This window comes from Bidens hawaiensis, unplaced genomic scaffold (genome assembly GCF_021521415.1).
Source record: "Bidens hawaiensis isolate Kalapana, Puna unplaced genomic scaffold, B.hawaiensis_p1.1 tig00003857_1, whole genome shotgun sequence".
In the NCBI taxonomy this organism is placed as follows: Eukaryota; Viridiplantae; Streptophyta; class Magnoliopsida; order Asterales; family Asteraceae; genus Bidens; species Bidens hawaiensis.
This window is the reverse complement of record NW_027491222.1, coordinates 1,354,012-1,426,100: the sequence shown is the minus strand read 5'-3', so window position 1 is coordinate 1,426,100 and position 72,089 is coordinate 1,354,012. Positions and strand designations below refer to the sequence as shown.

General features: G+C 35.3%; 4 protein-coding genes and 2 pseudogenes across 5 annotated transcripts; 4 read left to right on the top strand and 2 right to left on the bottom strand.

The window, feature by feature from the left end:
- The first annotated feature begins 1,541 nt into the window (after positions 1 to 1,541).
- Positions 1,542 to 4,081, top strand: LOC143624552 (uncharacterized). The gene is made up of 4 exons (XM_077095165.1): positions 1,542 to 1,617; positions 1,730 to 1,862; positions 2,279 to 3,213; positions 3,339 to 4,081. The coding sequence occupies exons 1-4, from the start codon at positions 1,542 to 1,544 to the stop codon at positions 4,079 to 4,081; spliced, it is 1,887 nt and encodes a 628-aa protein (XP_076951280.1).
- Positions 4,082 to 5,721, top strand: LOC143624551 (uncharacterized). The gene is made up of 3 exons (XM_077095164.1): positions 4,082 to 4,553; positions 4,672 to 4,819; positions 5,340 to 5,721. Exons 1-3 carry the CDS (start codon positions 4,082 to 4,084, stop codon positions 5,719 to 5,721), a joined length of 1,002 nt encoding a protein of 333 aa, XP_076951279.1.
- Positions 5,722 to 8,773: 3,052 nt separating this feature from the next.
- LOC143624550 (uncharacterized) lies at positions 8,774 to 11,032 on the bottom strand. The gene is made up of 3 exons (XM_077095163.1): positions 10,903 to 11,032; positions 10,179 to 10,776; positions 8,774 to 9,689 (listed from the first exon to the last, which is right to left on the bottom strand). Exons 1-3 carry the CDS (start codon positions 11,030 to 11,032, stop codon positions 8,774 to 8,776), a joined length of 1,644 nt encoding a protein of 547 aa, XP_076951278.1.
- A 9,497-nt stretch (positions 11,033 to 20,529) lies between these two features.
- On the top strand, positions 20,530 to 25,232 carry LOC143624549 (ATP-dependent RNA helicase DEAH12, chloroplastic pseudogene; annotated as a pseudogene).
- A 12,395-nt stretch (positions 25,233 to 37,627) lies between these two features.
- On the bottom strand, positions 37,628 to 56,869 carry LOC143624532 (uncharacterized; annotated as a pseudogene). The gene is made up of 36 exons (XR_013152133.1): positions 56,847 to 56,869; positions 56,653 to 56,752; positions 56,458 to 56,565; positions 56,264 to 56,380; positions 55,492 to 55,642; positions 55,147 to 55,394; positions 54,834 to 55,022; positions 54,198 to 54,265; positions 54,011 to 54,128; positions 53,844 to 53,927; positions 53,651 to 53,746; positions 52,725 to 52,826; positions 52,438 to 52,506; positions 52,152 to 52,247; positions 51,968 to 52,075; positions 51,603 to 51,716; positions 51,021 to 51,101; positions 50,811 to 50,939; positions 50,523 to 50,721; positions 42,619 to 42,762; positions 42,499 to 42,542; positions 42,201 to 42,415; positions 41,783 to 41,891; positions 41,538 to 41,687; positions 40,905 to 40,970; positions 40,665 to 40,809; positions 40,446 to 40,510; positions 40,297 to 40,362; positions 40,125 to 40,218; positions 40,010 to 40,046; positions 39,802 to 39,859; positions 39,607 to 39,717; positions 39,415 to 39,482; positions 39,053 to 39,119; positions 38,643 to 38,711; positions 37,628 to 38,535 (listed from the first exon to the last, which is right to left on the bottom strand). The product of XR_013152133.1 is annotated as an uncharacterized LOC143624532 (transcript).
- A 5,610-nt stretch (positions 56,870 to 62,479) lies between these two features.
- LOC143624548 (uncharacterized) lies at positions 62,480 to 63,394 on the top strand. The gene is made up of 2 exons (XM_077095161.1): positions 62,480 to 62,504; positions 62,763 to 63,394. The coding sequence occupies exons 1-2, from the start codon at positions 62,480 to 62,482 to the stop codon at positions 63,392 to 63,394; spliced, it is 657 nt and encodes a 218-aa protein (XP_076951276.1).
- Positions 63,395 to 72,089: the final 8,695 nt, after the last annotated feature.

Below are 72,089 nucleotides of genomic sequence, written 5' to 3'. Positions count from 1 at the left end.
ATGTTTAGGTATAATTACATACAAGTTTTATAAAATCAAGCAATCTATGTTTTAAACTGAAATATGTGTTTTATAAATGAGTTGTTTTAGAAAGTCTGTTTTACCAATCAATTTCATATAAATTTAGACAATTTGATTATTGATGTTTATATATAAGAAAATAGGTTTTTTGTTAATTTTAACATATTACATAATCATTGTTGTAAATATGTTAACAGATATACCTTACTTTGTTATACATAATAATTCAGTTGTTTAAGCCTGTATAATTTATTTTATTCTAGGGTTACATTTCTGTACTAAAAAATAAGTATTTATAGTTTGTTGTCCAATCACATCAACTAATGTTATTCAATCACACTTTGGAAAAGAGAATCACAATCCCACCAATCAAGAAGGTTCCATATGTACCAACTCAAATAACACAGGTTACTTATTTCTAATCATTTACTCATTTTGATGTAGTACTTCTATACATACTTGATTTGATATGTTATACAAAAATATTTATTTAATGTTTGTTCTATTTTAAAAAAATAATAGTTGTCACCATACATACGAAAGAAGCAATTGCCGCTGACAATCGAAGACATAGAAAGATGATTATCGACCAAAGGAGAAATAAAAGAACTAACCCAAATAGAGGTTCTACATCAAACGGTAAGTATCTTTTATGATTATACTAATAGAATATATTACTTTGAAATTTAGATTGTTAAAATCAATTTCCTTAAGTAGTAATTAATGATTAATAATATTTAAAACTACAATACAATAAATAATGTCAAAAACGATATATATTTTTTACAATATATATTAATATAATTTAATTTTTAACTTATACATACACAAATACTTTTTCTAATTAGTTTTTTTTGGCAGCTGCCGATGTTATGAGATCAAATAAGACGATAACGTTAACTAATGCAACTACTTCACAAATTGGACAAGACTATCAAGAATCGGCATCGTTATCCACATTTAACTCCACCGGTCAAAGTAGTTTAGGTTAGTACAATTTTACTTATTTAATGTACATCCTCATTTTAGTAATTTTATCTTTTCGTAATTAAATGATTACATTTATAGTTAAGTTGTAATTATTTACTAATTTTGTAGTTTCTTCTAACCACACATTACATGGTCCGTTATCGGATAAAAAAACGCTTGAGATGATGTTTTTACACGAAAGACAAAAGACCGCTAATACTCAAAATACAAATCAACGACAACGAATAATATATTCATGTAATACAACTAAATACCAGCTCCAATGGTGTTTTAGTAAAAAAATTGGTTTATAACAGTCATCAAGGATTTTATTTGTTTTTAAAAAATTAAACTACTATTTGTTTATAGGTGTCAATGTCTCATCCACTTATCACTTGACGCCATTGTCTAATATTACGAGGCAAAATTTTAGCTCTTCTTCAAATATATCAACCCCTGGATGTTCGGCCACTTTTAATACATTCAGTGTTGGATCGTCATCAACGCAGCGTACATCTCACAGAAATGTTCATATAAATGAACCCATACGTATGCCAACCTTAGATGAATTTGAAGCGAATGACTCACCAGCCAATCATGGCAATGTTTACGAAGGGATATCTACAGGTATGCATAAAATTAATAATCTATATCATTGTTGGTGTATTTTTAAGTACATGTTTTTTAGTCAATTTTGCTATAACTTTTATTTCGTTTATTTATAAAATTATTTTTACAGCGTATTTAGATCATGGTGATCAAAAATTCATGTGTGGAATGTGCAATGCATTAATATGGGAAGCCGAGAGCAAAAGAGGAAAAACAAACAATGGGATTACAACTTACTCACTTTGTTGTAGTTATGGTGACGTGTAACTTCCTGAGATGAAGTCGGCACCATTGAGTTACGTAAATCTGTTCCTTGGTCATGATAGTACGAGCAAGTATTTTTTGAAAAACATCAGGCGATATAATTCCATGTTTTCGTTTACGTCTCTTGGTGGGAAGGTAGATACTTTAGTTAATAAAGGAAATGCGCCATACAATTTCAGACTTGGTGGAGAGAATTATCATTCCTTGGGAAGTCTTCTTCCTATGTCTGGTCAAAACCCACGTTTCTCTCAACTATACATTTACGATACGGAGAACGAAATATCAAATAGACGATCCATTTTTCGGTAAGTATTCTCATTTTTTAAATATTGAAATCTAAATTTTTTATACTTTACTAAATCAACTTTTGTTGCTACATATGTATATGTTAACTCATGTTTATTTTGTTATTTAGGGATACGGAATCAAATTCTGATGTATTAGATAACCAGATAATTAATTATCTTAAAGACATGTTGGATTCTAAAAATCCATTGGTTAAAAGTTATCGGATGGCAAGGGATTGTTTTCAACAAGATCCAAATATGGATTTAAAGTTGAAAATAATTGGAACACGACAGACAGATGCAAGGACTTACAAATTGCCAACAACATCTGAAGTGACAACGTTAATCGTTGGAGATATTGGTGAAGCAATTGATAAACGAGATATAATTGTTACAACTCAAAGTGGAGCTTTACAACGTATCAGTGAATTGCACCCTTGTTATGTTCCTCTTCAGTATCCTATATTTTTTCCATATGATGAAGATGGTTATAGAATTGACATAGCGCATCATGAACTTCGAGGGTCGACAAAGCGCAAACGCAAGAAGTGCACAATGCGTAAATTCTTTTCATACCGGTTTCAAGATAGGCCACATGGTTTTTCGTTGATTTTAAACGGCGGAAGATTAACTCAGCAACTATTTGTTGATGCCTATACAATGATAGAGACTCAAAGGTTGCATTATGTCCACACACAACAAAAAAATCTTAGGTCTGAAACTTATGAGAACCTAAGAAGCATACATTCGGCTGGGACCTCCGATGTTTCTACTGCCCGACAACGTATCATTTTACTATCATCATTTACCAGAGGTGCTCTATATATGATGCAGAATTATTTGGATGCAATGACTATATGTAGATGGTTTGGTTATCCAGATTTCTTTCTCACCATAACATGCAACCCGAACTGGCCAGAAATCAAGCGATTTTTACTAAACAAAAATCGAAAATCCGAAGACAGGCCAGATATACTGTGTAGGTTATTCAAGATGAAGCTTGATTCGTTAATGAAAGACCTGAAAGATAGGGCTCTGTTTGGAAAGCTGCAAGCCGATAATGGTTTCTTTATATTTATTAATCATAATTATTTTATGAAAATTATGTTAAAATCAATTATATTGTTAACATATATAATATTGGTATTCAATAAGTTTTCTAATCTATAACTATTTGTTATTTTGCAGTTGTTTATACAATTGAATTTCAGAAACGCGGATTGCCACATGCACATATTTGCCTTTTTTTGCATTCCGAGCACAAAATTCATAATCCTGAGAACATAGACAAATTTATTTCAGCCGAAATTCCATATCCGAATGAAGATCCAGAGTTGTATTCTCTTGTAAGCGACCATATGATGCATGGTCCTTGCGGTGTGGCTAATCCGAAATGCTCGTGCATGGTCGATAACTCGTGTTCTAAAAAATTCCCAAAGAAATTTCAGAACGAGACGTCAATTGATTCAAATGGGTTTCCTGTTTACCGAAGAAGAGATTTGGGTAATGTTGTTGTCAAGTCTGGGGTGAATTTGGACAGCAGACATGTTGTTCCATATAATAGCAGATTGTTAAAAAAATATCAGGCCCATATCAATGTTGAATGGTGTAATAAAGAGGGTTCGATTAAGTATTTGTTTAAGTACATTAATAAAGGCCCGGATCGTGCTACTATATCACTCGTACAAGACAAGACTGACAATCAAGGAGAAGTGGTCGACAAAGTTAAGGCGTTTTATGATTGCATATATCTCTCTGCATGTGAGGCTGCATGGAGAATTTTTGCTTTTGACGTCCATTACAGAGTACCTTCTATGACTCGTCTTCCGTTTCATTTACCTGGACAACAAACTGTTGTTTTCGCAGATGACGACGACGTGGAAGACGTTTCAAACAAACCGAGTGTTGGTTCATCAAAATTCATTGCTTGAATGGAGTGTAATCAGCAATATGGTCTTGCTCGAACGCTAACCTACGCTGAGTTTCCAACAAAATTTGTTTGGAAACCCGATGAAAGGGTTTGGGACCTACATAAACGAGGTTTCTCAATTGGTCGTGTTCATCATGTCCCTCCGGCTTTCAATGAAGCATACTATCTAAGAAGTTTGTTGAACAAGGTTAAACGCCCTATGTGTTTTGAAGATATTCGTACTGTTGATGGTGAAGTGTGTGCTACTTACAGGGATGCATGTTATAAAAGAGGGCTTCTAGACGATGACAACGAGTATATAGAAGCTATTAAAGAAGCAAGTCATACTGCAAGTGGTTATTATTTACGTAGTTTATTTGCTACAATGTTAATCACTTACAGTTTATCTAGACCAGACGACGTATGGGAAAAGTGTTGGCATTATTTAATTGATGAAATTCTTTACAAACAACAAAATGACCAGAAAAATCCAGGTATAAATTATTTTTTATTTGTTATTTTTTGAACTTCTTTCCCACATTCATAAAAAATTTAAGTTAAACAGTCAGTTTAAATATTTTATATTTATCGTTACAAATTTGGTGCTTTCAGAGTCTCAACTAAAGAACCTCGCGTTACTAGAAATTGAGAACTTCCTTCTCAGAAATAAGTGTACTCTCCGTTGTTTTCCTACAATGCATTTCCCTGATGATGATAGTATTTTGGCATCAACAAATAGTTTTATGAATGAGGAGCTAGCGTATGACACAGAAGTCATGACTGGTGAGTTTGAACATCTTTTTATTTCATTAACGGATGAGCAGCGAGATGTATATAATCAAATAATGGAAGCAGTTGATCAAAAGAGAGGTGGTATTTTTTTTTGTGTACGGTTATGGAGGGATGGGAAAAACCTTTTTATGGAAGACATTATCGGCTTCCATAAGATCTTCCATAAGATCAAAACGTAAAATTGTTTTAAACCTTGCCTCCAGCGGTATAGCATCTTTGTTACTTGAGGGAGGTAGAACCACTCACTCTAGATTTTTAATTCCTATAAATCTAACTGAGGATTCTACATGTTCAATAAAAAGAAATCCCGATATTTGCAACTTAATCAACAAAACTGATCTCATTATCTGGGACGAGGCTCCTATGATACATAAACATGCTTTTGAAGCCTTGGATAGGACTTTAAAAGATGTTATAAAAGATGGCAACCGTAGCAACTGTCAACATACATTTGGCGGTAAAGTGATTGTTTTTTGTGGTGGTTTCAGACAAATCCTACCTGTGGTACAAAATGGGTCACGTAGTGACATTGTTAATGCTTCACTTAGTTCATCCCACATTTGGACCAAATTCAAGGTTCTTAGGTTAACCAAAAATATGAGGTTAACTGTCGGATGTCAATCATCAAATTTGGAAGACGCCATTAGATTTGCTGAATGGTTGTTGGAGCTCAGTGAAGGAAAACTTGGTGGTGACAATGATAGTAACGCCATTAAAGTTATACCAGATTATCTTTTGATTCGTGATTCTAAAGATCCTCATTCTGATTTGATTGATTTTGTTTATCCAGCATTATTGGAAAGATGTAATGATATTTCATATTTCCAAGAAAGGGCCATACTTTCACCTTTAAATGAGGTTGTCGAATAAATTAATGACAGATCTATTTTTCCTGGCGAAGAAGTTGAATATCTTAGTTCTGATAGTTTAGACAACTCTGAAAGTGTCGGTCCTGGTTTCAATTCAGCATTACACTCACCCTATTTTCTAAATGGTTTAAAGATTTCTGGTATGCCTAATCATCGATTGGTTCTAAAAGTTGGTGTGCCGATAATGCTACTAAGGAATATTGATCAGAAGAACGGTTTATGCAATGGGACGAGATTACAAGTTATTAGTTTGGGGAAGCGTTTTATCAAAGTCAAGGTCATTTCAGGTACCAATATTGGGTTTTGCACTTATATAACTCGTAGTGGTCTAACTCCTACAGATAAGAAACTGCCATTCAAATTAAAACGACGACAGTTTCCTGTTTCGGTTTGTTTTGCAATGACCATTAACAAAAGTCAAGGCCAATCACTCGTAAGAGTTGGCATATACCTACGAGCACCGGTGTTTACGCATGGTCAGCTATATGTTGCTTTATCACGGGTGAAGAGTAGAGACGGTGTTAAAATGCTAATATTAGACAAGGAAAGAAAAGTGACAAATAAAACTACAAATGTTGTTTATAATGAAATCTTTAGTAATATATGAAATTGTTATTTTTAATTTATAGAATGATTGTAAAATGCTTTTTATTTTGCTTATGAAGTTATGTTTAGTAAAGTTTTTATTTTGTTACCCACGTTATTAACCATTTTGTATTATCTTTATCGTCTCGACATGTATGTGTGAACTTATGTTTTCCATGTTAATATAACGGTTCATGTTAAACAGCTATATTTTTCCACCCGTGGCGCCCACGGGTCAATAACCTAGTAAATAATAATAAGCGAATGTTTGTTTTTACCTTCCCGCTGATCTGCCGAAAAAACCTAGCCGTCACCAAGCATCGTCAGTTACACTAGATCTGGTCGCCGGAGCTGACTCTAATATTTTGTGAAAATGGGGGTGGCAATTAAATGAGGTTAAGGATGAATATATATATATATATATATATATATATATATATATACATACATATTGAGCTATAACACCACTACACCTTTAAAGCAATACCATGTTTATCGGGTTCGAGTCAGGTATAAAACCGGGTATTCTAAAACATGGTATTTGAATACCCTACTTTCGGGTATTCAAAAAACCATATTTTTGGGGTTTTTCACGTTTTTTTCCGGTATTTTCAGGTATAGATTGGAATTTATTAGGGGTTGCACTTTTTAGGAATATTTTTTGGGTATTTGAAAAAAACCGGTTTCGGGTAATGGAAAAACCCGGTTCCGGGTATGGAACCGGTTCGGGTTTTCGGGTATACCGAGTACAAATCGGGTCCTGGTTCGGGCACGGGTTTTGGTACAAAAATGCATACCCTATACGTATCTTGCGAGTATGGCCGTGTACGGGTTCGGGTATTAAAAGCCCATGTATAAAAAAAATGGTTTCGGGTTTTTTATGCACCTCTAACCAGGCCTACAGTCAATACTTATCGGTAAAAAAAGTAAATAATAATAAATAAATAAATTCGCCTCTATTTTTAGGATACTTATAGTCTCCCGTAGTTGTAAAATTCCATCCTCAAAATTTAATTAGGGTTGGAGTCTGTAATGTACTCGATATAGTCAGTCATCTCCTATAGATTTAAATTAATCTATGAATCTGTTTGTGTAACACCCCAGCCCAACTATAGGCTGACGTGTCTCTATTACAGAATCAAATACAAAAAAAAAACACATTTTTATATAACAACTGAACTTTGTTACAAAATTATTTTCTTGTCATTTATTTCAGAAATTATTAAACACTAATAGTATGCTTCCATCTTATTTATTTATCTTTCTTCACACGGTCCCTTCATCCCTGATAACCTGCTGAAAAGAAAGAAATGTTGGGAAGCAAAATGCCATGAGCGGATAATAATAATAAAAAATAACATAATTATAATTACTTGACAGAATTAAATAATCTTATTATTTTATACGAAATACCCATTGAGCCCGATATATAATATAACAGAACAGGAGGAACCGGGTAGCTAGCCTAGAACCTATGTGAAATGGTGTATGGGCATACATACAAACCATCCACTATAAAATAATAATATCCTAGGATCGATTCATATGCCTCAAAATATGTAACCACCACTCCATAGAGTTTAAATTAAACAGGCGAGACGCTGTGATTTAGGCTCACCGACACAGTCGGTGCCACGCCAACGATGCCGCAATGACATGCTTGTGGTCACCCCCACAAGTATGGGCATGCTCGTGTATTGGAGTACAGGGGTAAAAACTATTAATATAGATATATTTCTTAAATATATTAACAGACGTAATTCAATGTTTCAGGATACCGGAATGTGATAATGAATACAATTTAATTTAAAATAATATCACATATAATATGGTTTCTAAATTTACTTTCAGAATCAGACTGATAGAGACCGACAAATGTCGAATAAGAATACGAAACGAACGAGTATATGATATGAGATAATAATTTGTAAAAGAGGATTAATGAATGGAGTTAAAACGCCTATACTATGCATATAGTAAAGGAAGATATCCGCACCTTCAGTGTTCCAGGGAGTACGCCAACTTGTTTACGTAGGTTTTTAACAATCTACATACAAGTTATATATGTTTAGAATTATACTCGAATGGCTATGTATTTTTATAAATATTTAATTATGTAAATTTAGATTAATTATTTTCTATTATATAAACTTTATATTCGAAACTTATTTTTTTAAGGTTCTAACGTTTAGGATATTTTTTATGATGGTTGTTTACTATATGACTTAAATATTTTAATCTACTAGTTTAATGGCATACCAGAATAAGAAACTATATTAACTCATTTGTATGTGAACACTTTATTGACTTCACGATTTATTTGAGATTAATCAAATTTCATAGAATAAGCATACTGTTCAAGTACTTGTTTTATGAAAATAATAAATATCAATTTTAGACCCTCTTTATAAATTAACTTATAAAAAAGCTGTCTAATGCGAGTTTATAATACTGAAAGGTTTAGTTAACTAGTGTGCCTTTGATAATAATAATTCACGAATGGCGGAGTCAGCCGGAACACACAATCGATTTCCACACCAAATGACACCTTGTTTGTCAACACGAAATTCTGATTGCTTGCCTATTTCCAGATTTTGTGATATTGCCCATATTTCTCCATCTTCATTCATTTTCAAGATAAGATTAAGCTCAATTTTCATTCTAGCCAAGTAACCGTTGGACTTTCCAACTTGAATTCCAATCCCCGTCGTATCTAGATCTTTGACAATTTCAGGTTGAATAGTGAGGCATGCTACCATTCCTGAATTTTTTCTACTCAATGCATCTGCTACAACATCCGCCTTGCCGGGGTGACATTGAATGTGGAGATCATAGTCTTTTAGAAGTTCTAACCATCTTCTTTGTCTAATGTTAATCTCCTTCTGAGTAAAAATATACTTGAGACTTTTATGGTCGGTAAAAATGTCACATGTTTCTCCATATAAGTAATGCCTCCATATCTTAAGAGCGAAAACTACAACTGCTAATTCAAGATCATGTGTTGGATAGTTAACTTCATAGGGCTTTAGTTGTCGTGAAACATATGCAGTGACTCTCCCGTGTTGCATGAGAACACATCCAAGTCCCTTCTTTGAGGCGTCACTATAAACTTGGTAACCGCCAGAGCCTGATGGAAGAGTGTGTATAGGAGCAGATACAAGTCGTATCTTTAATTCTTCAAAGCTATTTTGCCGCTCATTGTTCCAAGTATATTTTACCCCTTTTCTTTGAAGTTGCGTAAGAGGTAATGCAATTATAGAAAATCCTTTAATAAAGTGTCGGTAATAGCCTGCTAGACCTAGAAAGCTTCGAATCTCGGTAACCGACGTAGGTCTAGGCCATTTTGTAATACTTCGAATTTTGAAGGGTCCATCATTATACCATCTGTTGATATAACGTGACCTAAAAACTTGGTTTAACCAAAAGTCACACTTAGAAAAGTTTGTGTAAAGTTTCTTTTGCCTTAGTACTTCTAGAACTGCACGTAGATGCGTCTCGTGTTCTTCTTTGCTCTTAGAGTACACTAGAATATCATCGATAAAAACTATGACAAATTTATCTAGGAATTTATGAAAGACGTGATTCATTAGATCCATGAATACGGCTGGAGCATTAGTTAGCCCAAATGGCATAATTAGAAATTCATAATGGCTGTATCGAGTTTGAAAAGCGGTTTTAGAAACATCAGAATCTTTGACTTTTAGTTGGTGATAACCGGATCTTAGATCAATTTTTGAAAATAATTTGGCTCCTTGAAGTTGGTCAAAAATATCATCGATTCGAGGTAAAGGATAACGATTTCGGATTGTAATCTTGTTTAATTCTCTATAGTCTATGCATAATCGCATAGTCCCGTCTTTATTTTTTACAAACAAGATTGGTGCGCCCCAAGGTGAGACACTCTGTCGAATGAATCCTAGATTTAACAACTCTTGCAACTGTTCTTTGAGTTCTTTCAGTTCCAAGGGAGCCATACGATATGGTGCTTTGGAAATTGGTTCTGCTTCAAGAATAAGATCAATGGTAAACTCTACTTCACGATCGAGAGGAAGTCCAAGTAATTCTTTTGGAAATACATAGGGATACTCACAGACAACCGAATGGCTATCAATGGTTGGTTCTTCAGTTGGAATAGATTTTACATATGCCGAAAGTCCCGCACAACCATGCAATAGCAATTTATGGGCTTTGAGAGTAGAGATATTTTTTAGGACTTTTCGAGGTTGAGTACCCTGATAAACGAGTTCGGGAGATTGAGGGTTTCTATAAATTGCACGTCGAGTTCGACATTCGATAGTGACATTGTGTTCGGATAACCAATCTAGACCTAATATGACATCAAAGTCTTCCATTTTCATAGGGAATAAATTAGCTTTACGTACAAGAGATTTGACTTGTATAGGGCAGTCTTTATATACATGAGAAATTGTGACAGAATATCCCATCGGTGTTGCAATAGTAAGAGTGTTTTCTAATAATGTAGGTTTAATCGTGAGATTCTTAATAACAGACTGCGAGATTATAGAATGAGTTTCTCCCGTATCAAATAAAACGTCAACATCATGTCAGCCCAACTGAAGAGTGCCAGAAACTATACCTGGTGCATTCACAGTGTATGTGGCATTATCCATAGAATTCAAGGCAAACACTCGCCCTCCAGGAGTGGGTCGAACAACATTCCCAGCATTGGTTCGTTTAGACTTAGGCTTTGGACAATCTTTAAGCATGTGATCAGTCGCTCCACATCTAAAGCAAGCTCACAATGCTCGACGACATACGCCATTGTGATGTTTACCACATGTAGTGTAGACTGGGATTTGAGTTTGGATTTGGTTAGCTTGACGATTGACATAGAGATTTCTGTTAGGAGCTAGATATGGTTGAGTGTGTTGTCGAAAAGGAGTGAAAGCTTGAGTTTGGTTTCTTTGTTGCCATTGATTATTCTGGTGGTTATTGTTACGTTTAAGTTGATTTCTTCGATCTCCAGTGTAGTGGTTTTGGTTGGACGATTGCCCTGTAGGCATGTTGTCGTCGTCTCGGTTTCTCTTGCGGTTTTCTTCAGATTTCGCCAATCTTTTATTAATTTTCAATTTCAAGCGTTTTCACCGCATCTGCAACCTCTGTAATGTTGCTGAACTTCTATGTGGTTAACCATTTTATGTTCTTTTCACAAACTGCCCATTTCATCTTTTCTGCCTGAACTTCTGGGGTTCAACAGCCGGTTCGAGAAAACTAGCCAGTCTACAGAATATGGCCATGAATTCTGACCATGGTTCATTATTGCGCTGTTTTATAGAAGCATATTCTCAAGCATATTCGTTTTTCTCTACCTCAGAGAAATACTGCTTGAAAAAGATTGTGCGAAAATCGGTCCAAGGAAGAGTAGCAGCATAGCCATTTCCCCCGTTAGCAAGTTTGATTCCTTCCCACCAAATATGAGCATCATCTTCCAAATTGTAGGATGCTAACCTTGTTTTAAAGACATCATCTACTCCCAAGACTTCAAATATCTTCTCTATGTGTGCTATCCAGTTTCTAGCATCCACTGGTGTAGCTGCATTGCTAAATGTTCTTGGTTTTTGCTTTTGGAATCTCTCGTTCCAAATATGAATTCCTTCAGCCTGTTTAGTATCGTTGTTTTCTACTTTGTCGTTTCTAGGCGGAGATGGAGGAGGCGGTGGAGGATTCATGTTATTTTCCGGTGCATGTACATGTTGGTTGACGGTTTGGAGAATATTAGGCAGTATACTTTCGAAAGCACGCTGCGCCACGCTATTGTAAGGCCCCGTTACCGATGCCTCACATTTGGACGTTGGATTTACTCATTCACATAATTCTAGTTATCAGAGTTAATAAAAACATACGCGGAATATTTAAACTTTCAGAAAACATTACATATCAATCCATAACTTGTCTAAATAAACATTTTTGTCTTTCAAAATAAACATAAACGTCTTGAGTCCTCCGATGCCAGCCTCTTATCCAATGCCACGTATTCCCCTCAAGCGAGCTGCCTCATCCTACTCACCTGCGTGCATACTAAAAGTCAGCTACGCTGAGTGAGTTCTAGTTAATCATACAACGTACAATACATACATACTTACATACTTTCATTCATACATTCATTCTTTTATCTTATTCTTACTTATCCTCATTTCTTATGTTATAAAGAGCATTACGCCCTACTTCCTCGAGTATTATTAGGGCCCGGTTCCCTCTTTCCTCGGGTATTATTAGGGCCCGGTTCCCTCCTTCCTCGAGTATTATTAGGGCCTGGTTCCCTCTTTCCTCGAATATTAGTAGGGTTCGGTTCCCTAGTCCTCTAATATTAGTAGGGTTTGATTCCCTCCTTCCTCGAGTATTATTAGGGTGCGGTTCCCTCTTCGTACCATACAACCACACATTAACCTTCCTTTATTAACTTCATAACATTCATACATATAAACATACATACCATACCTTCATTATACATATCATTAAAACTTGTCAGCACGTGCAATATCCGAAGATCGTTCACGTGTTGGCAAGCAATCATTCCTAACCTTCACATAATCACATAAGGCATACACTTATCACTTAGGATAAATGTATTAACAAACACATCGAGTATGCACACAGCCCCGAAAACATAACACAGAAATGGGGCTAGAAACTCACCTGGATCCTGTTTCTTTCTTCGTTAATAGTTAATCCTTTCTTTAGTTGAGCTCTACTAACTGTATGCAAGTTACACGTATCAATACTCGTCCGTTCTAATCTAGTGGCCTAGTATTAGCTTACTTTTATTTAGCATTTTTACGGTTTTCTTTTATTTTAACTTTCTGGTATCATGATCTCCTAAGTCCTTATATTGCACGCCATCACGTGTGTACACATATATGTCTACACTTACAACTCGCCATGTATCTGGGTCTCAATGTAAGCGAACTTGAGTGTAAGCGAACTTACTGATGAGCGAACTTATATAATTAAAGGAACTTATTGATAAGCGAAATTAGATATATAAGCGAACTTATTGCTAAGTGAACTTAAATATATAAGCGAACCTTCTGATAAGCGAACTTAGGCGTGGCGAGCTTATCAAGCGAATTTATAGCGGCGAACTTGTAGCAACGAACTTGTTTGCAAGCGAACTTGTAGCAGCGGCTACATGTTCGTTCTTAATCCCCATAATCATCTCCGTTTTTACGTGAAAACCTTCGATACGATATTAACCAAACCCGTGAGCATTCCCATGGTCATTTTTGGGTAAGACTCGGCCCGGAAAAGCGTAAAGGTTGGAACTTTAAGCTAAAAACGTTCAATACTATATTTAGGGTTCATTTTAAACATGTCATTCATGGTTACAAGCCCGTTAAGTTCGTCTTTGACATCAAGTTTACTACTTTATGTTTCGTTTATACCCGATCTATTCTAGATTCAAGTTTCAAGACTAAACGTTTATAAAAAACGTAAACTTTAAGATCAAGAACATACCTTTACGTGTTCGTTTGGTCTTGGTTAGCTTGTTTATGAACTCTAAATATTGTATATAGCTCGTGTAATAAAGATCTAATACAAATTAATGTCCGTTTGGTCTCAAATCTCACTCGTCTCTCTCGGCCGTATATATGGTGTAGGTGTATGTGTTTGTTTATGATTGTGTAGAGAATAAGATGGAAAGAAATGAGGATTTAGGGTTTTAGAGTGGTTTAAGGGAGTAGTTATATACCTAAAGGCCCATGGACCTATGGCCCATCTCACCCATTACTCCATCTTAATTAATCTAAGTCCATCTTTCTTTCTTTCTTTAATACTAATTAATTGTTTATCACACAACAATTTAACGCAACTCTCTTTATTTAATATTAGAATATTTAGGATGTTACAAGTCTTCCCTCCTTAAAGAGGTTTCATCCCCGAAACCTAACTATTGCTTAAAGATTAGGGTAAAACTTGCGCATCTCCTCCTCAGCTTCCCAAGTAGCGTCTGATCCCTTGCGATGCTTCCATATCACTTTTACCAAGGGTATAACTTTGTGACGAAGCTGCTTCTCCTTGTGATCAACAATCTCTATCGGTTGCTCAATGTAGTTTAGCTGTTCATCAACCTCAATGTCCATCAATGGCACGTGAGACGTGTCATCAGCTAGACACTTCCTTAGATGAGAAACATGGAAGGTTGAATGAATTCCTTCTAACTCACCGGGTAAATCCATCTTATAAGCTACATCACCCACACGATCTAAAATCTTAAACGGTCCAATGTACCTTGGACTCAACTTTCCTCTTTTCCTAAAACGAATGATCCCTTTCCAAGGCGAAACCTTGAGCATCACATTGTCACCAACGTCAAACTCAATCGGTCGTCGCCGCTTATCAGCATACGACTTCTGTTTGTCTTGAGCAGCTTTCATCCTAGCCTTAATCTGATCAAACTTTGAAGACATTTCTTGCACCACTTCTAGGCTTCTCATTTCCTTCTGACCAATCTCCCCCCAACACACCGGAGTTCTACATCGTCTACCATAAATCATTTCGAATGGTGGCATACCAATACTTGAATGGTAACTGTTGTTATAAGAGAACTCTGCTAGATGCAGGTGATCATCCCAACTTCCACCAAAGTCTAAAACACAAGCACGTAGCATATCCTCAATGGTTTGGATCGTCCTCTCAGACTGTCCATCGGTTTGAGGATGATACGTCGTACTGATGTTCAATCTTGTTCCCATGGCTTCATGGAACTTCTTCCAAAACCTCAAAGTAAACCGAGTATCCATATCAGACACGATCGATAACGGTACACCATGCTTAGATATAACCTCTTTTATGAACAAGCTTGCTAACGTTTCTGACGAGATGGCCTCTCGTATAGGCAGAAAGTGAGCACTCTTTGTTAAACGGTCCACAATCACCCAGATGGTATCATGACGCTTAGCTGTACGAGGTAGCTTAGTTATGAAATCCATGGTGATGTGTTCCCATTTCCATTCAGGTATTTCAAGCGGTTGAATTTTTTCATAAGGCTTCTGATGTTCAGCTTTGACTTGTAAACAAGTTAAGCACTTACTAACATAATCCACCACATCGTTTTTCATTCCTGGCCACTAGTAGTCTCTTTTCAAGTCTTGGTACATTTTGTTGGATCCTGGATGGATTGAATACCTTGATTTATGAGCTTCATCCAAGATTCGACCTCGAAGATCCCATGGCGCAGAATCCACATGCGGTCAAATCTAGTCATAACTCCATGAGTGTTTTCCATCAACTCATCTTGTTGGCCGTAAATCCTTTCTTTCTTTACTAACTTCTCGCCCACTAACACCCCTGACTGCACTTTGATGATTTCTTCACATAGACTTGAGTTCATGATCAGCTGGTATGACTTTGTTGTTGCAATGACTTCCTCGTTTTTACGACTTAGCGCGTCAGCAACTACGTTAGCTTTACCAGGGTAGTACTTAATATCGAAGTCGTAATCCTTTATCAATTCTAACCACCTTCTCTTCCTCATGTTCAATTCTTTCTGCTCGAAGAAGTACGTTAAACTCTTATGATCTGTGTAGATAGTACACTCAGTACCATAAATATAATGCCTCCATATCTTAAGAGCGTGCACTACTGCTGCTAGCTCCAAATCATGCGTCGGGTAAGTACTCTCATGAACTTTCAACTGTCTAGACGCCAAAGCTATCACCTTCCCTCGTTGCATCAACATGCAACCTAACCCACGATACGAATCATCGGTACAAACAACCAAATCCTCGTCACAATCGGGTAGAGCAAGGATTGGATCTTGCATGAGTCTCTTCTTTAGTTCCTCAAAAGCTTCTCCCCAACTGAATACTACCGACTTCCGGGTCATACCGGTCAACGGTGCGGCTATCTTGGAGAAACCTTCGATGAAACTCCTATAGTAGCCAGCTAACCCTAAGAAGCTTCGTATATCAATCGGATTTTGTGGAGTCTTCTTGTTCGTTATCTCTTCAATCTTAGCGGGGTCCACGGTAATCCCTTCAGGATTTATCACGTGACCTAGAAATTGCACTTATCTTAACCAGAATGCGCATTTCGAAAACTTAGCATACAACTTATCTTCCTTCAGAGTCTCCAATACCTCTCTCAGATGCTCGGCATGATCAGACTCACTCTTTGAATAAATCAATATGTCGTCGATGAAAACGATAACTGACTTATCCAACATAGGCCGACACACCTATTCATCATGTCCATAAATGCTGCGGGAGCATTCGTTAGACCGAATGACATTACAAGAAACTCGTAGTATCCATATCGCGTACGAAACACTGTCTTAGGGATGTCTGCCTCTTTCACTCTCAGCTGATGATAACCCGATCTGAGATCTATTCGTGAGAACCAACTTGAACCTTGCAGTTGGTCAAACAGATCATCGATCCTTGGCATAGGATATCTATTCTTTATTGTAAGTTTGTTCAACTCGCGATATTCTATGCACATTCTCATGCTTCCGTCCTTCTTCTTCACGAATAACAATGGCGCGCCCCACGGGGAAACACTTGGTCTAATAAAAACCCTTGTCGAGGAGTTCTTGCAGTTGGGACATTAATTCCTTCATTTCAGACGGCGCTAGACGGTAAGGTGCCTTTGCGACGGGTTGGGCTCCTGGTACTATATCTATCTGGAATTCTATTTCTCGCTCCGGTGGCAACCCCGGAAGATCCTCAAGGATACTTCAGGGTAGTCGCGCACGATAGGAACATCTTTCATTTCTTTTGTCTCGGCAGTAGCGTTGACAACATACGCCAAGTAGGCACCATACCCTCGCCTTAACAAGCCCTCGGCTTTTATCATCGAAATGACATTAAGCCCAGAACTTTCCCTTTCACCATAAACCGTCACCACACTACCATCCAAGGACTTTAACCTTATTATCCTACTCTTACACACGATCTGAGCCTCATACTCAGATAACCAATCCATACATAAAACCACATCGAACCCTCCTAAGGTCATAACATACAAGGTAACGGGGAATTCATGTCCCTCTAACTCTATCTTACAGTCTTTGACCATTTTCATTATTTTAACCGAAGTGTCACTAGCGGTTTCCACTATAAAAGTTTTAGACACTCGGCAACTTTTCATTTTAGCTAATTTACTAAATGGCGTGGCTAAGAAAATATTGTTCGCACCCGAATCAAATAATACTGAAGCAGAAATACCGTTTACTAGAAACGTACCTGTGACGACATCTGGAATCTGCTTAGCTTGCTCTTGGGTCAACATGTAGGCCCTGGTTCTTGGCCTAGCTTGTTCGGTATCCTTCTTCCCACTCCCTCCAGCTTCACCCTCGGTACACTCCCTAGCAAAGTGACATGTCTTACCACACTTGTAACATGCCGGCTTAGCACTGCACTCATGAGCATAATGACCTGCCTTTCCACACTTGTAGCAAACATTCGATCCGACTCTACACTCTCCACCATGCATCCTTCCACACTTATGACATGTGTCCGAACCAGTACCCCATCTACACTCTCCACCGTGCATCTTACCACAAGTCTTACACGACTTCTTCTCCCACACCTTCTGTTTCTTATCTTTGGAGTTCCAAAACTGAGTACTGGGCCGTTTAATAGGAGAGACCCACTTCTTATCCTTCTTCTCCTTCACCAAAACAACATCATCCATAGCCAGGTCCTCATAAACCATCTCTGCGAGTTCGACAGTAGAGTTAAAGTTAGCAGGTTTATTCGCCCTGACTAGTATGCGAAATTTTTGTGGCAATCCCCTCACGTAGCACTTGATTCTCTTAGCCTCAGTGTTGACCATATCGGGCACCAACCTAGACATTCGGTTGAACTCGGTGGTGTACTCACGATGTGTCATCATTCCAGCTTTCAAGTTCAGGAACTTCATCTCCGCCCTCTCAACTTCTGCGTCAGCACAGGACCTCTTCATTACCAACTCTTTTAGATCCTCCCACTTCATTGCCTTGATCTCTTCTGGACTCTTCCTCTGCTCAATTGTTTCCCACCAATACATTGCCTCATCACCAAATGATTGGGTGGCATATCCCACAGCTTGATCGGGACGGCACTCGCGAATGCAGATAATCTTGTCCATAGTGGTTATCCATTGGAGCGTAGCGATTGCGTCTCCCAAACCAGTCAGCTTTGGCGGGTCACAACCTTTAAATGACTTGTAGTTGCACCCATCTCGGCCCCTTTTCCTGTCATCGGCTTTCACAGACTTATGGCCCATCTCACCCATTACTCCATCTTAATTAATCTAAGTCTATCTTTCTTTCTTTCTTTAATACTAATTAATTATTTAACACATGACAATTTAACGCAACTCTCTTTATTTAATATTAGAATATTTAGGATGTTACAGGTATCAAAGTTATGTCGCTTAGAGTGACTTGATTTTCGACGAGTAGGTCTTAGAGGAGGCATCTGGAAGAAAAGAATCTATAAAAATATCTATATTTCATTATGTTTTATCATAATTAACATATATACATTAATATTTATGCTAAAAGCGTATTAACTAACTTATATACATTAATAATTATATTAAAAGCATATTAATTAACTTATATACATTAATAATATTTATATATATATTATATTGTATTATAATTTTATAACCTAATATATATTATTAGGTACTATTATCATAATTTTAAATAAAACTATTATAATAATATGCCTTTAATATATTAAACAAAAAATATATAAATAATAGGCGTGTTTATGAAGCTCGAGCTCAATATGTGAAGCTCAGGTTCGAGCTTGTCTGAGGTCAGCTCGATTTGAGGCTAGCAAGCCGATATCAAGTTCCATAATTTTACATAGGAAAATTGGTTTTTATTGGTCCCAACTATTGCCTTTTGGTCATTGCCGGTCTCAACTAACGAATTGGTCGCTGATGGTCCCAACTTTTAATGTATTTGTTCCAAACGGTCTGCATCTAACAGAATCCTAACGCCGTTAGTTTCAGGTCGCTGGAAACACATTTTTTACAATTTTTTTGCCGGAAAACATCACCTGAACACCGCCAATACCACCAATTGACTCATTGCCAACCAACTACCATCACTTAAGCACCATCCACTGATTCCGACGATGGTTCTAGGGTTCCGGCGACCTCAATAATTGGGGTTTTTACTAGAAAAAGGTTCGTAAAGATATGATACAAAGTTACCATGATGTTTGGGACAAAATTGTTTGGTTTTCGGGAAAAAAATGTGTGTTTTCCGGCCAAAAACGTTTTTCCGGAAACCTGAAACTAACGACGTTAGAATTCTGTTAGTCGCTGACCGTTAGGAACAAATACGTTAAAAGTTAGGACCATCAACAGGCAATTCGTTAGTTGGGGCCGGCAGCGACCAAAAGACGATAGTTGGGACCAATAAAAACCAATTTTCCTTTTATATATTAAAGTAGTATAACTAACCTGATCATCAGGAGGACAATAAGTTCCGTTATTAGATTTCCTCCAACATCCAAAAGCTTCCGGGGACACCCAAACAAACATCAAGCCATGAAGCCGCAGGTTTAGCAATGTAACTGGATTTTGGTACAAGAGATGCTTTTGATATCTGCACGTAAATAATTTCAATCGCGCTTTGTAATTATTATTTCAGTATCAACATTATTTTCCTAAAATACTACATGTTCTAAAATAACAAATCATACCTCATTCAAAAGGGAGTTTGAATCACAGTTGTTGATGGAGCATAACTGATTTGTCTGACTTGCAACTGAACTGAAAAAACAGAAATTGCAACAATAAGACAGTTATAGACTATTTATGTATTTAACTGTAACTATCGTAGTCTTGATTTCAATCGTGTTGGGTTCAACTGCTAAGTCAAGCCCGAATAAGGACCATAGTTTTATTATTGCCAATAACATCAACTCTAACCCAAAGACATTAAAAACTGTGTAACTCTAAACACGACACGTTTCATGTTGATCGGATTAGTGAGTTAAATTGAACGGGTTAGTGGGTCGACCTGTTTAAATAACCCGTTAAACTGGTCAACCTAAACACGGCCCGTTGTTGGTTCAGGCCCCACTTGCAAACAAACTACACACCACTCTATACGGTGCGAACGTAAATTATATGCAGGGAGTTAGAAGAATATTTGTATTCCGTAAAATAAACGGGTAGTTTATAAACAGGACTTTTTGAAACTTGTATCTAATGAACTGGGTTACAAACACCTAATGAAGTGAATCTTTGTTGACTGATGGTGCATGTAACTGTATTGACTGCAGAAACTGGTTCCGAAAAAAGCGCACAGCTGGTCCAGTTCCTTTCCGATTCGGGTGTGGCCGGTGACAAGTCTATAGTTTGCACCCAGCCACGTAAATTTGCTGCCATATCGTTAGCAAAAAGGGTTCAGGAATAAAGCCATGGGTGCTTCCAGCAAAAGTCAGTCGTGTCACCAAGCTACTCATATGTCAATCACCAATTGGATTCAAAGGTTATCTACATGACAGACCACTGTTTGCTTCAGCACTACATGGATGACAAGGATTTCTCCTGGGTGTCCTTCATCATCATTGACGAGGCCCATGAAAGAAGTTTAAACACCGATATTCTCCTATCGTTAATAAAAGGTGTACTTGGTCGCAAGCCTGATCCAAAGGCTATTTATAGTCTGCAACAGCCGATGCAAAACAACTGTCCAAATATTTTTTTGGCTGAAGTGCATATCATGTGGTGGGCAGAACTTTCCCAGTGGACATTAGATACGTTCCTCAAGTATCATCATCTTAGTCATCGTCATCTAATGTCCCTGTCTCTTCTTATGTTTCTGATGTGTTAAGGAGGGTGAGTGAGATCCATCGAATGGAGGAACAAGGGACGATCCTTGCGTTCCTCACTTCTCAAATGGAGGTGGAATGGGCATGTGCTCAATTTAAAGAGCCAAAAACAGTTTCTTTACCTTTGCACGGAAGATTATCTCCCGAAGAACAACACCTTGTGTATGTAAAGTATCCTGACAAGCGAAAAGTCATCTTCTCGACTAATCTTGCTGAGACGTCCCTGACTATTCCCAGAGTCAAATACGTTGTTGACTCTGGCATGGTCAAAGAGAATCGATTTGAACCTGGGACTGGGATGATTGTTCTTAGAGTTTGCCGAATCAGTCAAAGTTCGGCTAATCAACGTGTCGGTCGTGCTAGAAGAACCGAGCCAGGAAAGTGTTACAGGATCTATGGAGAGTGTGATTTCCAGTCCACACCTTGCCATCAAGAACCTGAAATTCGCAGGGTAAATCTTGGAATTACAGTCCTCAGAATTCTAGCGCTCGGGATCCATAAATTAGAGGAGTTTGATTTCATCGACGCGCCATGTGAAGCAGCCATCGTGACTGCAATTAAGAATCTGATCAAATTGGAAGCCATTGTACTTGAAAATGGAATTCACACGTTAACAAAATATGGTCGGGTGATGGTTAAACTAGGTATCGAGCCCAAGCTGGGTAAAATTATCTTGAAATGCTTTGAAAACCATCTAGGAAGGGAAGGACTTGTTCTCTCTGCGGTTATGGCAAATTCCAGCAACATATTCTGCAGAGTCGGCGGAGACAAAGAAAAACAAAAATCAGATTGTTAAAAAGTTGCATTCTGCCATGCGGATGGCGATTTATTAACCTTGTTATCTGTTTACAGAAAATGGGAATGTGTGCCTCATGTAAAGAGGGATCAATGGTGTTGGGATAACAGGATTAATGCAAAATCCTTGAGAAGATGTCAAGCAACAGTGTGGGAAATGGGAAGTTGTCCTCAGTAGCAGCAAAACATCAATATCCCTGCTAATTGGCGTTGGGATCCTGTAGAGAACTCCACCGGCTATGATCGAATCCTGAAATCTGTCATATTCTCTATTTTACAAGATAACATAGCCATATTTTCTGGAAATGATAATCTTGGCTATGATGTGCCATCAATCGGAAAACAAGTTCGGCTGCATCCTTCGTGTTCTCTACTGATGTTCGGTGAGAGACCACGTTGCATTGTTTTTGGTGAAATTATTGGAATGCCGAAACAGTACTTATGTGTGTGACTTGTGTTTACTCTGACACTTTGCAGACTCTTTCCCTTGCTCCGTTTGATATTTCACAGATTGAACTTCAGAAACTACAATTAAGGGTGTTTAAGGGTTTAGGAAGGAAGTTACTGAAAAGATTTTGTGGGAAGTCAAAGTCTAGTCTGAAAAAACTAGTTTCACACATCAAGGAAACCGTTAATGATGACCGAATTCGGCTTAAAGTTTCTGTTGAACAACGGTGAAGTCAACTTATATGAATTTGCTCAACACATGAGATGGGTGTCTGAGATTGTAAATTCCGTATTAGAGCGTGAAGGAAAGTGGATAGAGAATGAGTGCCTTGAAAAACATCTGTTTCGAGGCAGACATGCGTCGCCTCCTATAGCTTTATTGGGTTCTGGTGCCGAGATAAAGCATCTGGAACTGGAAAAGAGATGTCTTACAGTCGATATAATCGTTCAAGGTCCAGTGAGTGTCAATGAGACGGAGCTTGTGTCATTTTTGGAGAACCATACATCTGGAAGCATCTGTGCGGTGCTTAATGGGGTTCGTCAAGATGATGCAAAGTGGGGCCACGTAACATTTCTTACCCTTGAAGCCGCAGAGAAAGCTACAAGGTCGAGTCCACTTGACTTCAATGGTGGTAAACTGAAAATTGTATCCTCGAGACGCATTGTTGGAGGATGGGAAAACAAATCTTTGCCCTTTCCAACTGTCAAAGCGAAAGTATTTTGGCCGCGTAGGCAGAATAAGGGTTTTGCTTTTGTTGAATGCAATCCACATGACGTGTTGGCCATGGTTGAAGGTTTTTCGAAAGTGTTAATCAGGGGCAAAGTTTTAAAATGTAAAGAGAATATGGAGTCTACCGGGAGTGTTATGATGTGGGGACTCCATCGCAATGTCATGGAGGCGGAACTTTTGGAGGCTTTAACGAGAGCAACTGATAAGAAAATAATGAACCCTTTCCTGCCACGGAAAAAGCTTGTAAACAGTCCACCTATTAAGGTTCTTGAAGAATCAATTCTGAGAGAGCTGAGCTCCTTCATGCCAACAAGGAACTCTAAGGATGAATGTGTCCATGTTGAAATTATGCCTTGCCAGACGTTGGATTTTTACATGAGAGGCGAGGTGAGTTTTGATGGATGTTTGCATTTGGAGGCAGCAAAAGCTTTGGAAGATATTAATGGGAAAGCGTTGCCCGGGTGTCAGGAATGGCAGAAGATGGAATGTGAGCGGCAGTTTCATTGTAGCATTTTTTGCCCTGCATCTGTGTATATGGTTATCAAAGACCAACTGCATTTACTACTGAGAAAACTCCAGCTTCAATATGGTATTTTTTTATTATTAATGATAATAATACTATTATTATTACTATTACTATTATTATTTTATTTTAGTCTTCAACCAAGTGTTACCCCTGCACTTGGTTGAATTCTTTAAATGGAACATGTATATATATCTGAGTAAATGTATCATTTTTTCACCTCTGTCTGAACTTACATTGCAAGGGTTGTGAAGACTTGATAAATACGTTGGTGCATTTGCCTCTTGGTTATTTTATTGTTACAGCATTGGGAAAAAAGTTTAGTGTTTTTGCTTTCTTTCTTTAATAATGATTATCTTGTTTGTAGGAGTGGAGTTCGATCTTGGCGCGAATGAGAACGGGACTTATTATCGTGTCAAGATATCAGCCAAGGCTACCAAAGTAATTTCAGAATCGAGAAGACCTCTAGAACAGCTTATGAATGGAACAACAATAATCCATCATTAGCTCACGACAACTGTAATGCGACTTTTCTTTTCTGGAGAAGGATTTTCTCTTCAGAAGTCTATTAAACGTGAGACTGCCACTTGCTTCCTCTATGACAGAGGTAACCACAAGTTCAGAGTCTTTGGTCTTTTAAACAATCTCGATCAAGCCCAGCACAAACTGGTTCAGTCCCTTGTGGCCCTACATGACAACAAGCAGCTGGACGTTCATCTTAGGGGTCCAAATTTTCCATCCGATTTTATGTAAAAAGTGGTTGAGAAGTTCGGGCTTGGCCTTCAGGAACTCGAAAAAATATTCCCAGGATCAGACCTCACACTAAACACGCGCCGACATATCATCTCTGTTCGCGGTACTAAAGAGTTGAAACAAAACGTTGAAGAAGTGATACACGAGATCGCACGTGCCACCACTTCCACTCATGGCCAAACGGTCATAGATCAAACACCTTCTTGTTCCATATGCCTCGGTGATGTTGAAGATGGTTACCGTTTGGAAAAGTGTAACCATGATTTTGTAAATCATGTTTGGTGCAACAATGTGAATCTGCAATTACAAACCGTGGAAACAGTTTCCCAATCATTTGTTCCCATGCGAATTGTGGGACCTTGATCTTAGTGGAGGACCTTAAATCGCTTTTGGTAACCGATAAGATAGATCAACTTTTCCAGGCATCGTTAGGGTCTTTTGTGGCATCTAGTGGTGGGAAGTGCCGCTTTTGCCCTTCGGGCGGACTGTCCTTCAGTCTATCATGTGGCAAAATGCGATGGGAAGCTGTTTGTATGCGGGGCTTGTTCTGTGGAGACATGCATTCAATGCCACTTGGAGTACCATCCGTTTTTGACACGTGAAAAGTACATCGGATCAGTCCTTGAAGGAATGGATTGAGGGGAATGAGGACGTGAAGCACTGCCCTCTTTGTCAGTTTACCATAGAGAAGGTTGATGGATGCAACCATATCGAGTGTAGGTGTGGGATTCACATATGTTGGGCGTGTCTCAAGAATTTTGAGAGCAGCGTTGAGTGCTACGCACATTTGAGGTCAATGCGTCTTGAAATTGTTTAGTTTACTAGTAATTGTTAAGACTCATACTTTATGTCCTTCCTAGCTAGTTTCTTTTCTTGTTTATGTATGGATTATGCATAATTTGGCATTATAATTGTAACATTTGTCATTTTTTGGTTTAACTTGGATTTGTATTTGTATCAAAAACCCGACCCGTTTTGATCTTTCGGATTCGTCATTATTAATAAAATGTTGGATTTTATGTTCATTTATGTTCACAAATGTCAGGTCAAGAAAACATCCTTTTCGGTACGTTAAAACACCTCTTTATGATGAAAAATAACTTTAAAGGACTAATTCTGTCAAACACCTCTTGTTAGTTTGACCATTTTTAACCAATGAAATACAAGTTACCTCTTATGTGTAAACCATACTATTCCCACTATAAAAACAAGCCTCATGCATCCATTTTGGTTGCTCCTTCTTCTCAAAATTCTCTCAATCTAAGATCCAAGTATTCTTTCTTCAAGTTCTTAATAGTTTGACTTCTCAAGATCAAGCTAATACTAATCTTTATTTCTAACTAATTATTGTTACTTAAAGCTTGAGGTTGCAATATATATATAATATACACCCATTGTTTCCTTCGGCTTTCACTTCTCCTGTCACGGTCGGTTGAAGTGTTGTGCTACAAGGCAAGGCTACATGGAGGACTATTATAGTCCTTGATATATATACTTAACTTATGCTTTAGTTTATGCTTAAATTTTGTTTATGATCATTAATATTGTTTAGTCCTTACTTACTTTTAGTTTCTAAATCATTTTTAATAGTTCAATGGTATTGGGTATCCCATTTTCCGTTTCATCCCGAGTATTACAATTTTTAAGTTTATTTTAATGATTTCTATGGTATTGGATATGTAGCCACCATTTTCGGTTTCATTCCGAGTCAAGAGCCGAACCAAAACCGAACTCTTATTTAAATACTTTATATTTGAAATGATTTATTACAAGTATGAATTGTGTATTATAATTTCTAAGTTCATTTTAATAAGTTCTATTATATTGGGTATGTGGCAACCATCCTCTGTTTTATTCCGAGTCAAGGACCGAACCAAGACCGAACTAAACCGAGTTCACCGAATCTCATATTATCTCTAAAATTATTTTATAAACTAATTTTAAATTGTTTTCTCAAAAACACTTGGTATGTTGTGTGACATTCGTCAAATTCGGATTTCGATTTTCTTTCACGCTTTATTTTAATAAGTTATACTTCAAACCCATCATGTAGGTGTGTACAAATCGTTGTTCATTTAACATAAAAATTAGTTTATAAGTTGTAAGGGGTAATCTTTGCCATTTTTGAACCTATATTAACTTTTATTAAGTTTTATACCATTTTTGTAAAACAATTAGAACTTGAGGGGCTAAAATGTAACATTTATATACCATATATATATATTAAAAACCCTAGCCCTATTTTTATTATAACCACCAGCCGCCACACCCCCCCCCCCCCAACCGATTTCCGGCGAAGCCGATTTCCGGCGAAGAAGCTGTCGGCCACCACCTCTCCACCGCCCCACCACCTCACTCTCCCCTGTTCACCGCAGCCACCACCCTCCCCTTTCTCCCTTCGTTTTCCGGCGAGCCTCCCCTCCTTCGCTTTTCCGGCGACTGTAAAACCGGCCGCCGTGGTCACTCTGTCCCGCAACTCTCTCTCTCAGTCGCTCCCTCTCTTTTTCTCTACCTCTCTGTCTCTCTCGGCTTTCTCTCTCTCTATCTCTCTCGGCTTTCTCTCTATCTCTCTCGGCTCACTCTATCTCTCTCTCTCTCTCTCTCTACGTGTTATCTCTCTCTCGCAGCTCTCTCTCTCTCTCAGCCTTCGTTTTTCGGCGGCTGTTGTTGCTTCGTCTCCAGCGGGTTCGATTCGTTTGCTTCCCGATATCGAACCACGACTCGTGAACACGAAAAAGGTATATAATTTGGGGTTTGGTATTGTTAATCTTTCATATATCGATTTGTCAGAATTAGATTGTTAATAATTGGCTTGGTAGTATCGGTTATGTTTTTGGTCAAATACTTTGAAACGAATCGGGTTTGCGTTGTTGGTATGAATTGGGTAAAAGATGAATACCCGGGAAATGGATATAATAACTTCTTGGGTTTAGTTATTTTGGTTCGGTTTGGTTGGTACGTTTGTTAAATTAGAGGTCTCGGGTTCGGGTCATCCTAGATCGGTTTTTGGTATTGTTTCTTGTTATACTTAATAAATTTATTATTACTATTAGTATTAACATAAATATGTAAAGATTATTATTATTATTATTATTAACTAGATATAGTATTATCATTATTATTATTATTAACAAGATTATTAATATTATTATTATTACTATTATCTTTTAACAAAACTATTATTATTATCATTATTATTATAAATATTAAAGTTATTAATATTATTAAAGATCATCTTATTATTATCTTCATATTATTATCATCAATTATTAGCAATAATATCATTATAGCTATTTTGTGAATTCGTTTAGAAATCAAACCGACATCGAGTATAATATCATTATTTACTATCAATATTATTTATTATTATTATTATTTTTATCAACAACATTTTAACTAATACTAAGATCGTTATTCTTAAACTAATATTATTAGTATTATTAATAATAATTATTGTTATTATTATTATTATCATTTTTATTATCATTATTATCTTATATATCTATATATATATATTCATAACATGTTCTAAAACTATTATTATCATTACTATCATTATCATTAATAATATTATTATAAACTTGATTATCAATTCATTTTTTTATAAAACCGAACCATTGATTAAAAACCCGTCTTGTCCTTTTAATATTAGTTTAGCTAATTAAAAGCCTCAATAAAATAATATTATTTTTATTTTAATTATCAATTAAGTGTGAGTCCTTAATCGTTAACAAATTAACCGGTAACCCGATTAACAACCGAACCGTCTCATTCAATGTTTCCAACATAGTTTCATTATGGCTTCAAGTTCATTAATATATATTACATTATTTATTTTAGCTAAGGTGTTTATCGTTTCAAGTCGGATCTGTTCGTTTACCGTTCGAGCTTCATTTATTTATCTATTTATTTATCGGTTCATCAATCGAGGTGAGTACTTTCATACCCCTTTTTCCATCTTTCGTTTTGGGGTGACATTTCATACTTATCAAACTAAATGCTTTAATTACTTGCATCTTCAACCCACAAACGTGATTGTATGACTTACTTGAATAATTGCTCGATTTGGTGTTGTATGCTTATTTGACTATGTGTTTACAGCTTTTGGATGGTGAAACTATAAATCCTATACCATTTGGCAATGGCAAGGTGTCGTTAACGTATGCTATTAACGATAACTATAAATCCTAGACTACTCGGCATCCCATTGTAGTTAGGTGGTGCTAATGTAAGCTTATTAGCAACTGTCATAAAATCCTAGACTAATTGTCAATAGCTAGGTGTCGCTAACTTGTTTAGTGATAACTATTTATTCTAGTTTATAGCTCTTATTTATTGTTTTGTATACAAGTTTTGTGGATTTTCATACTATACACTTATATGCTCAAACTTATAAATTGCTCACCAACCTTTGTGTTGACAAACTTTATTTTATGAAATGTTACAGGTTTGACTTTTGTTGACTCGAGTGCTTGACGGAAAACGTTACCAAGACCTTTAGGATATTAGCAAAATGAACAATATAATTATTACTTGTATTCAGTTTGTTTGTGTAGACGAGAAGTGTTGTTTATCGATTTGTTGAAATAAAATGAGTTAAATGAATATTGTCACTTTAAATAGTGTTGTGTATTTGTCCAATCACGTTGTACCCCGACATGTTCCGCCTTTGGTCGGGGTGTGACAGATTGGTATCAGAGCACAAGACTATAAGATAGGTGGTTAGACGTAACGACCTAGTATAGTCTTTACTTTAGGGTCCTTATACGTGTTGCCTATACGTGTTTACCCTACTTGATTGTTCAATACACTTGTCTATTATATACTTATTTATTTTATCAATCATAAATATACACATACACGCACTTTCATAGTACTCCAAGGTATCCTTACCTTAAAACGCAAAAAACATTAGATTTTTATTGTGTTTTATGGATCACGAGCTTAACTTGGATCCCATTGTTTCAAATCTCCTTAAAGATTGTCTCATATGAGATGACAACTTTAAGTAGTCGAATGCGAGCGTTCCGTTCGCCATCCTAATTTTTGGTGTTAAAACAATATGACTACGGTGATTTCGTGGACTAGTGTTTTGGCATGACGTTGTATCTCGATTTATTGTGTTATCATTGTTATTTGAGTCTAAAACATGAAAAAGTCGCGATGATTTCGTGCACATGTTTAGACCCCAACGTGGTAGTTTTGTAAAATGGTTTTAGTGTCGGAATATCAAGTCATGGTGGTTCATGCGCGATTTTTCCACCTTTAAATCTTAAAACATTATTATTACGTTTCAAAAATCTAAACCATTTTTCACTTTATATTATTATAAATCCTTATCACAAGTTTTCATTTATAAAGGTAATTTTACATTGTTAATAATTCTTTTATATTTCGATTTTATATGGTAGAGTTTTACACCAATTTTTTCATTTTGATTTCACAAGAATTTTTTTTATTGCAATTTCGTTCATTAAAAATCTCTTCGTTATAAAAAGGAAAATAAATAAATAAATATATGTATATATAGAGTTTGATCGATACATAATAATTTTTAATATGTCATTTATTTTCATTAAGACGAGTTACAAACGAAAATCTTATTTTATAGAGTTCATCATATTAAAAAAAAGTTTTATGATAAATTTCACCTCAACTTTTCAAGTAAATATTCTATTATATAAACTTTAAATTTTTAAAGTCCTTGTACAAAAAAAAAAAAAAAAGATTTCAGTTCGCAACTTTATATTTCCAAGACAACATTCATCATTTAATATTGAAACCTCATAACAAATTTTAACATTCAATTTACGTATTTTAATTTTTCCCATAAGCAATAAATAAATAAATTCATTTTAACCTTTATAAAAATTTGTGCGATTCACGTGCTCGGATCTCAAGAAATTCTATTTATATAACATATATATTTATACATATATTAACTCGTAACTTTAATTATTAAAATTTTCATGGATGCTTCATACATTAGTTATAAAATTATGATATTTTCACATTAATATTTATTACTAGTAAAAAAAAAACCTCCTTATACACAACCACAAGTTCCCAAACACCCGTATCCCATCCCAAACTACCGCCTTAAATCAAACCACCCTTCAACTTTAAAAATTTCCCGCGCACTCAAATCTTTCCTCAATATGAACGAAACCTAAACATCCAAAAGTATATCCACACCTACTCAAACCCCATGCAAGTCCAAGATATACAAAAATCAACCCCACAAAAGGCCCTAACTACCGACACTTCTACGCCACGAAAACCTATCAAACTCACTATCCTAATACTTCAAAGACACCGACAAACACACCCACAAATGCCTTGAACATATACAAACCAAAGTTTACCCAACTAAGACTCAAAACCCTTCGACCCATACTATGTCAAATCTAAACCATATCGCCACACCGCTTCCATCCAACCATAGTGTTGATGTCAAAATAGTAACCCAAACACTCCTTACGAAATACATGTAGAGACCAAACCTCAACCCAAACTAACCAAGATAAAAAAATTATCTAACCCATCAACTTAACCCGAATTATCCAACCCATCAACTTAACGCGAGCTCAAATAAGCCAAACCTCACCTATTAGCCCAACCACTACTCACACAAATCATCCAAGCCTAACCCACTCAAAAGACCTAAACACACTCACTCCTCACCAAATTCCCAAACGATTCACTATTCAAAGCCTAAAACCTATCCATACACACGCAAGTTTCGTTTTACCCTTAATTTATATATATATATATATATATGTATATGTATACCTACATACAACTAGTGTACGTATAACAACCTCATGTGTTCAAATAATCACTTATAGATTATAAACTCTTTCAAGATTAACGGTTTACATGTTATGTCCATATCTTATAAATTATCTTTGTAAAATGTAATATTGTCATGACAACAAAAATTTGATTATAAGGAATTGCTTTCAAAGATTCTTAAACGATTATATGTATGATTTCAAGATTTTAAATATTGTCACCTAAGGTGATGAACCTCTTAATAACTTTATAAGTACGAGGTTTCATTCTGAATGATGAATGCGGGGTTTATTCAGTAAAAAAAATTAAAATTTACAACTTTCACCATATTGCATAAACTCAATGATCATGGCTTTGCAAATCTTTTGAGACGTGCCTATGAATATTTTATATTGTAACACAAATTTTTACTCAATAACAACTTACGCGACTATTACCTCTTATTATCGCAAGCATCATCACTTTATATATTTTATTTTCATCACAATAACTCTATGTTTACAAACTCCTTTAACAAATTGGACTTACAAGATTTACTTTTGATAATGATCAAAACCTTTCTTTAGCCAGCGATACCGCGATATATTGATATTATTATATTCATTTTCTTGGAAACAATAAAACGACTTTACTTGAGATTTCATTTCGATGTTATTCTTATATTTCCAATGAACATAGAAAACGCGATTTACCTATTTCGTCATTTAATCGAGTCTCACTATTATTGCGATTTTCTTTCCCATTGATGAGATGTTTCAATGGTAACTTTATGAACATGAGATTTCATTTTGGTGTTTGATTTGACCGAATCCAAGCTATTCAATAACAATTTGTGTAATACTTTCAAAACTTTAACTTCGCCAAAAATATCGTTTATCTTTTAAACGATATTTTCATGACTATGTTGTTATATTTGAGCATTTATGTAAACTCGATTTTATACCTTATACTATATTATTTCATCTAATCTGTTAACGGCCTATGTGTGGCTGTCTACAAGTTTTGGCGCTATTAGAAACCGTTATTATAATAACGATTATATAAATGGTTTCACAATAGTGGTCGTATTCACGTTTTATCACATTTCACCGATTGTTTTGTTTGTTAATCTAATGCTATTTTATTTATATTGATGCACGTATGCGTCACCCCAAAGAAACTCACCTCATTCTCATGTTATCACATTTCATGTAATCATATCCTCAAATACTTATAACCTCAAGTGTTTTCACGTGTGAAATTCATCATACGACGTTATTGTAAGTTGTATAATCGTTTATCCTAACTCTATGTGATCATTTATTGGACTTTTCATTTCTATCTATCGAGTTTCATCTTATCAATTTTATTTATTACCTCGATTTATAAACTTTGGTAACTATCTTGATGACATTTGACTTTAAATCCCGTTTCGTAATTTTTACCATGGATTTTATTTATTTGATCGTCTTTACTTATTTAAACCAAATAGTTATTTTCACCTTGATTATACTTTAAGATTTTAACTGTTTCATTTATTTATCCCATTTTCCTATTTACTAAAAAGTCAATCCCGAAATTCTCAACCACTAGTACTGTTTTGGTCAATATTGGTAAAAATTCAACAAATTTATTACACATCTATTATTTAAAGATTTCAAAATAAATGTCTCTTAAACCACACAATGAAACGAACCATGTGGACCATACGGCGATCGAAATAATTATGGGTGCACACTTAATTATCGGAATCCCTGTATGGAAGCCATGGTAAGTACGGTTATGTGCGATAACTCAGACCTAAGGATGATGGCAAAAAAAACGATGGAAATGCGAATCGTGATAAAGGCATGGTGGATACGCCGCTGATACTTCCTATATATAAGTGTCTTTATTATGTTCTCATTTGTAGCTCTTTTTTTCGATTCATGCTAGGATTTGACGTTATTCGTTTGCATAAAATTTGTTCATGCAATTAACTTACTAAAGACAACATTCCTTAATAATTACTTTTCTTTAAGTTTATTTTAATTTCGGGACGAAATTTCCGAAAAGTTGGGGATACTGTGACATTCGTCAAATTCGGATTTCGATTTTCTTTCACGCTTTATTTTAACAAGTTATACTTCAAACCCAACATGTAGGCGTGTACAAATCGTTGTTCATTTAACATAAAAATTAGTTTATAAGTTGTAGGGGTAATCTTTGCCATTTTTGAACCTATATTAACTTTTATTAAGTTTTATACCATTTTTGTAAAACAATTAGAACTTGAGGGGCTAAAATGTAACATTTATATACCATATATATATTAAAAACCCTAACCCTATTTTTATTATAACCACCAGCCGCCACACCCCCCCCCCCAACCGATTTCCGGCGAAGAAGCTGTCGGCCACCACCTCTCCACCGCACCACCACCTCACTCTCCCCTGTTCACCGCAGCCACCACCCTCCCCTTTCTCCCTTCGTTTTCCGGCGAGCCTCCCCTCCTTCGCTTTTCCGGCGACTGGAAAACCGGCCGCCGTGGTCACTCTGTCCCGCAACTCTCTCTCTCAGTCTCTCCCTCTCTCTTTCTCTACCTCTCTGTCTCTCTCGGCTTTCTCTCTCTCTATCTCTCTCGGCTTTCTCTCTATCTCTCTCGGCTCACTCTATCTCTCTCTCTATCTCTCTCCGTGTTATCTCTCTCTCGCAGCTCTCTCTCTCTCTCTCAGCCTTCATTTTCCGGCGGCTGTTGTTGCTTCGTCTCCAGCGGGTTCGGTTCGTTTGCTTCCCGATATCGAACCACGACTCGTGAACACGAAAAAGGTATATAATTTGGGGTTTGGTATTGTTAATCTTTCATATATCGATTTGTCAGAATTAGATTGTTAATAATTGGCTTGGTAGTATCGGTTATGTTTTTGGTCAAATACTTTGAAACGAATCGGGTTTGCGTTGTTGGTATGAATTGGGTAAAAGATTAATACCCGGGAAATGGATATAATAAGTTCTTGGGTTTAGTTATTTTGGTTTGGTTTGGTTGGTACGTTTGTTAAATTAGAGGTCTCGGGTTCGGGTCATCCTAGATCGGTTTTTGGTATTGTTTCTTGTTATACTTAATAAATTTATTATTACTATTAGTATTAACATAAATATGTAAAGATTATTATTATTATTATTATTATTATTATTATTATTAACTAGATATAGTATTATCATTATTATTATTATTAACAAGATTATTAATATTATTATTATTACTATTATCTTTTAACAAAACTATTATTATTATCATTATTATTATAAATATTAAAGTTATTAATATTATTAAAGATCATCTTATTATTATCTTCATATTATTATCATCAATTATTAGCAATAATATCATTATAGCTATTTTATGAATTCGTTTAGAAATCAAACCGACATCGAGTATAATATCATTATTTACTATCAATATTATTTATTATTATTATTATTTTTATCAACAACATTTTAACTAATACTAAGATCGTTATTCTTAAACTAATATTATTAGTATTATTAATAATAATTATTGTTATTATTATTATTATCTTATATATCTATATATATATATATATTCATAACATGTTCTAAAACTATTATTATCATTACTATCATTATCATTAATAATATTATTATAAACTTGATTATCAATTCATTTTTTTATAAAACCGAACCATTGATTAAAAACCCGTCTTGTCCTTTTAATATTAGTTTAGCTAATTAAAAGCCTCAATAAAATAATATTATTTTTATTTTAATTATCAATTAAGTGTGAGTCCTTAATCGTTAACAAATTAACCGGTAACCCGATTAACAACCGAACCGTCTCATTCAATGTTTCCAACATAGTTTCATTATGGCTTCAAGTTCATTAATATATATTACATTATTTATTTTAGCTAAGGTGTTTATCGTTTCAAGTCGGATCTGTTCGTTTACCGTTCGAGCTTCATTTATTTATCTATTTATTTATCGGTTCATCAATCGAGGTGAGTACTTTCATACCCCTTTTTCCATCTTTTGTTTTGGGGTGACATTTCATACTTATCAAACTAAATGCTTTAATTACTTGCATCTTCAACCCACAAACGTGATTGTATACCTTACTTGAATAATTGCTCGATTTGGTGTTGTATGCTTATTTGACTATGTGTTTACAGCTTTTGGATGGTGAAACTATAAATCCTATACCATTTGGCAATGGCAAGGTGTCGTTAACGTATGCTATTAACGATAACTATAAATCCTAGACTACTCAGCATCCCCTTGTAGTTAGGTGGTGCTAATGTAAGCTTATTAGCAACTGTCATAAAATCCTAGACTAATTGCCAATAGCTAGGTGTCGCTAACTTGTTTAGCGATAACTATTTATTCTAGTTTATAGCTCTTATTTATTGTTTTGTATACAAGTTTTGTGGATTTTCATACTATACACTTATATGCTCAAACTTATAAATTGCTCACCAACCTTTGTGTTGACAAACTTTATTTTATGAAATGTTACAGGTTTGACTTTTGTTGACTCGAGTGCTTGACGGAAAACGTTACCAAGACCTTTAGGATATTAGCAAAACGAACAATATAATTATTACTTGTATTCAGTTTGTTTGTGTAGACGAGAAGTGTTGTTTATCGATTTGTTGAAATAAAATGAGTTAAATGAATATTGTCACTTTAAATAGTGTCTTGTGTATTTGTCCAATCACGTTGTACCCCGACATGTTCCGCCTTTGGTCGGGGTGTGACATGTTGGATCTAACTTGATCTTATAACAAGTTTGGACCGACAAAACCAAACACTCGCTTAACGGACGTCGAGGTTCTTCTTAATAGAACTACACACTTGGTTAAGTTTCTTTTGATTTCATTGAGTTATCTCATAACATTTTGGAACCTCGGCTTCGAGCTTGACCAATTATCAAGACTCGAAGCGACAAATCTGAACACTCGTAAAGTCTCGCGTATCTATTTAACTTTGCAATATTGAAATTATACCCGAATATTTACTTAACAAAGGTTAAGTAAAAACTAATAAATAGGATACCGAGACCCAACTTCGAGTAAACTTACTTTTCAAAAATCATTACTTTAATTCCTTATGTGTTTACATTTTAGCCTTCAAACTTAAATTATTTATGTTACATGTCAAGTTATTTTACTTTAAAGCTTCCCAAACCATCTACTAACTCAAGACCTTTTTAATCTAGGTCTTGCCCGTTGAACTCACCCTTCCCCCGTTTTATCGCAAGCTATCATTCAAGTTACTTATTTCACGTGAGTACATTTCATCCCCCGTTTTCACTTTTATACTTTGGAGGTAACATGCATACTTATCCAAAACAAGAACGATTTATAATGCTCTATCTTCAAACCACAAACTTTAGGGTGTATGATACTTAGAATACTTGCTCTATTGTGTGTTATATGTTTCAGATGCTTTACGTGCACGTGTGTTTATTTTATGTTGTTGTGGAACGCAATAAGTATTATCATACGCACCCCTAACTACTTAGCCTTGTGCAAGTAGCATAGGGCATCATTATCCGAGTATGTCGGTTGTTACCGATTAGAAAGGATCCTCATTTACATATGTTTTATATACCACGATCGATGCTTTTATTTATAGTCTCATATACGTTTGTGGGTTTCGCTAATATTATATATACTCAAAACTATGAAATTGCTCACCAACATGCGTGTTGACAAATATTATTTTATGCATTGTTACAGGTTTGATTATTACTTGACTTGGAGTTTGAAGTCGTCATCCTATTTGATACCGCTAGGTTATTAGAAGAATGAACAATAAACGAGATGTGCTACTTTTGTGATTGAATGAAATTAATGAGTTGATTAAATATTGTCACTTTAATAGTGTCTTGTGCTCATGGGCAATCCGTTGCACCCCGACATGTTTCGCCGCCTTTGGTCGGGTGTGACAATAATGCTGCCACCGGACTTGGTGGCACTTGCTTGTGGGGTATGAAGGTCTGTGATTCGGTCTTGTTAGGTTGAGTAGAGTCTGGCAGCAACAGCAACAGCAACAAGGGTGTGACTCAAATAGGGTTTTCAAGTGTGACCATGAATTGGTATGGAAACAAATCAACCATGCCTACAAACGTTTTGTGGTGAAAAATTCCACCGAGTGTTCTAGCTTAACTCACTTCCATGTAATAATGATTGTTGAAACAAACCAGATCACAGTGGCGAAACTATCTTTGTTTGCTTAAATCTTTTAAATAAGAGTTCCGAAATCTTTAAATTCTAATATTTGCTAGTTTTCTGGAGGGATAATGGCTTATAGCCCGCATATTAGGTTGGTTTTTCTTACATTTACCGTTCCCATTACTGTGAATAGGGTTGTCTATTAATTTTATTAAGATGTGACCCGCAAAATTAATATGACAAACCAAACCTAATCACTGTTGACTAACCCAAAGAATGCCAAATATGACAATTGGCTATTTCATATTTGATATTGACTAATTGGCCTGTAGCTGATTAATTGACTTTGACTAATGTAGCACCATTGACTTTTGGTAATTGGCCGGTACTCATACTTTTAGAGTGTTGCGTTGACTATGATGATGCTGCCATTGACTTTCAAGATTTTGGCCCATTAACATATCTTTGCATCGAATTCAGCAGATGAACCCTGTTTTGACTTTGAAGCCAAACAGTTTGACTTTCCTTATACACTCTCAAGAAGCCATTTACTTTGATTCGGCAGTTGACTTTGACCATTACTAAACTTTTTGAGCATTTTGAAATGACTAACATGCCCCTGAATATCCATTATACCCACATTAGTGCTTAATGTGCCAAATTCAAGATCTACTAATAAGGAACCATATATATTGTGGCCTTGTGGGTTATATCACAACACCAACAATACATGGTGCATGCATGAGTTGAAGTGTCTAATATCTTCAAAAAAACATATGATAAATTTACGTTATTTTTAAACAAAATTTTCGTCAACTATATTTACATATTCCTGTAGTTGAATCAATTACATCATTTCTATTAATGGAGTCAATAATGATCAACTCGATAACTGGTTTTTAAATACCTTGTTATAGATTCCTTAAAGACAAAAAACAAAGCAGGTTTGGCTGTTACCCAAACGATAATGTATGTGAATAGATACGAAAACCAAATTAACAAACGAGTTTTTCTAACTTGTAAATGGTTGATAATTAGATAAACGTACGTGCAGTTACAAGTTAAGTTACATCTATAACCTGTGGTACCCTTATATATATTAACAATCGTTGCACTCGTGCCAAATATTTCACTTAACAAGTTATAATGACGCTGAAGCAGAAGACTTGTTATCATCTTTTCGCTCAACTGGAATTCGTCTAGAAGGTGGACCCACCATGCTTAGTACCACCTGCAAACAAATGATCGGGTTCAAATTTTTTATTAAAAAAAAAATAAAATATTAGCGGATTAACCAAAGATGCCATTAACTTTTATAATGTGTTTATGACAACTTACTGGTAAGAAAATCAGCCCATGCAAGAAACCAATAAGAACCAAGGCTAGGTACATTTGGAAGTAATAAACCTGCATATAATATATAATATTGTAAATACTAAACAAAATTAGTCATATAATACGTTGGGTTATGGGTCATTTATTAGTACGGGTTGAAACAAGGATGCGTTGGGTTGGGCCACAAATGCTTTTTTGTCCATTTAAATAATTATCGAGTTATATACAGTTAAAAAACAATTTATAACAGCAATAATCTAATAATTTGTTAAAAACGTTATAGAAGGTTTAGGAGTGCGCATTATGACTTTGGGTGACTTTCGACCCGTTTGAGATGAAATAGAGCTGAAATTGGCCCATTAAGTGAACGGGTCGAAATTGTCAATGGGTGGTATTTAAGAGTAGAGTGATACCACAAATACTTCAGTTCTTGAGAAGCAAAGGACGATGACTCCCACTAGCTTCGTTAATGTTATTCCACTACAAAAGGAAAAAAAAACGCAAGAAAATATTATAGTTGCATGTAATATTCAAGAAAAAATTTTCATCATAAGATTATGATAAAATAACTAAATAATATATATTATGTTAGTTATATACTAAAACTATCAATTAATGTATATAAAGTAACTAATAAATAACAGACGAGCCAAGCCCGGGCTTTAAAAACTACTCACGAACCGATCTCGAGTAAATTAAACGAGTGAGCTCGGCTCTTTACACCCCTAGCAGGAGGAACAAGAAAATGCAAAAGAGAAGAAAGAAAAATGGAAACCTGAAAACCGAAGCACCCATTTTACTCAAAGCCTCCTTTGTCCGTTGATCTCTATCACCGCTACTTACCTGACAGCAAAGTAAACTAGAACTGTGAAATGACCATTATACCCTCAGTAACATTCATCGACATTGATATATACATGAAGTAATTTTTTTTAAAAAAAAATAATGTGTTGCGAGTATTACTTACCAAAAAAGCATGTGTTATATGTACACAAAACTCGACAGAAATACCCACTGACATTACAAGGTTAACAACCGAAACAGCATTCAGTTGGATGTCAAGAACAGCCATCACTCCCTACAAAGGCAAATGGAAAAAAAACATTTCAACATAAATATAAGTCTATAAATATAAATTAAAAGTATCAAGAATTAAATATACCAGAAGATCCACAAGAATCATAACCAACACCAAAACGATGATTCCCGAGCTCCATATGCTGAAACAAAAACGAGAGAAAAGTTATTGGACAATAGCATCCTACTTAGAAAAGTATTAAGGGTTTACAAAATTAATTAACAAATTGCAATAAATGAAATTTTTTTCTCCTTAATAATCAAACACTCATATAATAAGTTACAAAACTCACCTGCATGTAATGATCAGGCAGACAACAAATACGGCAGCTGTAAAATCATGGAAAATAAGTTAGGTGTTTTAAAAAGCAAAAAAAAAAAACAACTTAAATAGGATTAATAACTAACAAGTAGCTGCTACAAGGCTGATCAATGCGGTCTTCCATATGTGAAGATATTGCTCAAAGAACATGTAAAATACCGAATAAGGAAAAACCTCAATCTGCATAGAAAAACAGTTATTAGAAATGTATACAGTTTGATGATGTGGCATTGCATGCTTAAATGATGCATTTATCACCTTTAAGTTATTGGAGACCCTTGAGCTAAATTCTCTCGCAGCTCTCATTGAGTTGACAAAGTCAACCTGAATTTTAAAAAAAAATTATTGTTCATTTAAGAAACAATATTTAAATTACTCGGTTTAACTTTTTATATATTTCTTGGTACCTGCTTGTTTAAAGGCGTGTGATATGTACGGAAGGAGGATGCTCGAATAACACCATCTTCAAATCCTGCAAACAAAGTATAGATTATTATTGTTGTTGTTAAAAATTAGTTTGTGTAATTATATTTAGCGCATAGTTATTTATAGATCTTATGAAGAAATTATACATATGATATAATTCTCTTTGATATTAGTAACTAACTATATGGAGTTGAACTAACCGCTAAGTTCCAAACTATTGGTGTAAGCCCCATGGCCACCTTTTGCACAGTCAGCAGAAGGAAGAGCACTGAGGAACCATGGTAGCTTCTCCTTAAAATGTCTTGTAGTTGGACGGTCGTTTTGTAAATCCGAGTGACGAAAACACTAAATGCACAAAGAAAAAAAAAACAATATGTAAGATCTTTTAGCCTAAAAAAATAATCATAATTCATATTAGGTAGCAAATTTTTAGTAGTTACCGTAGTACAGTCTTTGCAAAATCCATTTACGCTACATGAACCATCACTTGAAGAACAACAAGGAGGCTGAAGAAACAATATTAAATACAACATTTTAATATCATTACTAGGGATATAAAGGAGACGAGCCAAGCCAGATCTCTTCTAGGCTCGAGCTCAGCTCGCTTAACTGATGGGACCTGGAGCTCGAGCTCGGCTCGTTTCAAGCTTTATTTCTAGAGTTTGAGATTCGCCTGTTTGATATTCTTTGATTAATGACCACACATTTTCATTTTTTATATGTGTTTTATTATATTTTTTATGTATATTTGACCAATAATATATCTTATTCCGTTATTTGTATCATAATTAACTTATATACATTAATAATATTTTTGTATATATTATATTGTATTATAAATTTATAACCTAATATATATTATTAGGTACTTTTATCATAATTTTAAATAAAAACTATTATAACAATATGCATTTAATATATTAAACAAAAATATATAAATAATAGGCGCGTTTATGAAGCTCGAGCTCAATATGTGAAGCTCAGGCTCGAGCTTGTTTGAGGTCAGCTCGATTTGAGGCAAGCAAGCAGATATCGAGTTCCATAATTTTACATATGAAAGTAGTATAACTAACCTGATCATCAGGAGGACAATAAGTTCCGTTATTAAATTTCCTGCAACATCCAAAAGCTTCCGGGGACACCCAAACAAGAAAATCATCAAGCCATGAAGCCGCGGGTTTAGCAATGTAACTGGATTTTGGTACAAGAGATGCTTTTGATATCTGCACGTAAATAGTTTCAAACGCGCTTTGTAATTATTATTTAGATATCAGCATTATTTTCCTGATATACTACATGTTCGAAAAAAGCAAATCACCTCATTCAAAAGGGAGTTTGAATCACAGTTGTTGATGGAGCATAACTGATTTGTCTGACTTGCAACTGAACTGAAAAAACAGAAATTGCAACAATAAGACAGTTATAGACTATTTATGTATCTAACTGTAACTATCATAGTCTTGATGTCAATCGTGTTGGGTTTGCGGGTTGAACTGCTAAGCCAAGCCCGAATACGGACCATATTTTTATTATTGTCAAAAACATCAACTCTAACCCAAAGACATTAAAAACTGTGTAACTCTAAACACGACCAGTTTCATGTTGATCGGATTAGTGGGTTATATTGAACGGGTTAGTGGGTCGACCTGTTTAACTAACCCGTTAAACAGGTCAACCTAAACACGGCCCGTTCTTTGAAGGGGTTAGATATGTCAGCCTGAAACCCGATTATTTACTAAAGAGAACCAGAAATTAACAAATAAAAGTTACAAGTATTCATAAAGATAAATAAATAAAAACCCAAAACACCTGTAATTATAGTTTTTTACAATAGTGATAACTATACACGAATAAATATATAACTTACAATGCTGGCTAATGATAATGCAGCAAACACGGAAATAACTAATAACTTGACTCCCCATACACCTAGGATGGGTGCATGAACCTCCTGGAAAGTAACATAAATTTAAAATAATTATAATAAGGAAAATAATATTATATCATTGATGGAAAATGTGTTATTACAAATACCTTCATATATCGAGTAAGTAATCCTGATTTTCTTTTATCATTACCTACAATGGCGAGAACTTCAAATACCTATTATTATGTGGACTTGATTAATAATCATAAAAATGTTATTTTACAAACCTTGATCAGTATCAGCAAGTGGTCTGGGAATTTTAATACAAGGAAAACAATCAACTCTTTGGTCTTCGGCTCTTAGAAAATCTAAAGCAATTAACGCTACAAAAGCGGTAACTTGTAGAAGGAAGTCCAAGAGAATAGCCAGTGCTGAAATATATACATTAGCCAAAGTTAAACATGAACACGTGTGTAAGGCCCCGAACCCGGTAGCCCTACTTTAACGTCGGATTTACTCATAAACACAGTTCTTACAAATCAGAGTTCATTAAAACTTTCGCGGAATATAAAAACTTTCATGAAACGTTACAGCAATCCAAAACTTGCCTTAATTACACATTCTTGTCTTTCAAAATAAACGTCAATTACATTAAAACATCTTGAGTCTTCAGATGCCAGTCTCCTATTCGCCCACCATGTGCCTGCTCAAGCTAGCTGTCTCATTCTACTCACCTGCGTGCATACTAAAAGTCAGCTACGCTGAGTGAGTTCTAGTTAATCGGACGCCATACATTACATACACATACATACATATCCGAAGATACATATCCATACTTAACCAGTTACCCTTCTGTTCTTCATACATACTTACTACCATACATACATACATATCTACAATCACTAACCTCAGTCTACCGAGAGTACGTTCATAGTCCGCCGTCTATACCTGTACTCAAGGTCGTGAACACGTAAAAGGTCCGCAGTCCTTACCTATGTTCACCATTCATGGTACGTGCAAGGTCCGCGGTCCTTCCCTATACCATCCTACATCCACAACACGTACAAGGTCCACAGTCCTTCCCTATGTTGCAACCTAATTCATAGCACGTACGAGGTCCGCAGTCCTCCCCTATGCTACCACATCACAAATACAGCACGTATAAGGTCCACAGTCCTTTCCTATGCCGATGCCTATCTATAATACGTATAAGGTCCGCAGTCCTTAACTACGTTATCGTCTATTATCTGTAACACGTATAAGGCCCACCGTCCCTATCTACGTTTACATCTATCATCTACATTACGTATAAGGCCCGCAGTCCTTAACTACGCCATCACCAGCCGAGTCTATGTCCGACAGAAGCTAGAGGGATTTGCCATCCTAACTTACTATGTCGAACGTAGAACTCACATACCATTCGTGTACCTGTATACACATACTTCACATATACAATAATTACATTATAGCATAAGAACACTCTAGGCGTTCTTTACATCCTTCATTTAACAACCATACCCCTTGTCGATACGTGCAATATCCGAAGATCGTTCACGCCCCGTCAAGTATTCATTTGTAATATTCATACATCTTCGATATATAATATTCGTACCTTTATTTTTAACCTGACAGTACGCGCAATATCCGAAGATCGTTGCGTACCGACAAGCAATCATTCATATCCATCACATATATCACATATGGCATACACTTATCACTTAGGATAAATGTATTAACAACACATCGAGTATGCACACAGCCCCGAAAACATAACAAGGAATGGGGCTAGAAAACTCACCTGAACTCTGCTTCTTCCTCCGATAGTTGTAAATCCCTTCTTTAACTGAGCTCGGCTGACTGTATAAGTTACACGTATCAATACTCGCCTGATTTAATCTGGTGGCCTAGTATTAGATTACTTTTACTTATCGTTTTAATTTATTTTCTAATCGAACTTGACTCTAGGCGAAGTTAAACCTTAGGCGAACTTAGCTTTAGGCGAAGTTGTCATCAGGCGAACTTAGCTTTTAGGCGAAGTTGTCATCAGGCTTTTAGGCGAAGTTGTCATCAGGCGAACTTAGCTTTTAGGCGAAGTTGTCATCAGGCGAACTTAGCTTTTAGGCGAAGTTGTCATCAGGCGAACTTAGCTTGCAGGCGAAGTTGTCATCAGGCGAACTTAGCTTTGCAGGCGAAGTTCATCAGGCGAACTTAGCTTGCAGGCGAAGTTGTCGGCTGCAGCTACTGTTCGTTCTTAAATCCTTCGTTTCTTAACCAAATAACTCGATTTAGGTATCCACGGAATCGTCTGACCAGCGCCTACAAACCCCAACCATCAAATCGACCTAACATCGATGTTTAAAGGGTGCGATTTAGGCATATAGGTTACGGGTTCTTTTATCAATCGATTAACCCATCAAATCGTAACCATTTTCAGTAAGTTTAGCTTTGTTGGATTCGTTTTTACCATACAAACACAGATCTATCATTTCTATACTAATCCAAACCTAAACGAACAAGTTCTCGATATAAACGTACAGTAAATGAGTCGAACTACGAACACGAGCTGGTCTTGTTGCTTTGGTTCGTCACGACGATCTAGCACCAACAAGCTCGGGTCCTCGCCTTTGGATCTTGGTTCGGGTTGTGTGTGTTTTTGAGTGTGTAGAGATTAGGGTGGATAAACGGATGGAATGGAAAGGATTGGGGTTTAAGGGGGTATTTATACTCTCTTAAGCCCATGGGCCGAAGGCCCATATTTCCTTTTGGTCCATATCTAATCCCATCTAATTATCCTACTAAGTCTTCATATTTTGCTATTATTATTATCGTTCCACTAACTCGTTTATTTCACCCGACAAAATAATGTATTATATATTACTTTAGAAATTTCGGGATGTTACAAGTCTTCCCTCCTTAAAGAGGTTTCGTCCCCGAAACCTAGCTTATTTCTTGTAAAAGGAATACCTTTTTCTTTATAATCGCACAATTTATTGAATCACCTTTGCTTTCTGAGTTATCCTTCTTACTCCTGACTTGTAGTCATCGAGCGGTGATCATGTGTTTTAGCTATTAAGGTAGCTTGTCCATGAGGCCCTCAATGTGCCAAGTCTCATCTCACCTTCCCGAGGAACCTTGTTTTATATAATAACGCTAACTCCTAAGGCGACGCTTTACCCTCACACAACTATTTATCATAACCAACACGCATTCAAGATAAATTCATAGGTCGTTCATACAAAATCACAAGAAGTCACAAGTACTTCATAACATAAAAGGAAATCATTCAAGCTTGCTAAACAAACATAAGTTCAACTGTAACATAAAACACTCTTTAACTACTAAACATAAAACAACTGTGACATGCCACTTATTCTCCTGCAACCTCCTCAGCAGCTAATAGACCATCCTTTCACGCGTCTCCTTTTCCTTCCCCCACTGCCACGGCTTTTCCACACTCCCTAGCTATGTGACCTGACTTACCACACTTGTAACACTTCTGGTCCTCGGTGCATTCACGGGAGATGTGCCCCTTCCTCCCACATCGGTAGCACTGATTTGGACCAGCCTTGCATTCCCCCAAGTGCATCTTCCCGCACACCCTACATGCTTCCTTTCCTGCCATCTTCTGTGTCTTTCTCCCTGCACGCTCCACGACATCCCTAGCTCTTTTAGTTCCTTTCCCTTCTTCCTCATCTTCCACTTCCACATCATCCGCCGCCAGATCAACATAGACCATCTCCGCCAACTCGACCGCAGACTCAAAAGTAGCAGGTTTATTTGCCCTGACTAACATGCGGACTTTTTGTGGCATAACATTTGATTCTCTTGACCTCAGTGTCAACCATATCAGGCACCAACCTAGATAGTCGGTTGAATTCAGTAGTATACTCACGATGCGTCATCATACCGGCCTTTAAATTCAGGAACTTCATCTCCGTCCTTTCAACCTCGGCATCTGCACACAACTTCTTCATCACCAACTCTTTCAGATCGTCCCATCTCAACGCCTTGATCTCATCCATAGTCTTTCTCTGCTCCACACTTTCCCACCAATACATAGCTTCTTCCTCAAATGACTGAGTAACATAACCCACAGCTTGGTCGGGACGACATTCGCTAATGCGGATAATCTTGTCCATAGTGGTTATCCATTGAAGAGTAGCGATTGCGTCTCCCAAACCAGTCAGCTTTGGCGGGTCGCATCCTTTGAAGGACTTACAGTTACACCCACCTCGACCTCTCTTTCCATCACCAACCTCGACAGATCCAGCTTCACTCGAGTCACCCTTCCCTCCCTCATCATCCTTCCTACCATTCTCTCCTGATCCTTCAGCAATTCTTCCAGCAGATCCTTCGGGATTCCCAGTCTTCATGGCAGTTGCCACAGCTTGGGCAATGGCAGCTAGAACAGCAGGGTCAAGTTGATGTCCTTCGTTGTTGCTCGAGTTTCCTCCAGCTGCGCCTCCTTCGTCTCCGGTGTTGGAAGCTTCTTCTACCGAGGGTTGCCGGACAAGACGAGGCCTGCCACGACGTCCAGTGCGACCTCCAGTTCCAACAATTTCCCCAGCTCCAGCCATTAGTATTCTAAAAGCGAAAACACAAACGTCATCACTCTAGGAATTATTTAGCACATGATTTGTAAAGTAAGTAGTTAATGACGTTGATCAAGTGTAATTAACTATTTGCGTTACTCCTCAGGTTCTACATACTTCCCTTCATGATTTCACTTGTGCTTGTTTATACTCTTAAACAGTTAATCAGTTAAGTTCAATTAATCCTATCCCTAACCTGCACTCATTCTTCATTTAGCAAATAAGCCAACATTAACATACACCATTTACTATACACTTTACCTTTACTGAGCTTGCTTGAATGACACATGGCTATCTTGAACTGGCATCTTCTTTCTTTCTCATTTTAAATCTCATTCTCTGTTCGAGTCTAAGCATGTAGGATGCTTAAATCTCTCGAACTTATGCTCTGATATCAACTTGTAAGGCCCCGAACCCGGTAGCCCTACTTTAACGTCGGATTTACTCATAAACACAGTTCTTACAAATCAGAGTTCATTAAAACTTTCGCGGAATATAAAAACTTTCATGAAACGTTACAGCAATCCAAAACTTGCCTTAATTACACATTCTTGTCTTTCAAAATAAACGTCAATTACATTAAAACGTCTTGAGTCTTCAGATGCCAGTCTCCTATTCGCCCACCATGTGCCTGCTCAAGCTAGCTGTCTCATTCTACTCACCTGCGTGCATACTAAAAGTCAGCTACGCTGAGTGAGTTCTAGTTAATCGGACGCCATACATTACATACACATACATACATATCCGAAGATACATATCCATACTTAACCAGTTACCCTTCTGTTCTTCATACATACTTACTACCATACATACATACATATCTACAATCACTAACCTCAGTCTACCGAGAGTACGTTCATAGTCCGCCGTCTATACCTGTACTCAAGGTCGTGAACACGTAAAAGGTCCGCAGTCCTTACCTATGTTCACCATTCATGGTACGTGCAAGGTCCGCGGTCCTTCCCTATACCATCCTACATCCACAACACGTACAAGGTCCACAGTCCTTCCCTATGTTGCAACCTAATTCATAGCACGTACGAGGTCCGCAGTCCTCCCCTATGCTACCACATCACAAATACAGCACGTATAAGGTCCACAGTCCTTTCCTATGCCGATGCCTATCTATAATACGTATAAGGTCCGCAGTCCTTAACTACGTTGTCGTCTATTATCTGTAACACGTATAAGGCCCACCGTCCCTATCTACGTTTACATCTATCATCTACATTACGTATAAGGCCCGCAGTCCTTAACTACGCCATCACCAGCCGAGTCTATGTCCGACAGAAGCTAGAGGGATTTGCCATCCTAACTTACTATGTAGAACGTAGAACTCACATACCATTCGTGTACCTGTATACACATACTTCACATATACAATAATTACATTATAGCATAAGAACACTCTAGGCGTTCTTTACATCCTTCATTTAACAACCATACCCCTTGTCGATACGTGCAATATCCGAAGATCGTTCACGCCCCGTCAAGTATTCATTTGTAATATTCATACATCTTCGATATATAATATTCGTACCTTTATTTTTAACCTGACAGTACGCGCAATATCCGAAGATCGTTCGCGTACCGACAAGCAATCATTCATATCCATCACATATATCACATATGGCATACACTTATCACTTAGGATAAATGTATTAACAACACATTGAGTATGCACACAGCCCCGAAAACATAACAAGGAATGGGGCTAGAAACTCACCTGAACTCTGCTTCTTCCTCCGATAGTTGTAAATCCCTTCTTTAACTGAGCTCGGCTGACTGTATAAGTTACACGTATCAATACTCGCCTGATTTAATCTGGTGGCCTAGTATTAGATTACTTTTACTTATCGTTTTAATTTATTTTCTAATCGAACTTGACTCTAGGCGAAGTTAAACCTTAGGCGAACTTAGCTTTAGGCGAAGTTGTCATCAGGCGAACTTAGCTTTTAGGCGAAGTTGTCATCAGGCTTTTAGGAGAAGTTGTCATCAGGCGAACTTAGCTTTAGGCGAAGTTGTCATCAGGCGAACTTAGCTTTTAGGCGAAGTTGTCATCAGGCGAACTTAGCTTGCAGGCGAAGTTGTCATCAGGCGAACTTAGCTTTGCAGGCGAAGTTCATCAGGCGAACTTAGCTTGCAGGCGAAGTTGTCGGCTGCAGCTACTGTTCGTTCTTAAATCCTTCGTTTCTTAACCAAATAACTCGATTTAGGTATCCACGGAATCGTCTGACCAGCGCCTACAAACCCCAACCATCAAATCGACCTAACATCGATGTTTAAAGGGTGCGATTTAGGCATATAGGTTACGGGTTCTTTTATCAATCGATTAACCCATCAAATCGTAACCATTTTCAGTAAGTTTAGCTTTGTTGGATTCGTTTTTACCATACAAACACAGATCTATCATTTCTATACTAATCCAAACCTAAACGAACAAGTTCTCGATATAAACGTACCGTAAATGAGTCGAACTACGAACACGAGCTGGTCTTGTTGCTTTGGTTCGTCACGACGATCTAGCACCAACAAGCTCGGGTCCTCGCCTTTGGATCTTGGTTCGGGTTGTGTGTGTTTTTGAGTGTGTAGAGATTAGGGTGGATAAACGGATGGAATGGAAAGGATTGGGGTTTAAGGGGGTATTTATACTCTCTTAAGCCCATGGGCCGAAGGCCCATATTTCCTTTTGGTCCATATCTAATCCCATCTAATTATCCTACTAAGTCTTCATATTTTGCTATTATTATTATCGTTCCACTAACTCGTTTATTTCACCCGACAAAATAATGTATTATATATTACTTTAGAAATTTCGGGATGTTACAACGTGTCATCTCTTTTTTTAATTTAAAAATGATTGAAGTTTTAACATGATTATATAAATAGTTGACTGTAACAACATACCAAACATTAAGCATGCAATCAAATAGAACATTCAATGAACCCATTTGGTGGGACTTCGTTACGTTCATTTATTTAAAACACGAACGAACATGAACACGTGTCACGTTCGTTCATTTATGTTCGTAAAATATTCATTCATTTAAATCTCTTCGCCCCATACGTTCACGTTCATTCATGTCCGTTAGTTTACGTTCGTTTAAGTTCGGTTAAAATACTCATTTAAATATTTTCGCCCCATTACAGTTTAGTCTAGCTTTATGAAAGTAAAATACCACTCATTACAATTTAGCCTAGTTTTATTAATTTTTCAGGCAGAGATATTGATGTTCACCTTTACATAATTACGTTTCATTGGTGTCCATTCAGCTATGTTCAATTATGTTTGTTTACTTTAATGAACCGTTCTTTATACTATAAACAACAGCGAGCATGTTCATTTTCTTAATGAACAGACACGAACAAGAAAAGCCGTTCATTTAATCGTTCTGGTTCGATCATTCGGCCGTTAAATTTAAACGAACGAGCACAAATTCATGCAATTCGTTTACAGGCCTACTACGTTTTAGAAGGTATCATGCATGTGAATGCACTGCATATGATTTCCAACCCATATCCTTTTCAGGAAAACGGGTCAAAACGGCCACTTGCACAATTAAATAACAAACATAAAAACATTAAACTTCATGTCTGACCTGCAAACATAGAAAACACCCGACATGCTGGCATAGGAATAAAACTTCCAACCGCAAACGCTAAAACCTCAGATAAACTAGCTAGAGTTATAGATGGGCCCACTTCTGCAAGCGCGTTACTTATTCGGTCTTCCAAACGCAATTCCACCTGTTGTCTTTTAACCGCGTGTACCAGAATGCACATATTATCTACTCCCACCTGTTCCCAATTTAGTCAACGTTGACTTTCAGTCAAATGATCAACTGCACTTCATATAATAGTCAACAAGAGGGTGAATTGAAACTAACTGCCAAAACAAGAAAAGGGATGACTTCCATTATAATGAGTGTTGACTTTACTCCGATAGCACTGAAAAAACCGACTGATGCAATAACCGAAAGCATCACGAGTATCACCCCCGAAAGCCCGAGTAATACCTTGAATAGGATAATTATCATTATATATAGAAACATTTAACTCTAAAATTATAATAGTGATTATGTTAAATATTTTAATACCTTGGAGGAAATATAAAAATATGTGAAGCGAGTGTCGCCCAATGTTAAGGATATATAAGCAAACATCACAAGGTAGCTTATCTGAAAAATAGTTGATAGAAAATAAACTAGTTAAAAAAAGGTGATGATAAAATAATAATTTAATGGTTTTAAAGCTCACTATAAACCTACAGGTGGTTGAATTGTGGAACCCGAACACGACCCGTTTAACCCAAATCTACACTTTTATTTTTATGTTAACCAAAAACAGGCATGCAAAGACTTTGAAGGAAAAGGTAAAAGCTTTGGAAATAAAGCGATTCATTTATAGTAGCATTCGAAGATACTTGAAGAGAAAAAATAAATTTTTTGGTAGCATAACATCTATTGGAGTCAATTATGGACAGATTTTGCGACCAAAACGGGTAACGGGTCAACCGAAAACGATCTGTTTTTTTTAAATGGGTTATACTTGCCAACCAAAAATCTGATTATATTCTTGTAGGAATTGGCGTCCCTGTATAAAACTAACACACACAATCATGATATGATATATATACACACCACACACATGATGTATGTATATATAAAACATGCACTCACCAAAACTGTTATAACATCTGCATTACTTTCTCTTTTCAGTTCTTCTTCAATGGAGCTTTCAGATGAATAGGATAATGTCAAATTCTTGGATTGCACCATTGGTAATAGCTCATTCTGTTACAAAGATTAGTTACATATTAAAGTATATTATTGTATAATTTCATAGAAATAAGATAATGCCAATTTCCATTTAGAAAAAAAAAAGACTGAAAGGTCAAAAGCACGTCAGTCTGAACTAAAATATTAGCCTAGCTAGATATATATGTAACTGTAACTATCGTGGTCTAGAAGGTATCAACACACACAATCAATATACAATACTTTTATGATTTAAATTAAAAATATAGAAAAATCAAAAGACAAACCTCTACTAACCGGATGAAGGCCTTCTCCCAAGCCACTGCTTTTTTAAGTTCGTTGCTTTCCTTATCGATTGCGTTGTTAACGGGATAAGTTATAATAAATGCAGACGCCTGTCTTTAAATCATCCCTTTAGGGTCATATGCACATTTGTAATAAGAAAAAAAAAAGATCATAGAAATAAGATACCTCAGAGTAATTGTTACCAGAGAAACCTCCTAATGCTGTGCTTGGTTCCAACGGGCCTTTGAATGCACTCATGCAATTCTCATCAGAAGTGTAATGCTAAAATAAATCATACAAATGTCAAACTTTAGAGGGCTCAATTTTTCATGATAGATGTCAATTAAATAGAAGTATAAAATATTAACAAAAAAGTATGTAGCAATAGCATCATACATGGTTATAGTAGTACACTATAACCAAACTACTTGTGAGACATATGAACCATGACAGATATATCCTATATTTATACCTGAAAGCAATATTCAGCATGGTCAACGCCCCCAAAGTCTTCCAAGTTTTTAGGGTCCATCTTGAAATACTACAACATAAATAGCAAAAAGAAGTTGGTAATATGGTAAAACACATACGGTGAACATTTTAATAAACTATTCATAACCCAAACAAACATATTATTAGAATATACAACTAAAAATTACCAAAAGTTATTTGGAAAATTCTATTTCCATGATTTAAAGTTTTCTCAAAACAGCACAAAGAGGCTAGTGATGCTTTATTATTAGTTTCTATGAAAAATACCTGGAGAATACTTTGTGTGGCACATGCCTCCCCTAAAGGCTTCATGCATATGTCTGTCAAAGAAACCAATGATCCACTATAATTTGCTCGAATTCCATCTACCTATTATTAAAAAAAAATTAAATTATTAACCAATTAAGATCATCACATATTGTAGCTGCAGGTCGTATCTCATCAATGTTGGTGAGACGCGGTATGTGGTGGCAGCTAGAGTTAGGGGTGTAAATGAGCCGACTTGAGCTCGACTAAGACTGAGCTTGACTAATTTAACTAACAGCAAGCTCGAGCTCGAGCTCAAGCTTGGCTCGTTTCGAGCTCTATTTCAAAAGCTCGCATCGGCTTGTGAGTAGTTATTCAGGCTCGAGCTCGGCTCGGTTATTATATATTAATTTATTTATCTATATTTATAATTATTATTATATGTATATTTTACATATAATGTTTATATATAAAATTATATATAATTTAGTTATTATTATAATAATTTTAAAATATAATAACTATTATTATACAAATATACAGTTTAATATATCAAACAAAAAGTATATAAATAATAGTTTCATTTAGGCTCGCAAGCTAGATTGAGCTTAATAAGTGAAGCTCGGGCTCGGGAACAGGCTCATTTAATAAACTAGCTTGTTTAGGCTCAAGCTCTGCTCGTTTCGAGCTTTAGTGAGTCGATCTCAAGTAGCTAAAGTGCTGCTTGACTTGTTTACACCCCGAGTATAGAGTTTAGTGTGAAACTGGATGTAAAACCAAATAGAACCAAGAGGGTAATAGGATTGTATACAGGCTCAATCTATGCAATATTACACATATATGCCTTCTAGATTATGATAATTACATAACTAGTCTAGTACAAACTATAAGAATGCCACTAAAGACATATATCAACTTGAATTCTAGAAAGAAACATAAAGTATTACCTTTGCCTGTATTTCGAAAAGCAACTTAATATTTTCCTCTGTGACAATAGTTGGTGGTTTCACATGTGCACCATGAGGTCTGGTTGCCAATATGAGCTATAAAAAGTTACCAACTTTTGTTATTCTTTTATTAATAACAAACTTAAAACACAAAAATTAGTGAATTTCAGATCATGGTTTTAGGTTACCTCACCTGCTCGATTCTATAGAAAGGTGCCAAGTGGCGGTCAAAGTATTGTTTCTCTTCTGCGGCTCGACTCCCATGGCCCACCCAAAGCTGCAATAACACAACTTCAAAGATATGAATAAAAATGAAAATCAAAAAATGAAAATTTTTTTCAAGATGGACTTTGTGCATACCTTCTCAGGTCGTGTTTCTACTTTAAAACGGATTAAGCCCAAACCAAGGAGGATAACAACAGCTAATGATGAACATAATACAAGAATAGGATTTCTAGCAACCCATGTTCCATATAACCTGAAAATTAATAAATTCATTAAGATGTATTTTGTGTAGCTATTTAGCTTTGACTGTATGAGCTTTGACCTGAAATTTCTCGACATGAATCCTTGCACGGCAGAAAGGTGGACCCCACTTGCGCTTTGAGGGGTATCCTGCAACATATAATGTTAAATTGTGACATCTAGTTATTTTTTAATGCACAAATTGTTAAATAGATTTATATAATATTGTGTTTAGCTCAATGGGTCCAAGTTAGGTTTCAGGTTTACTTTCTGTGTATATTAAGGATTTGCCCTCCATTGTAATTGATACGCCTGTAAATGAACCGAACTAACACGAATGGACATGTTCTCGTTCGTCCGTTTACATTTAACGGAAAAAATGATCGTACGCAAACAGGGTTTTCTTGCTTGTGTTCGTTAGTTAAGAAAATGAATGTTTTCATGTTCGTTTGTTAATAGTATAAACGAACACTTCATGAATGTATACGAACATAAACAAACGAATATAACTGAACATAGATGAATGAATATAAATGAACAAAACTGAAAACACCAATTAAATGAACTTTAAAACAAATTGTTAACTGGTTCACAAACAGTTCACTGAGCGTTCAGTTTGTTTACAGGCCTAGTAATTGGTTTAGTTTATATATCTCTCCACTTTTACACAAACAAAATAAAGGGAAATACTTGTACAAATTTTCAAATGAGTATGTACCTGAACGGGAATATTTTCATCTTTTTCGCCATGGGACTTCTGTACCAGACCGCCATTACTCACATTCGTCAATGACTTGGGTCTCGAGATTGGACTCCTTTCTTTTCTTTTATGAATTAAACCCCACCAAAGAAACACAGAGGCTAACAATATATACACTATTGCTAATGAAAATTCAATGCACTTAGTCTGAAAAAAGTTGAAAAATTGTATCATTAAATGTAAAGTAGAAGAATCAATATATTTTTAGTTGTAATAATTAGATAATTATATGTTTTATGATAAATTTTATGAGTTATGTTTAATATCCAACCTTAAGAGAGCCGATTCTCACTGAGCAGGACCCCGTTTCATGAAGGGGTTGAGGGGCAGAACCGGAACAAACGTTAGAGGAAGGACAATCACCACAAGAACAACCAAGTGATGTGTCACCACATGAATAAGTACTGACATTCATAGGCTTCATTCCTACTGACACGTCAGCATCCGACCGAAAATTTATCGCATAGGGTGAACCTGGTAACTGAAGGCCCGCTTTTCGACCAATGAAAGCAAACCACTCTGCAAACAAAGATATATATATAAATATCATGTATTTTATGCATGATTTTTAATGCATTCATGAGTACATTAAGAAAAAGGATAAAATGGTGATTACCTTTGAAGTTCTTAGCACCATTGCCAACAAAATCAATAGCCTTAGAATTCGCGGTACCAAACTTTACATCTTTACATGAATCAAATAAACCCTCTCCATATGTGTCCGTTATATAGTAGTCAATCCCGCCCACAGTCGAATTATTCTTTGCCTGAAAGCAATATATTTAAAAAATATAAAGAAAATGATTTTTGCATGAACAAATGTGAAAAGAACATGTATACTGTCAACAAAGACTATATCTGAAGTAGCATTGTAAACCATCCAAGCCGCTCGTAAGCCACTCGAGACCGACTCGCTAAACTTGAATCAAGCCGAGTTTAAACGAGCCTAAAATTAAGCTTGTTTAATAAACTAACCCGGGCCCGGGCTTCACTTTTCGAGCTCAAGCTAGCACATGAGCCTAACAAGCGCTATTATTAAAATAAATTTCAGTTGCTATATTAAATATAAATTTATATGATAATTAATATTATATATGAAATTACAATAAAAATAACTAAATACCATTTACTGTGTAACATATAAAAGTTATAATAAAAAAACATATACATACAAATTATAATAAACAAGCTGAACTCGAGCATAAAAAACTACTCACGAACCGAGCTCGAGTCCCGTTAGTTAGACGAGCAGATCTCAAGCATAGTCGAACTAGGGCTCGACTTGGCTCGTTTACACCCCTAATCCGAAGGCCGCCAGCCCATCGTAAGTTATGTTTTATTTGGGGTCCAGATACTGGTGGGGCCTGCGAGTTTTCAAAAAACAATACCTTAGAAATAGATGTCACATTGATGAACTGACTTTGATTTGGAGAGCATGTAAGCTCACAAAAAAGATTCAAAAAATTCCGTAAGCACGCCGGACATCCAACTAGAAAGGGTATGGCCTACAAGAAAAACAACATAACAAGATATTAAAAGAAGTCAACTCCTAAAGTTGACTTATAATGATTCATATCTTTACTTGTTGGACTTGTGAACGTAACGTATCGAACTGAGCCTCAGTACAACATATGGATCCGGAAATGGTTGGACACAAACTTTGGATCTTAGCTGATAACGTGTCATTCGGCTGTAAGACAAGCAAAAATAAACGTTAGCTCGTGATATCAAGTCTTACTATTTATTTATTTTATTAACAGTGATTAGAATTATGAACCTTTACAGACGGAGAACCGAAAGGGCAATTTAGTACTTTCCCATCACTCCGAGATCCACATATATCATACATTGCACAATAGTTTTCACCATGTTTTTCCCTATAGAAAATGCAGATTGCTTAGATTTGTAAAGAAGTAAAAATGCCACTAACGGTTTAAGTTATACATTAAAAACAAACAAAAAAAAACGTACCTTTGTGCATTGCCAAGAGATATGAACAAGACCTGCAAATATATAAAGTAAACTTGATTATCTGTTCCTTATATTAACTGACATAAAATTAAGAAAATCAGTTGGGAGTTGTATATTGTTAAACATGACATAACTTGAGTTATAACATAGAGGTGTATTCTAGTCTGTTAATATATTAAACAAATTGCATCATATAAAATTTGAAGAATAACATTATTTTTTTAAGAAAAAGGCCCGAAAATTTATTTTTCAAACAATTTGGTCGGGCCCGAAAAAACACAATGTTCAACAACTTCATCTGGCACATGATAATCAAATAAATACAGAAAGAGACATAAATAAATAATAAAGAACAATTTGTCTATTTTTTACCACTTCCTGTTCTTATCCAATGTGAAGTGTAGATCACAAATACGTCATTTGATTTTATTTAATTTCTTTTTTTGCAATTAGAACATTGACTTTATTTAATTAGTTAGAAAAGGATATGTTAAGCATTCTCCTAATACTAGATGGAGATAGCTTCAAGTAACCACACCTCAGCAAGTCCAGGACATTACATAAGGTGTGACAGACAATAAAAGGCTAAATAATAATAATAATAATATAAATGCAAATTGACTTGACAAAAAAAAAACCTAGTGTACCCATGCTCCACACATATTCATGATGATAAAATCAGGTCCACCATCATTTTTTCATTTTTGAGAATCCATTTCAAATCCAAAAAATTGACAACTTTTCAAATAATATAAAAATAAAAATGAGAGTATGCATATATTAAAATTTTGGTGATTACTATGTTAATTAGTTCATATTAATATTTTTAAAGAATTTAATGAGGTATCATGATTTGTTTCTTATTTGTTATCTTTTTTAAGTTAAACCATATTTTTCTAAATGAAGCAAACCAGTCAAAACTGCATGAACAACCTACTTAAATGTTCTCCAAGTGGGCAGGAAAAAAATAAAATATATATATATATATTAATTAAAATTCATATCATAGTACTATTTTCCTTGTGAAGTTGCTTCACAAATAGGTTTCCTAGCAGACGCAATTGTATACATGTATAAGTGTATATAGTAATAAAAAATAAATAATAATAATATAAAGGTATCATATTGGTCAAATTAATAACTGACAACCTATTAAATGGACTCATTTGTGGATTTTTTAAGGCGTGGAAACTAGCCGAGCTTTTTCAAGCTCTGAGTCTTGGATAAAGCTTCGTTTAGTCATAAAGCCTTTTGTAATTTTAAGTTTTATCTATTTTAAACTTTGTATGTATTAATTTCATATTGCACATACATACGAGCTTTGCCTCGACTAAGGTACTACGCAAGCTCCAACAGAGCTTAGGCTCATTTAAAGGTTTTCTTAAAATACATAAAAGAATAATTAATAAATGAGCCGAGCTTAAATAAACGACGGACTGGTCGAGCTAGAGCTTTGGATAAAGAGCTGGAAACAAGAAGAGCTTAGTCATGCTATTTAAAGAGAAAATGTATTGTTATTATTATTAATTTGTTGATGATTTAAAATGAATTCGCTTCAATCATTCAATAAAACAAAACGGAAACTCAATCGAATGAATTTGGTTGAATTCATGCAATAAATATAATAATAATAGTAATAGTAATAATAACATGCCTGAAAACAACAAGAAGCAACCGCCACCGTGTAAAGCCACCGGCTCTTCATCGTAAACTCCGGCCACCGGATAATTAATCAGGACTTGGGAATTGAATTGAATTGAATTGAGACAATTTGATTGAATGAAGAATTTATAGCACTCACTGACTGTCTGACTGACTGACTAAAATCTTATTATATTATTATTATTATACTCTCCTTGAAAATAATATAAAATAATAATACTAATACTTTCATTTCAGTTGAGTACAAGTGTCTGAAATTACATGATTGTCCTTGCTTTCGGTTAATTTCTTCATTACCCACATGAGATAAGGCATAGAGCGTGGTTAAATATATATATATATATATAGATTATTATTATTATTGATATTTTAAAAAGTTTATGAGAAGCTAAATACCGAATAGTTGTTGGTGCCTATGTTTGTGTAAAAAAATAAAACGTGGCTACGTTTATTTGAGTCTTTAATTTTTATTATATAACGTGTTAGTGGACAATATGTTATTAATAGATTAAAACTCATAAAGACAAATAAATTGTAGCATACAACGGTCACCAAAAGTATAGAGATTATATCGTTAGAGATTTGGAAGTCTAATAAACCATATCTAATGTGTGTATCTCAATTCAGTTTGAGTTTGTCTCTACTCTCTTTACCTTTCATACTGAGGGTTTCACTTGCCCGTTGATTTCATCTGACGTCCCTGTTGTTATTTTACACAACTTAAGTCACAATAAAAGTATTCAGCCTCCATTGTTATTTACACCACTAATCAATATACCTTTTCTCTGTAAAGTTGCTCGCCCCTCATATAGACTCACATTCATGCTTAATGTACTTCCGCTATGAACACAATATCGTCAACAAAAAACAAGCAGCATGGAACTGCCTCAGTGCCTCCTATCAACTTAGACAACTCATTTCTATATATTGGTGGAGGCCTACCTTCACAAGTAAGAGGAAGTAAGAAGTCGGTATTCCCCATAAGCGTGAGAAAACTTGTTTCAATCTTAACATACATATACCTAATTATCTCTAAATTTATTAAATGAAAACTATTGTTTTCTGAATTAGACTGGCATTGACAACCAACAACACCACTTTGATACAAAGAGACTTAACATATTTTAAATTATAGTGACAAATATTAAATATATAAATTCTTTTATTAGAAGTAATGAGAGTGGTGGTAGATTAGGCAAGTGCTTTCTAGTAGTTTCACATACAAATGCTTGTGGCAACTACATTCGGATAAAGATACGTTTCACACTTTCAGGTGTGAACAACAGAATTTGCTCAACATTGTTCATGTCATTCCAAAAATCCAAAAGTTCTTTTTAGCTTTTTTGTATTTCTAATTTACACTAAATAAGCATTAACTAAAAAAAAAGGCTTCTTATATACTTAACTTTTAAATTTTATAAACTTAATATATTAAAGGGAAGTGAATTTATAAATACAAAAATTATGGAACAATTGACACTCATAAGTGTGGATTTTACTTGTGAAAAAACAAACTCAATTGTTTGTTGCCTGAGTGAAGACTTTATGGAATACCCATCTAGTAATTACTTTATCAAGACACGATAAACCGTGAAGTTCATTTCTCATCGACAACTAATACATCTAAACACGATGATAGTGTTTAAGGTCGAACACTTATTATTACAGACTAAATATCTTTGATGTATGCGACCAATATTATAAGTCATTAGATTTGTTTATGGGAGTTACGAAATATTTACTTAATATTATACTAATGAGCTTAAAAACATTACTTTTTTGGGTTGTTTTAGACTTTGTTTTCTATGAAAAAATAAGCTCTAATTCATTACGAAACTCAATTTAACATAATTGTGGCAAGGAAAACTATGTGAAAGTGAAATGTTATGAAGTAGAAGAGTTTTTAGCAAGCATTATTCTTATGTAGTGGACTATTCATTTTAGCATTACCCTAAATTCTAACCCTTTTTGTATAACATATGATGGAACTTTTATATATGCAACAAGACAAACATTAGTGCCCACCATAAAACATAAAACATTGGGAATTTGAGAAAATAGATAGTGTAATTTGTCCTATTTTTTACCCGTACAAAAGAGTTTAACTGCACCTCCTTCATAGTCCTTTGCAGTGATGGTCGTTTTTTCTGTTAAAATATAGTACGTTCCTTGCTTTCCAATGTGACCTTCAAAGCTTTCTTATGTTTCGAAGGCTTTGTGATTCTTTGGGGAGTGTATAAATTTCTCAACCAAAAGAATCAAATCAAGAACTCGCGCGTCAATTACATTACCAACCATCTAAATTTTAACGAACTATTTTATTTATAAACTACTTTATATTAAAGAAAAAGTCATACATAGAAATTTTATTGATAGAAACCAAAAGGATTATTATACATAATTAACTTGAAGTAAAGAATTATGATGTTCACATAAACACTTGGTATATAATGTTATATAATACAAATTACAATGTTATATTTCTATCTTTTTTTCCTTCTTGCTACTTTTAATTATATTCCATTTGTTACGTACACGTGAATCGTATGGTTCTCACTCATATATACATAAAATTGCACTTATTAAACACATTGCAAATTTTAATGCGTATATAAATTTAGATGTATTTTTGTAGTTTTTAGAAAAAGAATATATCCATTGATGTCTTAAAATACGATAGAACAGTAAATAATTAAGTATTATTCGATCTTAAAGATTTATACTTCTATCAATAAATAGAGAACTTGATTATACTATGTAAGAATAAATATATGGATATATATACTAATGTATGGCCCTCATATCATTTATATTATAATAGATCAAAGTTAATTAATTATACCTTATTATTATTAGCTAGGTAATTGTTGATAGACCAAATTATCCTTTCTTGCTAATCAAGGGTTCTCCCTTGGTGTACATAAATATATGAAGAGGCTAATTAACATCATACAACATAGCCCTAAATTTCACATAAGAATTCGTGACCCTCTCTCTATATATATTATTCGGTTTCTCAAGAACCCTAATCCTCTTCACTAATATACATCCTAAAGGGGAACTCGACCAAGCTGACTATCATGTCGTCTAGATCTTTCTCATCAGCCGTGGCTTCTCTCTCTGGTATCTATGTTTTCTATTACATATATGAAGAACTGATCAATATGTGGTATCAGAGAGCTATTGATTAATCAGTTCTTCATGTCTTCCATTAACTAATGATCAAAACCGGAAGACATGGACTAAAACCTGATAAACCCTAACAATTTTCGGTTTTTTTATTAATCCGTTTTAATTTTTATTATTATTAAAATCCTAATATAAGAAGCCCTAACAATTTTTCGTAACTCGTATCTGATATAAATTGACGGTTTTTGAAATCTGATAAATTAACGATGTTCGTGTTCATGACAGTTTTTCGAAAATCCAATATAATTTGGTTCAAGATCTGGATTGTTATAATGTTTTACTAAATTTTTTACTAAGATTTAGACCAAGATATTTCGAATTCTGTTAACTTAATAAAGGAATTACTTTGAAAATAATCAAATCTTGGATAAACAAACAATCCCTAAGAATCCAGATCAAACATTATTAATTGTTCATCAACTTATGGATGTATGTGTTTACGGTTAAAACAGTTTTCGGAAAACACTGAGTTTCCGAAAACATTAAACCCCGAAAAGGCATTAAACCAGAAAACTAAAATTCTCGAGACTAAAATTTTTTTCGTGAACAGTACTTAAAATATAAACATACATATTAATTAATTTTACAAAACATACAAAAAGCTTAACTTAAATGAATGATGATGTACACTTCTGCCCAAAGGTGATGTAATACATCTAACATATTATTCAAGTCTAAATACAAACTGTGTTAGTTTAGCTTAAACATGATTTAAATGTATTACTTCTGCCCAAAAGTGATTTAATTGATTTAAATGCAAAACTAACTCGTGCATGATTAAAATGGTTGTCCCACTTCTACCCAAAGGTGATGTGTTACAATTGTTTTGCACATATACTTAAGTAAAATTTAATTATGCCCAAATGTGATTTATCTTTTATTTAAGTAGAATTTTATTAATTATATTAGTCTATTATTTTGATGTTAATAACAGACATTTATTATCACATATTCATAATTTAAATGGATCTTATGTATGCATGCATTAGTTTAAATTGTCCCTAGTTCACTATAAGTTTCTTCAAGTTTAGTATCTTAACATTCACATATAAATTCCAATAGCAGCTCCGAATGGTGGAATCCCATCATTAACTGGAGATAACTTTGCTGACTGGAAGGACTCTCTTATGCTTAATCTCGTCTTCCTGGATTTCGACTTTGCTCTAAACGAGGATGAACCTCCAGCACTAACCGCTGAAAGCACTCCTACTCAACACTTATTGTTCGAAAAATGGAAGAGATGCAATCGTATGTCTCTAATGCTTATGAAAAACTCCATTAGCATGCCCATAAGAGGATTCATTCCAGACGCTGAAAATGCTAAAACCTATCTGGCTTCTGTGGAGGAACAATTCAAAGGAACGTCTAAGGCGCATGCTAGTACTCTTATTCTCAAGTTGGTGACTACTAAGTACGATGGAAGGAGTGGCATGCGTGGGCACATTATGATGATGAACGACATGGCCCATAAGCTGATGGGGTTAGACATGGAGATCAGTGACGGTTTTCTAGTGCACTTCATCATGACCTTTCTTCCAGCTGCCTATGAAGCTTTCAAGATCAATTACAACACCCAGAAGGACAAATGGACTATGAGTGAGCTGATTGCTATGTGCGTGCAAGAGGAAGAGCACATGAAGATGGCCAAACCTGATTACTTACCTTGCCACCAGTTCAAAGAAGAGGAAGAACGCTAATACAAGAAAGGAGTTTGCTAAAGTTCAGAAAACTAACACAGGTGCCTCAACTAGCTCTCAGAACTCCACTAGAAAGCCTTTCTGCAAGTTCTGTAAGAAATACATTCATAAGCAGAAGGACTGTTCAGACTTTAAGGAGTGGCTGGCTAAGAAAGGTAATGATCTCTTTATGATACTTGAGTCCTATAATTTAATTGTTCCTGCTAATACATGGTGGTTTGATCTGGTTCTATGGTTTATGTGATCAATTCTACTCAGGGATTCCTTTCAATCTGGAAGCTGGAAAGAAACCAAAAAACACTAAGACTGGGGAATGATAAAGAACTTGAAGTCAAGGCTGTGGGAACTTTACAATTAATAATGAAAACTGGTTTATGTATTAAACTTTATGATACCTTATATATTCCTGAGATTACTCGGAATCTTGTATCAGGTCCAAAGTTAGACATGGACGTTTTGATGTTTCTCATGGTCGTGGCAAACTTACTATTTCTTTAAATTCTCAAGTGTTTGGTTATGGTCTTTTGGATGGTGGTCTTTATAGATTAGAACTAGATGATAATTTTCTAAATCTTTGTTGTCATATAATATTAATGAATCACTCATAAAGATTAAAGAGAAACGAGACTTAGAGACTTCTTCTATGTTTTGGCATCAACGTTTAGGCCACATCTCATGAGACCGGTTAGCCGACTCGTGAAGAATGAAGTCTTACCACATCTTGATTTCACTGATTTTGGAACATTTGTCAAATACCTTAAAGGCAAAATGACATAAGCAAATAAGAAAGGCGTCACTAGGAGCTCTAATGTATTAGAACTCATTCATACTGATATTAGTAGTCCTTACCCCATTGCTGGCATAGCTGGACATACTTCATTTATCACTTTCATTGATGATTATTCCCGATATATGTACATGTATCTCATTAAAGAAAAATTTGAATCTATTCCAACTTTTAAAGATTATAAAACTAAAGTTGAAAAACAATTAGATCGTCAAATAAAAGTTGTCATATCAGATAGAGGAGGTGAATATTATGGAAGATATACTGATGTGGGTCAGGCCCTGGTCCATTTTATGAGTTTTGTAAGGGCCATGGGATCGTGAACCAATATACCATGCCAGATACTCCTCAGCAAAATGGTGTCGCTGAACGGAGAAATCGAACCCTTATGGATATGGTACGTAGTATGTTAGCCAACACTAATTTAACTCTATTTCTCTGGACTGAAGCCTTAAAAGCAGTCGTTCATATACTCAATAGAGTTCCTTCTAATTCTGTCCCTAAAACTCCTTATGAACTTTGGACAGGAAGGAAACCGAGTCTTAATTATATGAAAGTATGGGCCTGTATTGCTGAAGCAAAACTTTATAACCGTTTCCTAAAAAAACTTGACCCTAAAACTGTTACCTGCTTCTTTATCGGGTATCCTGAAAATTCAAAGGGTTATCGTTTCTATTGTCCTTCCCATGTCACTCTTATTGTAGAAACCAAGTGTGCCATGTTCCTGGAGGATAACAAGATCAATGGGAGCAGTACTAACCCTTATGAAGAATTGCAAGAAATACAAGATGCGGAAGACTCGTCGATTATTGTAACTCCGGTTATTCCTCTTGTACCCCATGCAATTGAACCTTCTGCACCACCTTCTCCACACTCAGAACATGTTATAACAGAAAATGAAGGCACGTCAAACACTCAAAACCAAGACAACGTTGAACCCGCTAATCAACTCAGGAGGTCATCTAGGTCTAGAAGACCTACTTACTTTGATGATTATGTCACCTACTTGACTGAAGCTGACACTGGAAAGCTTAATGATCCTATCTCTTATAATGAAGCCATGAGAAGTGATCAGTCTTCTGAATGGAATAAAGCAATGATTGATGAGCTTGACTCCATGAGGAAAAATGACGTTTGGGATTTGGTAGAATTTCCCAACGGTGTCAAACCCGTAGGATGTAAATGGGTGTTCAAAACAAAACTTTATCCAAATGGGAACGTTGAACGCTATAAAGCGAGATTGGTTGAAAAGGGCTACACTCAGAAAGAGGGAATTGACTATCAAGAGACTTTTTCACCTGTCTCTCGAAAAGATTCATTAAGGATCGTTATGGACCTAGTAGCTCACTTTTATTTAGAGCTGCATTAGATGAACATGAAAACCGATTTCCTGAATGGTAATTTAGACGAAGAGGTGTACATGAAGCAACCTGAAGGTTTTAAACCTGAAGGTCGAGAATATCTAGTCTGTAACCTCAAGAAGTCAATATATGGGTTGAAACAAGCATCACGTCAATGGTACCTAAATTTTGATGAAGTAATGAAGAAACAAGGTTTTGCAAAGAATCAAGTGGATCAATGCACCTACCTCAAAATGAGTGGGAGTAAGTTTACTATACTTGTCCTTTACGTAGATGATATTCTATTGGCAAGTAATATTTTAGACATGTTGCATGAGTCGAAGCGATTACTCTCGCATAACTTCGACATGAAGGATCTCAGAGATGATTTTTATGTTATTGGCATCGAAATTCACCGCAACAGACACAAAGGGATCTTAGGATTATCTCAAAGGGCCTACATTGACTGTGTCCTTACTCGTTACAAAGTGCAACATTGTAACCCAACTTTAGCTCCAATAGTTAAAGGAGACGTTTTCGGGGCATTCCAATGTCCAAAAACAGAGGTTGAAAAGGAGAAAATGAGATTGGTACCTTATGCATCAATAGTCGGGAGCCTTATGTATGCACAAGTTTTTACTCGCCCAGATATTGCTTATATTTCTGGAATGTTAGGCCGTTATCAAACTAATCCTGGCCTTGAACACTGGAAAGTAGCTAAGAAGGTGCTTCGATATCTTCAAAGGACGAAAGACTACAAACTGACTTTATATAAGAAGTGATAATTTAGAATTGGTAGGTTATTCTGATTATGACTTTGCTAAATGCAAAGATGACAAGAAGTCTACTTCGAGTATATCTTTATGTTAGCAGGTGGGCCCATCTCATGGAGGAGTCATAAGCAACGGTTAACGACAACTTCCACTATGATGGCAAAATACATAGTTGCTTATAATGCTACCTGTTGTGGAATGTTGCTTAAAGATCTGATCTCTGGACTCAAATTAGTCAATTCCATTTCTAGACCATTGAAGCTTTATCGTGATGATTCTGCTGCCGTTAATTTCTCGAACAGTAACAGTTCGACTGGAGCTGGATCATATCTTGATACAAAGTATTTGTTCGTGCGTGAATGAGTTGAGGAAAATAAACTTTGTATTGAGTATATTAGTACACATAATATGCTAGCGGATCCGATGACTAAAGGTCTCCCACCTAAATTTTTTGAAGAACATGTTGCTAATATGGGATTTACCGAAGACCTTATTTAATTGCATATTGTACGTATTTACATTTTATTTAATAAAATTTCCTCAGTTTTGATTTTGTATGTCTCTTAATATGTTCTGAATGCATAATGACATATAGACAAATTATTGTACAAATCAAATATTTGAAGGGTTTACTTATATAATTTTGATCATAACTACTTAGGTTTTAAACAAGAACTGCAGTATGATTAATGGGGATCTTGAGCTGATGTTCAATTCAGTGACTGTATTTCTCTGCTCTAGTTTGAGTTTAAAGCTAAAATGAGTGTTAAAATATGCAAACTAATCTAATGCTCATAATAAATGATTATTTGGCCACGTGGGAGAAGTTAAGAATGAATGTATGGATATATATATATATATATATATATATATATATTTATATTTATGTATGGCCCTCATGATCATTTATATTATAATAGATCAAAAATAATTAATTATACCTTATTATTATTAGCTAGGTAATTGTTAATGGACCAAATTACCCTTTCTTGCTAATCAAGGGTTTCCCCTTGGGTGTATATAAATACATGGAGAAGCTAATTAACATCATACAACATAACCCTAAATCTCACATAAGAATTCGTTGTCACACTCCAACCTACGATGAAAATGCCGGGGCGTGAACTGATTGCTCACAGCTTTTCAAAGGTACTATCATGCAATATTTGAATATCAATATCTATTAATTGAATTCAATTATCAAATAAATCAAATACAAACAAGTACATAATTATACAAAAATATGAATTTTATATTTCTTGATTAAAATATTCTTCTAACTAAATTATTCACTAAGTCTTCACGAACCTGCATTAAATTCTACGATAACCTGCATATGCGTATAAAATAGAATATTTGTCAACAACACATGTTAAGTGAGTAAAACACCAGTTTAAAACACAACAATAATAATATATAGTAAATAAAGAAATATGCAAACTGTTCCTGTGATAATAAACAGTTAAGCCATATCACATAAACAATCAATCAAACCATAAAGAAAGGTCTCAACCAATCCATATAAATGGACATTGGTTACCAAGCATGGACTAAACCGTTGCCATAAAAATGGACATCGGTTGCTGAAGTAAGCAAATAGCGTTCAAATAAAGCAAGTAAGCAAATAGCAAGTTAGGCATAAACCGATATACACACAAGTATTAACAGTTGCGGTTTTTAATATTAGATAATAGTTAAATACATAAGATACGCACATGTCCCCAAAAAGGTTTAAAATAAGTAAAAAAAAGGGAGTGAAGTACTCACCTTAGTAATTAAGCAAGAGATACGATTCGTTAAGCTATAAAGGTGGATCAAGCTCTTTGAGACAGTTACCAACAATATATCCTAGTAAAGAATAATTGCTGGAATATAAATATGGATTTAATACAAAGCTACGACTAGATAGGGAATTCGGGGTTTGATAATCAGGTATGTTCTTATGAAAGTTAAATATTAATAGATTTATTATTAATCTTATTATCAAAGTTTTATACTACGATTTTGATTTAATTATATAAAATACTTAAAATACTTAAATAAATATTTATAAATCTTTATAGCTTATATAAAAAGTTTATTTTAAAGGTTTAAAACTACAAATAAGTTTAATGTATTTATATGCATTTTTATTATTTAATAAAGATTTCCTTTAAAATTAATATGGTAAATAAAATTAATAGATAGTAATGATTTATATAAAATAAAACCTTTATAAATTCTTTTAAGAATATAAATACATATTTATATATTCTATATACACACATATATATAGCGTGTGACCAAAGTTCGAAAAAATGATCGATTTATATGTCAGTTTTAATCGTATAACGTTTATTTAATAATTAATATTAACTATATTAAATTACTAAAAACCTTTTAAAGTAAAACAAAAATAATAAAAATAAATAAGAAATCTGCCATGGCCCGGACTCGAACCCGCGCCATGGCCGGCTCAAGAGAAAATAACCGCACACACTAGCCACTTGCGGTGGTGTGTTATTTGGTTTATAACTTAAATTAATAATGTTTAACCAGTACAGACGAAAACCCCTAAATACAATAAGAACCCTAGATATCAAAACGATCAAATCGTTCACAGATTATTCAATTATCGTTAGGGGTTTTGCCGAAAAACGAACGAAGATCGTAATAATGTGTTTAATTACCTTATTTGATGCTTAGTCACAGATCTACTAGCTCGAAAACCCGACGGTAGAGGGGGGGGGGGGGGGTCCAAGAACGCAATACAAACAGCTATTATGATTTAATTAGATAGGGGGTATTGACGGCAAGGTTGTGAAGGTACTATATGTGCGTTTAATTGCGTTATAACAAACTCTAAGGTATAATACCCAAAACAAATTAGGTCGGCTTGATAATAAGTTAATACGAATAAATTTTGATCGATTATACCATAATAGGGGTTTCGGTGAGATCGCTGAGCTTAAGGGAACGATATCCTCAAATTAATTCCAACATTACAACGAAAATTGTGGTTCACGAAACCTAAACGGGTCACGGGATATGGGTGAACGGGTTTGGATAATAATAATATAATAAACTTGCCAGATTTACATTTTAGACCCTGCAGTTTTAATGTGGAAACATAAATGGCTTAATACTTAGTTTAGGGTTATAAATGAACATAAATCAAAGTTATTTTGTACATAATAAATAATTATAATAAATAATTAAAATATAACAATAGTTACTTGATAAACGCGATAATTTTACTGTAAAATTTCCCGAACATAAAATGTGTCGGGTAATGGGTATAAAATATAAATTTGGAAAGTTCATGTTGTTACATTCGTTACCCTCTCTCTCTATATATTATTCGGTTTCTCAAGAACCCTAATCCCCATTACTAATATACATCCTAAATGGGAACTCGACCAAGCTGACTATCATGTCGTCTGGATATTTCTCAACAGCCGTGGCTTCTCTCTCTGTTGTGACAGGTATGTTTAGTTGTAGGTTTATCATAATATTCATGTTTTTCTATTACATACATGAAAAACTGATCAACATACTACTTGCCATAAAACATATTTTGAAGTTAATAAATAAACGGGTAGACAAATCAACCCGGGAACCTGCAAGCCCATTGAAAAACGACCTGTTTTATTTGCAAATTCACACTCCTATATTTCTACTTCTTTTTAACGACAATTCCCCACACTCTATAATTTTACTCTTGCATGGCTACATTGCACTGTTTTTTGTCTGCCTTGGGACTTGAATCATCACTCAAAGAAGATACAAAGTTTTATCTAACACATGGATACCGCTAAGCCATAATCTTTGATCCTGAGTTTCCAGATTGATTGTATTATTTGGAAAAATCATATTCGATATGAAATGCAAATGCGAATGTTAATGTATACCACCTAAAATGTAACTTGCTTGAAAAGTTTGACTATCTGGGATTTTCAAATTGTAACGATTACGGTGAAAAGCAGTAAATCTTGTAAACTTTTGTTGATATTCATTTGTATTCAAATGAACAAGGGAGGTTTTTAAGAAAATTATTGATCCTAGCAGTCATGCTAGCAGGGCCGTCTCCGAGAATTTTAATACCTCGGCCGAGTCAAAATAAAAAGGCCCATATGCCTTAAGGAAATTACTTTATTCGCTAGCGTACATGGATAAAACTATCATCGACCAATTTATTATAAGCAAAACATTTATGAGCATTTAATTATATCATAAACCATTGCAAATAACCTTATTTTTAACATCAAAAAACATATATATGTAATATGTATAAAAAAAAAGTTTGTGCCCCTGAAACTTATGTGACCCACCCAATGATGCGGCTCGTACACCCTTCGAGCCTCCCCTACATGCTATCAAGAGAAATTATGTAAATAGCAACTACCATTCAACTATTTCGAAAAACTAGTAACATTTTACCACTTTCATAAGCTATTTTTGTCCTATTCATCATAACTACTTGCTTTAAACCCCGCTCGTTACGGTGGGGACACAAGGGAACTTGATTGGTATTACTTTGGTTTGGTTAGATTTATTATAATATTAGTTTTTAGCATATTAAAACTTGTTGATTGTTTGCGTAATTTAATGGAACTTATGGGTTATCATATTAAAAGTTTGTAGAGTTACTTGTGTAATTAGTGGAACTTGTTAGTGCCTTAATGGTGTAACTCTATAGGTAGCGTTTGGTATGCAGTAATGACGGAGAGAATAAAATGATTCATTACGTGGAAGTGAAAAAAATGGTGTTTTGTTAGTGCACGGTTTTGCGTCTTGAGTCTTTGTATTTATTGTTAACGTATTTGTCGTTTTGTTTAATGTAATAAACAATTAATTTATCTTGTAGTTCGCTAATGTATAAGTCTAGTTCGCTAAGGATGTTTAGCGAACTAGATCTAAGTTAAGTTCCTCCTGATTCGTTAAGGATGTTTAACGAATCAGGGGGTGATTCGTTAAAGTATATTTCGTTTAATGTATGTAACGAAGTAGACCCTAGTTCGTTAAGGAATGTTAACGAACTAGGTCTATCTTCTATATATAGTGACCTGGTCACTGTTTAATGTTAAGTTTTGAGAGTTAATTAACGAACTTCTGTCCAAATCTCTCTCGATCTTCATCTTAATATTATACATATATACACATCCTACTATTGATAATATATATACATATAACATACAATCAAACGTAACTATGAGCTAGATCCGTATTTAGGATTAATCGTATTCATACAGATCTGAGATCTGTTTATAGTTTAAGGATTGATCCAGGTTCTAACATGTTTGGTTGCTCAATTGAATAAAATCATCCATTACACATAGAATCTCATTCCATCAAAACAATTCCTTCTCACCCCCTTCTTTTTTTCATTTCATTCCTCGCTCACCCTCTACTTTCTCAACACCACCACCACTTAACAACCACCACCACTACCATCGCCACCACCTGACTGCCACCGTCGCCTCCACCTCTGCCGCCACCACCACCTTACCACCAGCGCTACCACCGCCACCTGGCCATAACTGCCACCACCATTGTCGCTGCCTGATCACTACCAATGCTACCACCCCCACCACCACAACCAACTCGCCTGACTGCCACCACCACCACCGTCACAATTTCATTTTTTTTTATTTTTTTGTAAATAAAATATGTTTTGAGATATGAAGTTTTTTATTTCTATATCATTCATACAATTTTTTTAGATACTAAACAACATAAAGAATTATTCTTTTCATTCCCATAGGTTAACAAAACAAGACAAAGAAATGATAATGATCCATTTCATTATCGTATTC

Excerpts from the sequence above, each read along its gene's own strand:
- LOC143624548 (XM_077095161.1), top strand. The coding sequence starts at position 62,480 with ATGGTTGTCCCACTTCTACCCAAAG. Across the intron at positions 62,505-62,762 it reads TGTCCCACTTCTACCCAAAG|CTCCGAATGGTGGAATCCCA; the intron begins GTGATGTGTTAC and ends TTCCAATAGCAG.
- LOC143624551 (XM_077095164.1), top strand. The coding sequence starts at position 4,082 with ATGGAGTGTAATCAGCAATATGGTCTTGCTCGAACGCTAACCTACGCT. Across the intron at positions 4,554-4,671 it reads AAATGACCAGAAAAATCCAG|AGTCTCAACTAAAGAACCTC; the intron begins GTATAAATTATT and ends TGGTGCTTTCAG. Across the intron at positions 4,820-5,339 it reads TTTATGAATGAGGAGCTAGC|ACAAATCCTACCTGTGGTAC; the intron begins GTATGACACAGA and ends TGGTGGTTTCAG.
- LOC143624552 (XM_077095165.1), top strand. The coding sequence starts at position 1,542 with ATGCCAACCTTAGATGAATTTGAAGCGAATGACTCACCAGCCAATCAT. Across the intron at positions 1,618-1,729 it reads TTACGAAGGGATATCTACAG|CGTATTTAGATCATGGTGAT; the intron begins GTATGCATAAAA and ends TTATTTTTACAG. Across the intron at positions 1,863-2,278 it reads TGTTGTAGTTATGGTGACGT|GGATACGGAATCAAATTCTG; the intron begins GTAACTTCCTGA and ends TTTGTTATTTAG.
- LOC143624550 (XM_077095163.1), bottom strand. The coding sequence starts at position 11,032 with ATGCTTAAAGATTGTCCAAAGCCTAAGTCTAAACGAACCAATGCTGGG. Across the intron at positions 10,777-10,902 it reads ATACACTGTGAATGCACCAG|AAAACACTCTTACTATTGCA; the intron begins GTATAGTTTCTG and ends CTACATTATTAG. Across the intron at positions 9,690-10,178 it reads CCTTGGGGCGCACCAATCTT|ATGGTATAATGATGGACCCT; the intron begins GTTTGTAAAAAA and ends TTATATCAACAG.